This window comes from Lutjanus erythropterus, chromosome 7 (genome assembly GCF_056507025.1).
Source record: "Lutjanus erythropterus isolate fLutEry1 chromosome 7, fLutEry1.hap2, whole genome shotgun sequence".
Lineage (NCBI taxonomy): Eukaryota > Metazoa > Chordata > Actinopteri > Lutjaniformes > Lutjanidae > Lutjanus > Lutjanus erythropterus.
Window position 1 is genome coordinate 39,490,982 of NC_139323.1, and position 53,682 is coordinate 39,544,663.

Here is a 53,682-nt window from a genome sequence, read left to right on the forward strand (position 1 = left end):
TAATGAGTTACTGTGTTAATCTTTTTCATGTTGCAGCTGGTAAAGGTGGAGCTAATGTCAGATACTTTATATCATGCTGGGTAGATTAATCTATGCATCATTTATATTTTGTATTATTAATCCAAATCTGCAAGGTCACTATAAACTAAAGTTGTGAAATAAATGTAATGGAGTAAAAAAAAATACAATATTTGCTTCAAAAATGTAAGGAGTAGAAATAAAGTGCAGGTAGGCCTACCTTAAAATTGAATTTAAGTTATAATATTTGAGTAAATGTACTTACTTCTCCACCACTGCTAAGGCTAAGGTAATGTAAAAGGTGTGTTCAGATTTTCTGAGTGGGAAACTACTGATTTAACCGCCGTACAGCCTGAAAATACGGTGTGACCTCGGTGAAAAGACTGTGTTGCTTGTGAAAATGAGCAGCTGCAGCAGAGAACAGGTCCATCAGTGTGTGTCTGTGTAGAAAGGTCAAGATAACCCTCACTGGCAGACACTGACTCCCACACTCCGACCTTGTCCTGTCTCCTCCTCCATTACGAATGGCTACATTTGTCTTTTCTCTTTAGAAGACAATATATTTACTGTGTCTTCTCCTCCTTCAGGACAACGAAGACTCTCTACAGAGTTAAGAACGTTTATTCGTCGCGACAACAGCATCCCAGCACGCAGTCCTCCACACCTCCGTTCCAGTGTGTGGCGGTAACCTAGCAACGACAGTAAGCAATAATCGTAGAAGAAGAAGAGGCGGAAGAGCACCGGATGTTTTGTTTCAGTCGGCTTTTAAGTAACTTATTTGGCTGTGAATTTCGCATTTAATTCTACATGACGCGTTTTATTCCCCTGAATTGATGTTCGAGGACGCTTAAGACAACAAAGAAGACAACTAGACTGTACGTGTGGCTTTGTCGGTGTTTTTAATTAGCTAGCGTTAGCATAAACTGTAACGGTTTAAACTTTATCCTCGGTTTGTGTGTCGTGTGTTATGTGTCAAATAATCAGCTCAGCACTTTATATTCTGTGGTGTTACCTTAGGTTGAGTTTGATGTGGGTTTAGCTTAAACTTAGTATACATGTCATGTTTGTGTCATAACACAGTCCCCTGTGTTAGTCCTAGTTTCTGTTGTTCACTGGTTTGCATTTTCATGATGTGTTACACAAACTGGTTAGTTCCTGAAAAAATACAAATAGCCCTGAAGGCAGGATATTTATGATATCTCCATTTTGTTATTTAGTGTTAAGTTAGACATAGCTAGTACACTTTCACAGTTTTATTCATATCAAGAGCCAAAGAACATTGTGTCTTCTATAAAATCAACATTGATTGTTCCTTAAGGGTTCTGCATTTTCACTGAAGATCATGTCTGCTCTTCAAAATGTTCTTCATAGGAAAATGGGTAAAAAGTCAAAAAAGAGAAAGCGCAAGAAGTCGGCGTCATCCTCAAGTGACGAAGATGAGAAGGTAAGGAGGCATTCAGCAGTTGTTTATGGTTGTGGCCAGGGGTAGTGGAAGAAATCCTCTGTTTCGATATGTGTAATTTTATATCACAATATCCAATATATATTGTGATTTAACAACCATTTGTCTGTTTTGTTGGTCTGTAATGTCTGGTTTTCCTTCTTTTATTCACACAAAGTACATATAAGAATCCAACAATGCCATTAAACAAACAGCCCTTTCATTTATTTCTTGCCTACAATAGACTACAACCAGAGATACAGGAATAACTACTAAGGATGCACCGTAGAGCTGAACAGTTTTTAACGAAATCACAGTATGGCCTACTGCAGATTTTGAATCGTAGGAGGTGCAATATTTGTTAGAGGTAAAACGTGTCAAATAATATTCTACAGACTTAAGAAAACAACTTCATTTGGTACAGATTCCTGTGAAAATCACACCATACCCTAATAATTTTAATGTGTTTGTCAATGAAAATGTGAATAATAATGTAAAATGATCACTAACTTTGAAATCACAAATCATATCACAGTTGGATTAACAGTCAATATAATAGAAAATATATATTTTAGAATAGACTAATAGAGTTGTGTGATTTCCATCTAATCTGCATATAACAATGTCCAGAGTGAAACATTGTGATGGGCGATGATCTCTTTCTTGTTGGAAGCACACTATTCATATTTTGTTTTTTTATCCAAACAATAGTTTAAAACCAAAAGAGACATTTGAGAAGCTGGAACCAGCAAATATTTGTTATTATTGTTCAAAAAAGCTAAAACTAATAAATCATTTATTAAAATTTCATATTGTCATTCCACCCCTAACTGTTTCTGACAGCGAGGGTTTACTCTGTACTCACAACAAGCTGTTTACAAGAAATTTAATGTTTTTTTCCCCCCATGTTTTCAGGCATCCAAGAAACAAAATGTTGCCAAAAACTCCAAGAGTGCCCAGAGGAAGGAAGATATAAAGAGTCATAAAAGGTTAAGTACAGTATACTATAACAACAAATTATTGTTAATATTGTTTACTTGAACATCATGCACTTAATTTTAATGCTTTTTTGTTCTTTTACATGTAGCTGTGCATCAAAACGGGAAAGCCATGCTTCTCCTACCATTAAAGATGTCTCCCCAAGCACCCGTCAGGTCAAAAAACATGTCTACAGACTGGCAAAAACACAAGCAACAGACCAGAAACCTATTAACAAGGAAGAGGAATGTGCAAAAACAAAAAGTGTCACTGTGCCAGTCCATGGGGGAAATTGCTCTGGTAAAGCAAAACATGATATTTCAGGGAAATATTATCCTGTCAGTGGGAGTAAGACTGTGGAAAGGGGATCCTCAGGTTCCGTTCAGAGGAGAGAGGAGGAGACGTCTAGAGGCAGCTTACATGAAAAGTCCTCCCGAAGGAGCCCGTCCAAATTAAAAAAGCAGCTAATGAGTCCCAGTAGGGGTTTCACTGAGCAGAAAGAACAATATGCACTGAAGAAGAGGAGCAGAGCTGAGGAGTCACCAAGGACCGGAAAAGACAGCAACACTATCAAGACCAGGGAACCAAGCAAAACCTCCACCGCCTCTAAGGATTCTCCGCGGCTGAATAGAAGGGAGCTGGTCAAGGACACTGGCCAACGGCATCAAGAATTCAAGTTCAAGGACACAAAGCTCTCATGGACAGAAGTAAAAGCTCCCTCCGCATCTCCCAAAAAGCAGTCTTCCACTTCCTCCAAGCACACTACCTCAGATAGCAGTTCACATGCCGTGAAAAATATCCAAGGGAATGTCAAATCAGTGTCAGATAGTACAACTAAGTCATCATCTGCTCAGCATCAAGTATGTTCAATTGCATCACCTCTGCGTTTTACTTTCAAGATACCAAAAAAGGTTCATCCAAGGCCAGTAGAAAGCACCAGAAAGAAAAATGAAGCTGATTCTGCAAACAAAACTACCAAACATGGGGCTGAACTTTCAAACTCTGTGGCCACAGTGAGTGACTCCAAGCAGGAAACTGTCCAACAAGCTCACAGCTGTTTGGATGTTACCCCTGGTTCTTCATCTCAAGGACAAGATCAGAGGTCATCTCTGTCAGAGGAACTCCCAGCTACGGTTGATACAGACACTAAGCCCTGGTATGACCAGGTAATAAAAAACATCATTCATAAAACCTGAACAAGGCGGTGTTTGTTTACAAGTTTCTAATGAAATAATTTTATTTGGCAGTATATTAAATTTTTTTATGTGTTTTACTGTAGATGCAACTGGTTGAAGAGCTTCATCTTGCCCGCTCTGAGAACAGATTGGAGGTGAATGTAATGGAGAGTTATGGAGAACTGACCTGTATGGACATAGACCCTCCAGAAGAGGGAGCTGGAGACACACACTGTAAGTTTTCTCGCCTTCCTGGGAGATGGTAGATCCAAGACACCTGAAATTTTGTACGCTCATCAGAAGTGTTAAGTATTAACTCTTTGTGAAACATAGTCCACATTGACCACATGGAGGCACTGATGTTTCCCTGGTTTCTGAAATCAGGTCTATTTTCCAGAAAATAAGTAATCATTTTAAGAAAAACGAATAACCCCTCTGAAGCATGCAGTGTAAAAGATGAGATCACATAACAAAATCATTATTTTTTTATTCCCAACCTGTAACCTTCACAGGTACTACACCTTCACTGAAATTGTTCTGTGTATGATGTAATTTATTTTATTCAGTTGTTAACTTTTGATAATCAGAAACAAACTGTCAACTACACACAAACTTGTCTTTTTTTTCACAGGCAAACAACCTCAGCAAGATCTAATCCTTGTTTTGGACACCAACATTCTCCTCAGCCACCTGGATTATGTGAAAAAGATCATATCTCACGGGCTTGGAGGTGTTTAAAATGATTTTAATACTTGATGTTTCTTGCAAAATGATTTATGGATTTTCTTATGTTATGTAATGACGCCTGTTGCCGTTATGAAAGGTATCCAGTTAGTTATGTTTAGTTTTTTAGAACTTAAGTTACACATTATCAAGAGATGTCATCACCTTTTAAACACAAAATATATTTGCATCTCAAGTAGAAGGAAGGAGTACAATTCAGGGGTCAAAGTGTAATTTGTTTTTACCTGTTTTCAGCCTTTTTTGTCGTAATTCATATATTATTCCTTACCCTTACATTTTTTCTACCATTTTAATGACTTGAGTAATATTTTAGGGCTGTGAAGATGGCAGGAGTGACTAAAACTTCAATTTAAAGAACATATCAGTGACCATAGCACACATGAGGAGTATGATGGTACATCATAATTAAAAAAATGTATTCCTAAGAAAATAGCAAATCCTGTTTCCACATTTTTGGTATTTGTTTGAAATGAACTGTATTCACTGGATGCATTCATCACTACTTGCTTCTCTCAGCTCTGGGCTTCCCTGTCGTTCTCATCCCCTGGGTGGTGCTTCAGGAGATGGACTCCCTCAAAAGGGGGAAAGGCCTGTCGGGTTCTGTGGCCCACCTCGCCATTCCCGCCATCTCGTACATTTACAACTCCCTGAAGAGCCGGGAACCTCGCCTCTGGGGACAGTCTATGCAGCAGGCCGCCGAGAGCCGCAGTGAGTGAAGATTTAGGGAAAATGTGTGAATATTCAGTACATTTAAAGGAAGGAAAATAAAAGTTAATGGTGTTTATTGTCTCTATAACCTGTCAATGAGCCCATATGAGATTTCTACTGGGAACTGTTGGGTATTATCTTAGACCAAATCATGATGGCTGTGCAGGCTAATATAAATGTCATTCTTGGTTACAAACGAGCACATATAAACATTGCAGAAATTGAAGGCAAAACAATAAACACTTAGAAAGTTTCTGGTTTTTGGTTTTTGTAGGGGTAAAAGCATCACAGCCGAATAATCTCTCATATCAAAACTCCAATCCCTTTTGGATTTTTGTTTGTAAAATCTTTTGGTTTTGTTAGAGCCTGTTCAATGAGTTCTGAATTATTTTTAACATTTTTATTTATTCAATTAATACAGGGAAATAATACTAATAACATGGAGACATTACGACATAATCTCAAAAAAGACAATCGGACAAAATAGGAGAAACATAAATAAAAGTAAATTGAAAGGATCCCTTCAGTAATTCAAATAATTAGATTTAAAGTAACAATACATTTCGAAACTAAGATATACGTATGAGTTTTATATAGTCCCACTATTCACTAAAGCAAATCTTTTCCCATTTCATATTGTATTGTAGTACTTTGTAATGGTTCTTTCCAAAAGTAAGTGGCTCCATAATATTTTTTTGTGGAAATTTAGGTTCAACTTTGTTCTTGATTCAGCTTTAAATATAAATAGTCTACTTTGCAAAGTAATTGTATTTGTTATTTTAGGACAGTTTCGATTCAGAACGCCAGACATAATGTTGAATTATGTAATTTTGGATGTTGATCTAGAAATTTATTATATTAGGATGAGTTTGCATTATTTATGTTATTGAGAATGATCTTTCTCTAGTGTAGTGTTTGAGGTGTGGCAGGTTCAGCTCGTCTTCCATGAATTAGTAAATGTGGGACTCTGTGCGCTGCAGAAATGTCAGTACTCATGTGGAGCTCTGTACAGACTTTGCCTCTCACTCGCACACACACACACATGCAAATAGCAACAGATGCCCAAGGACACGTCGACATGTGGATAGTGATTAGTGACCCGCTCTGACTCCAGAGCCGCTCACATAAACACTAGGTGGCACTAACACTAAGCTGGTCCTCCAGAATTCATTATTATAATGTACACTGTGTGCATCTCAAGGGCAGGTTTCACCCATGCATAAGGTAACCTACTTCTCAGCTGTATATAATGTAGACATTATTTTTTCAGCACTCATATTAGGATCTGTCTGATAAAGAAGATTATCTTTCCTATCAGTGAAATATTCAGGAGCACATAAGCATGTTCTGTATCTATTGAAATAGACTTTCTCCTTGTCTTTAATAGAGACATGACAGAAAAGACATGCTGCACTCTGTTGTACAGTGTGGTAATGAATTTTAAATGTCCCTTTGTCCTTGTATGACTTGTCATGTTTCTCACTCTTGTCTTCCTCATCCTCTCCCTTCCTCCTTTTCTTTGTACTTCCTTGTCCCCAGATGGTCTGAATGCTGAGAATAATGATGACAGAGTGCTGCAGTGCTGCCTGCAATACCAGAGTCTGTACCCAGAGTGTGCTCTCATCCTGTGCACGTGAGTCCCCCTCCTCCCTCCCCTCCCCCCTGCAGGATATACTGCTGCTGCTGCAGAGTGTGTGTCCTCTGCAAATAATGCACATGCATGTGACTGTGAGTGGGTCCAGCCAGATAGTTCCAGTTGGGATGAGAGAAAGAGAAGGCCAGACAGAGTAATTGTGCAAGAATAGATGTGCTGAGCTTGGGATTCTGAATTTAGTTCAGTGGTTTTTTGGCTTACATAGTGGAGTGGAGTGGCCATAATGGAGTGGCTATTGTATTCTTTCAGTTTATTTTTCCTTGTGACCTATTTCTTTGTCTTACACTATTTCCAGACGGTGTTATTGATCATTTTTCTAAATTAAATGATAAATTAGAGGGCAGTCATTTAATTTGTCATACTTATGCATTCTGTGTTACCCACCAAACCTCCCACCTCAGGCCGCCATAAAATAGATGTGAATAAATTGTCTTAAAGGAGAAATCTGCAATATATTGTAGTGTCCTTCTTTGAAATATCTATTCCATCCTGTAACTTTTGTTATCTTTTCCCATTAATTAGAATTAAAAGTAATGCCAAATATTTGCGGAATGAGTGCGTTTTTTTAGCAATATGTTAATGGACTCCACAAAGAATACGGAGTGTGTATATTCAGAGCGGTGGGCTTTTGTTTTCAGGATAAAGGGCTTAACTTCACATCGACAGACAACCGACAATTATAAACATCTGATTAACTTACAGTGCAGGACTCATCAGGGCTTGTTATTGTCAGTTTGCAATGCTGTGCTCGTCCTGTGCTCCCGCACTGTTCTTGCAGGCTGTTTGAGCTTCTGGGGAGGAGGGGTGGGGGAAATAAATTGCTTCAACCTTATAAGGTATATAAAATGGGGATATACTGTCTATTGCTCCAACCTGCTATTTGGACTACTGTACTTATTTTTAGGTGGCCAATTGCTACATATTTCTCCTTTAATGTTGCATTGTGTTATCATTGCCACTTAGAGCCAGATTGAAACAAGCATGTTTTTTTTCTTTTTCCTCTCTAGTAATGATAAGAACCTCTGCAGTAAAGCTCTCTTGAGTGGGGTGAAGGCCCTCAGTAAGAATGATTTGGATGCAGAGGTTGGGAGATCCACACGTGGCTTTCAACCTCTGCAAGACATTAAGACTTCCATGCTGCCTCACACCAGCCCTCAGGTCTCATCACCAATGCTGAGCACGAACTACATGCCGGCCCAGACGCACAGTCAAGAGAGAACAGGCCTTTCTGTAGGACTCACAGAGAAAGGTGAGCCAGGGATTAATGTGTTCTTCTTGCAAAACAGGAAATTACTTGGCATATTGCGTCATGGTCTAAAAGTAACTGCACATACCGTCCATGTACTTGCCACCCTTTCCAGTTTTCCTGTTTTCTTTGCTTCGCTCCATCTGCATTGAAGGACCAATGTGTAGGATTTAGTGGCATCTGGCAGCAAGGTTGTAGATTGTGACCGACTGAATACCATTTGCCTCACTTCCCTTTGCAAAAGGCTGTATCTACTGTAGTTTTGTTGTGTTTGGTTTGTCCATCCTGGGCTGCTGCAGAAACATGGCACTTCAGCATACAACAACATACTTATTAATATTATATTTCTGCCATATTCTGCCAATGGATCCCCCTAAATCTTACACACAGGACCTTAAACTGTTCAACTTAGGTGACATTTCTATTCAAAGTCTTCGTAAATGGACACTTAGTATTACACACATTAGATATAAAGTTCATCTGCAGTGTGACAGCTGCCATATTACTTACAGTAGTGCCTATATTTTGCTGTCATATGCTCCTGCTCTCCCTCCTGCTGCACATAGATGCAAATACTCTTGTGTAAAAGATAGCTGCTGTCATTATGTGTTTAGTAACAATATGTGTGCATGTAACTAATCACAGATAACAAGCAACTGAGCAAAACAGAGGATGAAGAGACGACAAAAAGCGTCAGTGAATGTGTTTCTGAATTAGAAGAGTGCCTGCGAGAGGTGCTGTCTGATGTGTTAGAGGTGGAGATGAAGGCCGCTTATGAAGACCTCTGGCTGGAGGTAGTTTCACTTTATGTTTTTAAACTATATTTTAATTACCATTTCTAAATGCATTTAAATCATGGAGAACTGATGTCTGGTATTCATTAAGTGATTTAAGATTTGATTTACTCTTTGCATAAGTTTTAAGCATCTTGTTGGTCATTTAAGATCAGATTTATGTGTTTTAGGGGAAAATCTATGGATTAAATCTCTTCTGTGCTACACATAAGTCTAGGTAACATGCAGATTTGCCGGATTTACTGTTTTTTTGAACACTGCAATGTTTTTTCTTCTGTTAACAGATAGTTTGTCTAAAACCACCCTGGACTCTGCAAGATGTCCTGCTCTGTTTGAAAAAGCACTGGATCGCTGTCTTTGGGCAAATTGTCCCACGCAGGAAACTGCAAACTGTTCTAAATCTCATCGACTTCTTCAACTCAGGTATGCAGATCAAAGTACTATTGTGTATTTCACTGGCTTTTATCTGTCTTCTTAGTAATGAGCACATATTTTCAAAATATGAACAAAATCATATTTTGTTTAATTATACTTTAGCCTTTAAAGATGTCCATTACAGGCAGGTAATTCTGTTGCAGCTGACTGTACGTAAAATATTGACTAAATGTGTAAAAATAACATGCAGAAAATGATCAGAAACATGAAATACATAAATAAGATTAAAGTGGATCATCTGGTCAGGTAGATGTCTCTAAATGTAGGTTACTGGAAACAGTCTTGTCTAACTTGGCCATCATCCAAACACTGAAGCGCTCAGTGTACAGTTGTTTAATAGCTTGAGAAATATGACCGAGATACCTTAGAAAGCAGAATAAAAAGTGGAATAAGAATTCATTCAATGAGTTCTTATTTATAGCTGTGTGATTTCTAATAAGGCTTACATTGTGTGCAGTTTATCACTGTTTTAATCTCCTACAAAGTTTTATTTAGCAGATTCTTTGTTTTGGGATTTGGGAAGGTTTGATGATGGCAGTTTCCTAGGAGCTGATTTTAATCTTCCTCTGAAAGTGAACAGTAGAGTTAGAGAAAAAAAACAATAATAAACTTGAGATACTATGTTAGATACGAGAACGTAAATATTAATGTCTGTGAAAACAGCCAGGCTGAGCTCCCCGAGGCGTCTAAAGGCAGAAAATTTCTTCTTGCGAACAGTGGTGTTGAGGTACTGAGTCATCCCCCAGATAAAACCCTTACTCCTCTGGGGTATGACGTTGTCTGCCCTGCACTGCACCAGAACCCTACAGAACTACATAAAGAATCAGGTCATCTGCTAAAACAGGACACTCGAATGTGTGTCAGAAAGATGCTGAGTCGCCCACTGCAGCACTTCTTTCTCTGGATCTCACCACTGGGTCTAATTACATTATGCTTACAGTGCTGAGTGTGTGTGTGTGTGTGTGTGTGTGTGTGTGTGTGTGTGTGTGTGTGTGTGTGTGTGTGTGTGTGTGTGTGTGTGTGTCTCAGCTTCTCATGCCACCCCTGTGTTCACCTGTCACAGGGGGTGACGGCTACACCAGTGGCACAAAACCCCTAATCCATCCAGGAATGTTAATAGCTAAAACAATGGGTTTTTTTTGCCCTTGCTCTGTGTATCCTTGGTAGACTTGCATGATTTTAGATTTCTTGGTACCACGCAGCCTGGCTCAGTGCCAAAGCTGTAAGAGTAGGGCGAGGACGAGGAGGAGGACGAGGAGGAGGAGGAGGAGGAGGAGGAGGAGGAGGAGGAGGAAAGGAGGGATAAACTGTATGTGAGACTAAGAACAAAATCTAGGAGTGGAAAAGTACTGCATGCAATTTTCTGCTCTCTCCCTTGTGCAGGCTATGTGTGTGTGTGTGTGTGTGTGTGTGTGTGTGTGCGTGTGTGTGTGCATGTGCGTGTGTGTGTGCGTGTGCGTGTGCGTGTGTGTGTGTGTGTAACTATACTTGTGAGGACAGACCTTTACAGCCTCCTAAAAGTGACCATAGCTGAGTGTTAGGGATGGAGTGAGATTTGGTTAAATGTAAACTATGTCAGGTCTGGAGGGTGGTGTCATCTGTCATGGGGCCGAGTAGGTCTATTTATTTATTTATTAATTTTTGTGATCAACTTTTTTATTGAATGTTGTCACATGAAAACTGTTGTGCATTGGGTACCAAAGACAAGGATTCTTGCACATACAAACAGCCATTAACACAAACTATATGCACATCACCATAGCCTTGCAAATAATAGAGAAAACAGGCACTAGATAATGTATGTAGGTTTTCTTAAAATAGTCCCAGTAGAGTTATGGCAGCAACGTGGACATAGTCCTTTCTAGACATGACCTGAAGCTCAGTGTTGTAGCTTTGACCATCATCATCTTGTCAACTCTGCTTAGCTCCCAGCAAACCCAAAAATGGGCAAATGGGTGGAGCATGAGGCGAGCTGAATGGAGCGGCTACCTAGCAGCTAGCCATGTGTGACGGCACACAATAGTGTTGGGCAATTGTAGAAACTTCCAACCGGCAGCCTCTAGCCCATCAACTGGCATTTGGCGATATATTTACCATCCCTCCCATGTCCTCCCGAGTCTAAGCTGTGAGAGGTGTGTGAGCCATGACTTTGTGAGTTTGTTTTGTTTATTGCCTCAGCGTACGTATGTAGTGCACACAATGTTGCAAAGTGTCAAGAAATTAAACATTCTTACTCCTATTTTCCTTATTTATCAGAAAGGTACAACCGTACACCTTCTGAACCCAGTTTCTCCCTTTTACTGAACTACGACAAGCTTAATTGCTTTGTTAACTCATAATAAAACACACAGAAAGATATGTAAAACTCACCAAAACCATCTTGGTTAGTCTTTCCACTCTTCCAAGAATTACCAACTCTGGTTTGGTCAGAATGAATTCCTCGTATTCATCCTCCAGCTCAGTGAACCCGTCAGCCGGCTGGGTGGGTGTGCATGGTGCCGTTTAATGAAAGCGCGTCGTGATGTAGCAGCTCTCACTCTGCAGACATTACATTAGCAAAATAAAATGACAGAAATCACCCAAAAAACAACCTAGCACACATCTGTCACTCAGAGCTGGTACATCCTTGATTATGCATAACTTCAAGCCTCATTATAATTTAAACAGTGAGTCATAAAAATATATCCCAAATACAGTTGCCGTAAACTGGGAAATTATAGACAGAAACCATTTTTGTACCACCCTGTGAACATTTTTATTATAGCAGTCTACAGGGATTTATTTGTTCTTGGCCTCTAGTGGCCATTTGAGGAACTGCAGCTTTTGGCATTTCTTGCATGGGGTTCACTTTCTTTGAGGTTGCCAGTTGTCTGATACCCACTGAAGGTATATGATAGTTAAAAACATCATTTAACATGACTGCTCGGCTTCTATATGAATGTTTACCCAACTTTTTACTGTGTATTGATAACTGCTCAGGTGACAGTGAGAGTGAGATTTGTGGTTAATGTTACAGTAAAGTCACAGGGAACTGATGTTAGTCCACACAATGTTCTTTTAGTTTTTCAGTGTGGCAAAAAATAACAGTGCACCTTCTAATGTGTTGTGTTCAGGGTTTTGCAAGAGTTGAACATGAGACATACACACACACACACACACACACACACGCTCACAGTCAGTCTGAGCTGACTTGCTCTTGGCCCACAGTCTCTCACTGCTTGGCTGTTTTGTTTTCCATCTTTGTATTCATAACAGTCTTTCTCACAAGGTCACACACACACACACACACACACACACACACACACACACACACACACACACACACATACAACATCCTCTCATGAATAAGGTGTTTGCTGTTCAAGCAGCACCTTTTCCTTTTTGCCTAGGCGTACAAAAAGCTGGCAGCATGTATGTGTATGTATATCTTAATGTGCATCTGCTGTATCCGCACACATCTTAAGGCTCATACGTGTCTCTTGTGTTTATTCAGGTAAAGCAGTGGATCGTAGCGCGACGTTAGCAGCCCTCCAAGAAGCCAAGGAGCTCGTGAGAGCGTTTGAGAAAAGTTCAAGCCGTGTTCCCAGTGCCATCTCCGTAATGGTCAACATTTTCAATAAGCTACAACCAAAGGTTAGCCAGGAGAGCATTTCAGGTTTAAAAGGACGGATTGTTCCTCTCACCTGTACTGCTATTTATCCATCTGGATTGTTTTTTGTGTTAGTTGCAGGGTTTTGGAGATACCAGCTTTAGAGATGCCTGCCTTTGTTTGAACTACAGCAGATGGCACTTATCAGCAGTGTCTCTTTCCAGAAACCCTGACTTTTTTACTCAAGATAAAGTACAGACCTTGTTGTGAGCTGTTTCATGTTGGAACTCTTTGCTTTGTATTGAACAACATTCACCAACCATATCAGCGTGCAGACAGAAGCGCGCCTCGCGAGTTGATACAGTCGGTGAGGGTAGTTTGGTAGGTTCCTACATGAAACTTCTCACAAGAAGCTCTGTGAATTATCCTGGGTAACTGGGTCGTGATTTCTGGAAAGAGACGCTGCTGCTGAGTCACTATCTCCAAAACATGGCAACTCCCAGCAAAACAGTTTAGATGTAGAAAAAACACTCAGAGCTCAAATTTACTCCAATTCTGATCTGTTCTAAGTTAACTCATTTGCTAGAACCCCACTGTCTGAATTGTGTTATACTTTGTGGTTTGGAAACACAGAAATACACAAAGATGTTCTTATCCTGATGCAAACAAGCTCTTAATGAGTAGCAAAAGGATTCACAATAATATTTTTTTTATTTGTGTAAGAGCTAAATCTGTGTGCGTCTGTCTGTGTGTGTATAGGGAGAATCACCTGCCTGTGATGTTGTCATGAATGAAGATGATGATGATGACAAACAACCCGCATCCACTCAGGTCTCTCACCAGGAAGTGTGGGCCCTGTTTGAGAACATCTGGTCTAATGTGTTTCAAATAAGGTGGGTGTAACAGGGATTTGATCGATGCAGCTCTGGGATGATCATCCAGCAGAGAACAGTTGAGGATGATGTGCTTTTAGTCTCCACTAATTAAAAGATATTTTTAAAGTAGCACTCTGAACTGTTAACAAGGTTTATTGCAACGAGGACAGTTCAGAAAATTCTTCTGCTAATAAAAAGCGAGAGAACTGGCAGGAGGTTGTTTATTTTGATGCTTATTTTGTTTTCTTTTCCACTCCACTGACCCCTAAGGTCATTTTTTTCTGTCATGTTTCAGCTTGGAAGTGTTCAAAGCTCTGGGCTTTGACCCTCACACTATGCAGAGCGCTCAGCCAGTGGGAGGTCCTCCGCCACCACAGGACGCCTTGCTCTGTTTGCACAAACTGTCCTCCATGGTCTCACAGCTGCTCCAAGCCTTCAGCAGGTATCTCAGCCCACTCACATCACTGGTGTCACTCTAAACACACCACCAGATATTCTGCCTCTCTGTCCGTTAGCCACTTTGCCCTCTGTGTCAGCTTTGTATTCAGTCGAGTCGCTTCGGTCATTTGTATTAAAGAGGCTGTTTTCAGTGTTTTTATATTAACAATAAATCACATGACAACTTGTATGTGAAGGGTGGAGGTCACCAGAAAGAATTAACATTGCAGTTCCCATCTGTTCATTGTTTTAGCTTTCAAGCCGGCGATGTTACTGTTTTGTTCAACTCGCTGTACTCACAGAGTCACCTTCAGCTGCAGAAGGCAGCTGTTTTCAGCGAAAACCTCTAAAAAGCAACTTCACACTACCTGCCTGGCAAAGTTTGCAGCTAGCCAGGAAAAATAGTGGGGTTAGTTAAAGAACCAAATATTCCCCTCAAGAGTTTGTGACAACCAAAGGGCCAAAAGGATTCTGTTCAACTGAGATTCCCCAGAAACACAACTCCAAATGATTGATAATGTTACTGGATGTGTAAATAGGCAACTGCTTGCCAACAAATTTACCATATCAACTTACAAGGTGACATGTCAGTGTACAGAACTTGTTTCCGCTGTGTTGAAAAAATCAGTTGTCAGTTTAAAGGGCCAGTTTGTATTTGTATTGTAGTTTTAAACCATGACAGTAACTTGGAGTCTAGGAAGAAGTTTCAGAGCAGGCGTCCATGTGGTATCTCCAGATGCTTCTCTTGCAACACCCTCTGTAACTCTTTTGATGTTCTCTCTTCATCATCCTCACTTGTCCATCTTCACTGAACCCTCTGACAGAACTTTTTTCATTCCTTCTTAGATGTATCTTACTTTGTCTTGACAGCTAGTCTTGCTAAGAAACCCTTTTAAACTGTCCTTCACCTGTCCTTAGACAGTCTACTTACCGTGCCCTGGTTATGTGTGTGTGGGTTGTCTGCTTTCATGGCTCTCAGGCCCTATTTGGCATGAAGGTGTCAGTCAGGCTGTAATCTGCTTGACCTTGTAGCTTTGCCTTATCACCTTTCCCATGACGTAACAGTCAGCTCTACACTGGAGCGCTGGTTAGTTTCTCACCGTGCCTTCAAGAAGAAAAATGCTAACCGTTATCTACGGGACGTCTTCTTGCCCGTGTTGACTTCAGCTTGCTACGGCATCTGAAAATATTTGCACTTGCTTACTTTTCACGCAGATTTTAACACATTTTTGAGGCAGTCACAAAAGTAACCACAAGAGGGCAAGAGGCTGAGTTGATCTTTGGTCGAGTGTAACGTGGAATTTTCACAATAAAGAATTGATGTCATTGCAAAATGAGTTATCAGTGGAGCTGTTAATAGGTTTCACCCTCTGTTTTCTTTGATGATATCACCGTGCTCGCACCAGCTGACCTCAGCTGCTTGCAGTCTGGTGATGATTCACATTACAAGAAAACATCCCGCAATTCAGAACTCGTTCAGTCAACTTAATATGATATAAATACTTAAGAAGGATGGCTAGACTTCTTTAATTTGGTTACTCAAGTGTTCACAGCACAGATGCATATAAAATGGACCAGCATCACACAAACATAAGGTCCATTCAGAGTCAGTACATTATTCATTCCCTGGATGGTATTAACTGTGACATTTGGGTCTCTTTGAGGACAGGGAACAATAAAGACCTGACATCTAAAAGGTCAGAGTGTCTGCTGGTCCCTGTTTCATCCAGGTGTCACTCTGAACTCCCACACTCAGGGTCTACACAACCAGTACACAATCCTTTGACTGTGATGTGCTCCTGAGAATAAAACTTTCCATTGCATGAAATAAGACAAAAATAAATTGACACTTTTAATAAAGTTTCACATTCTGCACATCAACCAAGACAGATCATTCAAAGGACTCAAAGGCTTTATTGTCTTACACAGAAATTTTATTTAATTATCAAATATAAAAATACAAATACAAAAATATATTAGAAACTAAGTTTGAGTTAAGATGCTCCCATTCAAGAATAGAAATAAATATTGCACAGAGCAATTAGAAGAAAATATAAGAAATAAAAAAGGTATGTAAAAATATGTGCAATCTAATTCCAGATATATATAGAGACAAAATGTATAGAACATAGAAGTACTTACTTAATCCTCACTTACTTATTTATATATATATATATATGTATATATATATATATATATATATATATATATATATATATATATATATATATATATATATATATATATATGTATATATATATATACATGTAGGTGTAAATAGAAATATTATATGCATTGCTGACAGTAAAGTTATTGTACAAGTTGAATTACTGTGCTGTCAGTCAGGAGTGCGTTGTTGCAGTATAATATTGTGGTTTGTAATTGATCTATTTTTCTGATGCTGTGTTTGTGAGCATATATGTTTTCCTGTGAGCTGCGTCTGTCTTCTCTTATCTCTTGTTCAGCTGTCTGCTACATATTGGCTCACATAGGAAATAAACTACAAACTTGAAGACTGGGTTACAAAACAAGCTGCTCTATTACAGTCAGGCCAAGGAGGGTTACTTTAAAAAAAAATATTCCAATACAGTTACTAATTATCATCAGTAACCTTATCCAAGTATTACAATATTAAAGTAACATAACCTGATTACTTTCCATTACTTTTGGATTCTCTCAGTACCAAATATGTAATATATGTTTTTTACTTCACATTCAAACTTCAAATATACAGCAATAAACTCATTCTGCTGTTTTTACACACACACCTACAGTCCAAAAATATTTTTTCAGTCGTAGTATTGTTAGCTAAATAACTGGATTTCTATGTAGCTAACAATGGAGATTGATTCTACCTGTAGCATTTAATATTTATTTAAATAAGATGTTGAGTTCTTACATGATGACAGCATTTTCACACCTGAAGGCAGAACTTCACTGTACTGTGATATTTTTTCTCTTTTCTATTTTAAGAACAGAATATGTCCCCTGTTGAAAGTATTTTTTTTCACTAGAGGTCATGATAATGAAGAATTGTGAACTGTAATCCAGATCAGAGTGGCGTCGTGTTGTGTGTGCACATGACAGTGTATTGTTTTTATTTTAAGGAGTCTTAAATTTGTAATCCTGCTAAGTATTCACCTGTTTTTACTAAATGTAACTATAATCTGATCACTTGTAATCTGTTACTCCCCAATCCTGGACACAGTCCTGGAATGATTTGCAGATTAAGCTCAGATTTCAGCATCTTTAAATCTGTTAAAATTATTTTAAAGTAAAAATAATGGATGTGGTCACATCTAGCTGCAGTTAGTTCACTTAACTAATAAGCACATGGCTACCATGTTAATGTGTTGCATTGTTGTTGTTGCTGTTGTTATCTTTATGATGTCGCTTGGCTAAGTCTCACTTCTAAAAGAGATTTTATCTCAACATGGCTTCCTAGGTGAATAAATGTTGTTTTGTTTTTAGATATTTATCTCTGTAATAACATGAGAAGGAAAGTAAAATGATCCACAGTGTTTTCTCAGCTCAGTAGCAATAAAAAGGACAAAACAGGCTCCTCAAATCATAACACACTAAACTCCTAAGTGTTTGTCCCAAGTGCACTTTATTACCTCTTCAACCCTCTGCACCTCTGTAGCTCCTCTGTTTGTTTTTTCCATACAGTTTATGACTGATTTAGTGCTACTTGATTACTGCATGTTTCAGTGTATCTGAAATGTGTATGTTTTATTTATATAGGACTTTTCAAGCTTATGCACAAAATGCTTTCCATATTAAGAGATTTACAGAACAACAGTTAAAAACCAGAAACCCACAATATCCCACCCCCCTTAGAATACAGAATTAGGAACATTGGAGCACGTAAAGGAGCCCCAGGCCCATACATAGAGCAAGAAGTTCATATATTAATAAGTAAAATTTGTATAACAGAATTAAGTCATGTAAAATTTAAGTAAAAAGGTAACATATACTATATGTGAGATATGGTTTCATATACTTTAGATAGAGTTTTGATAAAATAATATTTAAAAGAGCATTGAGAGCAGACAAAAGTGCAAAGCATATGGAAGTGCACATTAAAATACTAAAATTATCACAATTAGAATATGTAGGACAATGAAGTTGAAATAAATCAGTAAAAATAGTAAAATGAACTGATAATGGAAAGTAAAACTTTGTCCACCTGGAGGACGAGCTGCGTCCTCAGAAAGTCACTCGGTTATTTGTAATAATGATCATGTTTTTGTTTTGTGGAGCTGCATGTGTGCAGACTGACGCTGATCAAAGTGATGGTGCAGATGTTTACTGCACAAAAACCTTGTGACACGTTCTGCCACAACTGCATCCTCTCTCAAAAATAGGTTTGGTTTTTCTTTTTTTGCAGATCTTGTTTTTTTCTCAGGCTTGTAGTTACTGTGTGTGTGTGTGTGTGTGTGTGTGTGTGTGTGTGTGTGTGTGTGTGTGTGTGTGTCTCATTTTTCTCAGTTCTGTCGATCTGCTTTTGAGCATTGTTTTTCTGGGTGAGAGTTGCACATTTATGTGTGGGTGGATTTCCCCTTCGGTGTGAAGCACATTGAGTTCATTTGTGTTGTATTTAGTGTTGCAACAATTAATTGATTAGTCAGTCGAAAGAAAATTGGTTTTGATTTACGATTCTGATAATGGATTAATCATTCCTGTCATTTTTCAAAACAAAAATATCAAACTTATGCAGGTTCCAGCTTCTTCAATGTAAGGACGTGCCCCTTTTCTGTGTTTTGTAATGACAAGTCTTTGGGTTTTAGACTGTTGGTCTGACATCACTTTGTTCTCTGGGAAATTGTGAGGAGCATTTCTTTAGGAAATGATTGGCAGATAATGAAAATAATTGTAAGGTACAGCTGTAATAGTAATATGTGCTACACAAGTAAATCTGACTTCACTTTGGGTTAAAAACTTATATATGTTGTTAAAGACCTCAGAGCATAAATGATAATTAAAAACAGAAGTAACACCACTATCAAATTATCAGTAGGATTAGCTTTCAGTTTTGAATCGAATCAAATCGAAAGCCAAATCCTGCGATTCTACAAATATTTTTTTTCTCTCTACCTGGCCTTCTTGCAGCATTTGGTGTCTATTTAAAGAAAAAAACTTAAAAGACGATGCAGCACAGCTCACCAGCAGTTATATCACACTTGATTGCATATAGGCCACCTTCTTAAAGAAGAATTTGAAACTTTAAATGACTATAAGATTTTTAGTGCAAAGCTACGGTTGTGTCTATCTGCAGGAATCTTTGTTCACACTGTGTGTGTGCATGCGTGCGTGCGTGTGTGTGTGTGCGCATGCATCCTTGCACTTGTGCTCTTATCTACACACATGCATGTGTGTATTGGGCTTCTGGAGTACAGTTGCCTAGGAGACAGTCAGACTCATTTTCACATGTTTGAGCAGAGCTATGACTCACTCGATACAGGCCATCTCTCTTTCTGTCTCCCTCTCCTTCGTTTTCCTCATTCTGTGGACACTAGATCTGGATAATTTAGGACTCTGCTCAAATTACCATTTTGGATTCCCTGTTCTTCACTCCTTTACTGACAACACTTGCTCTCTTTTTGTCTGTTACTTTGTGTGTTTTTCCCCTAAACCTTCAGGGTAGCCCTCTGTATCTATAATAAAGTTATTGACACTGGTTTGTACTTGTGTTTGTGTGTGTGCATTTCACTTGGGTGCATGATGGATGGATGAACGGATAAAGAAGACATTCAGTTGCTGTGTATTCATTTGTTTGCAGCTCTCAGTGTGTCCAGACTAAATGTGTGCCAAAAGATAGCATATAAACTAAAATCCTCTAAGATTGCTATGCATGCCTGAAAGAAATTTGGATCAGGAAGGGGAAGAATTTTAAGTAATCTTTATTGCACTTAATTAAAAGCACTATGCAAAGCAATTTGTGTTAATTGCTTTATATTACCAATGTGTAAACAGACTATATGACTTATAAAAATAGACCTTTCCTGACTTTCTCAGTTGCCTGTGGATTGATTTCTATGTAAAGCAGTGTTCCCTAACCCTGGTTAGATGTTTCTCTGCTCCAACACACCTGATTCAAATGATCAGGCTGTTGTCAGGCTTCTGCAGAGGCCTGATGACGAGCTGATCATGTGAATCAGGTGTGTTGGAGCAGGGAAACATCTAAAACATGCAGGACAGTGGTCCCTGAGGACCAGGGTTGGGGAACACTGATGTAAAGGATTACTTGGAGTCAGGATGGTTTTTCCAGGAAGGATGAGATGATTATGCAGCCTCCCAGGTGCCTTGTTTCTCTTCAGCTCCACTACAGCGCCAACAGTGTGCAACACTAGCTGACGTTAGCTTAAAATTGGGGTCTGCTAACATCAACAAACGACCAGCACCCACCACAAGATGAGCCAAACTTTACAAACCTCATCGATCAACATGGATGGTTGTCTCACTTTCAGCAACTGGTTAAAAAAAAGCTGAACTTGTATTTTTATTTCAGTAGTCCTGATTTTCTTATGAGGCCAAAAAGAGACTTACTGCTGCCCCCTTTATGTCTGTGCTGGACTACGGGCATGTTTTATACATACAGCATCTTAATCACTGGGATATATTTATTAATCAGGCTGTTCTTGGCTTTCTTCTTATCTACAAATCTACATCCCACAAAAAAGCATGGCAAGTTATTATATTCGCTTCAAGAACTTATTTCTCCTATCTGTCCCCAAAGTCAATACTAAACTGGGAGAAACTTTAAGTATTCTGCTCCTGTGGCTTCAAAATCACCTAAATCTTCCGGAGCTGGTCTCATTGAACACTTTTAAAGTGAATCTGAGTTACTTGGAGGCAGGAACATCTGTAAGGTGATGTTTTGAAAGTTGAAAAAAGTTATGATATCTCATAATTCTGCCTGTGTTGGCCAGGACGCTCTTGAAGAAGAGATTATTAATCTGAATGAGCCTTTTAATCCTGATTAAATAAAGATCAATCACGTTCGGTCTCGTGTGTGTCCAGTCTCTGTTCTGGCTGATGCACAGGATGCTCGATTGTGCCTACGAAGTGCCAGCATGTGCAAGCAGAAGCAACAGACTGCTGACTACAGTTCACTTAAAGGCCATCAGTGTCATTAATAACAAGGATGTTCTGAAAATTCCACATAGTGCCTTTAAATTTACTTTTTAAATGGCCTTACCTTGGGGAAAACAGGTTATTTAGTTTTAATTAAAATGTCTAAGATTTTCCAGCTTCACATTTAACAGACGTCTCCTCTGAAATGTGTGTTTTTGTTCGTCCCAGTGTCTTGTCGTCCGCCCCTGGTTTAGAAGAAGTCCAAACTCTGCTCGGCGTCATCCACTCTAATAAGGTTGGAGCCGTTTCACACTTATTGCTGCAGAATTAGACGAGTGTCATTAATTAAAGTAATCTGACCTTTTTCTGCGGCAGCTGTCTTTGTCGCGTTGAAGCCACCTTGACCTGTTTATTTTTAGCTCAGCTCATGTGCTTTGTGTTTCAGATTGTTAACGTGGACTCCAGACTGACAGCCAAAGACCTTCTTGATTGTTTCTCACAACAGGACTACAGGTGGGACACACGCACACACACACACACACACACACACACACACACATTAAAAAATTAATTGCATATTGTTGATGCAGAGCATAAATCAGATGGATTTAATTTAATTTAACTCACACAGTCACTACAGTTGGAATCTCACCAGTCTTAATTATTATGTATGACGGGGATTAAGTACGTTTTAACATCCAGGACAAGCCTAGAATAAATTTTATTCACATTCCACTGGAGGTTAAGCGCATTAAAACTAGCGAAGTAAATCCAGCATTGCCTTGATTTGACTTGTACCCACTCAGTTTGTTGTATTCGTCTCACACCCACTTCCCTCTGACCAGATAACGCAATCAAACACCCTCAGGTTCTCTGAATTCTTGCGCTCTTTGTTGCAGCGTGCCCAGGCAGGTATGTGTGTTGTTTTTCCAGCGTCGTGGCCGTTACTCTGTCATAACAGCCCTCCTCATACATCTCCCCAGCAGAGCTCTCACAATAGCGGTGACCATGCCAACAATTTCAAGCAATTGTGACACTCATTATCAACATATTTCCTTAAAGGAATGCTCAATAGATCTTTGTGCCTTTGTAATCTACGAGGCTGGTTTATAATGGGATCGCGATGCTCGCATGCAGTTGCCTGGATCCAATGACACATAATCACACACACATTGTCTTGTAGGATCAGGATTCCTGAGTTCATGCTGTGTTAAATGTCAGCGTGAACCAGAGATAAATATTTGTTTAGATGACTTTATTTGAGCCTCAGAGATTAAACAGTACACAGACTCCCAGAAAAGCTCATAAAGTAGAGAAACAGCTGTAAAAAGAGTTATGGGTCACTTCTATTTAAACAGTTTCCTTTAACCTGAGGCCTGTATATGTATGTATGTTTAAGTTGTGCGTGATCCGTTGGAAGGAGGTGGGATTTGTACACATCCTGAGAAAAAGAAGAGCTGCCTTAGGGACTGAATTCATGACTACAGAGTAACCTCTGACCTTTCTCTCACTCGCTCATGTAACACAGGCTTTACATTCACGCCTCCTCTAAGATTATCTTTACCCTCTTAAGATTAAATATTAACACAAGCATACAAATACACAGTTATCCTACTTACCCTGCTTATTCTTGGCTGCTTTCTTCTGCTCGTCACTTGTAATATGACAAGGTTTAACATCATCTATGCACTATGTTTGCTTAAGCTGCAGCCGATGTTTTCTGGATTGGTTAACAGCTGTAACTGATGCTGACTGACACTATCTGCTAATATACTACATGTATTTTTTTTTTAAACAAAATAAGGACAAGTCCCTTATAACAGTTTGAAACACAAACAAACAGCTTCTCCAAAAGTACATATAAAAGTACTCGCATATTTTGTTCCAGACTCAAGTCAAGAGGTGTCCCAGTTTGTCACATTGGTTATTTTATCAAAGTAAATCAGAAAAGGCATCCAGACTTTCATGAACTTGGACTCTTGGTTGGAAATCGCACCAGACACCTGATGAATGCTGCTAAAATATGAAAGTGTCAGAAGATTTCAAACACAAAATGATGATTTGCTTTTCAGTGGCTGGTGAATTTGAACATTTATCTGTCAGTGGCAATGTTCACATTATAAAAAGTTAATTTCCTGTTCACATTTTTTTTTTACATTTTATAGAGAAGTAAGAATTAATCCAAACAAATTGATATAAATATTTCCTTACATGGCATTTTTGTGTCAATGGCAACATTTTCAGAGTGTCTATTTTCACCCAGTGGACAGTAGTCACTCAGCAGCTATATGTCTATTTACACCCAACCTCTTAGTTTGGCTATAAAGAGCGACAAAGTCTCCCGATTTAGTTGACTTATTAATATTTTCACTTTTCCATCATAGTTTGTTTTGGTGTAGGCGACAAAACTGCTTGGTCAGAGTCAGGAAACGATCACGGTTTGTCCCTGCCATGTGGGTGTAAATAGCCACGCTGGCTTAGAATTTTTGGCACCTGCCTTTAATTTTATACCCACAGTCCTCAAATGGACGTGAAGGGATGAACAGTATCACTGACCCCCGTCAGCGCAGGTCCATCATGATGTGCTTCTGGTGCTAAATTGCTGCTGCATTAATGACTGCAGGTTGAACCCAGCGGCTGCCATGGAAACAAGCTTCAGTTCTATGTATTCAACAGATTATTTGTTTTCCGGTTATTATCTTGGTCCTCTTTAATGCCCCCGCCTGACTGTCTATAGAAGACATTGACTTCCACTAATCGAAAACCTCACTCTTTTAGTCAGTTATTCTTTAATACGTACACATGAAATGAATAATTCTGAATTAGTCCTTGTTCTTACTGTATACTGACAATGATTATTGTCAGGAAGTCCAGTCAGATTAAAGCAAGGTTTTATTTAGTATTAAAGACAACATCTGCTGTGTCACTTCGTGGAAGAGCTTTGCGGGCACTTAGCGGTCGCATCATCCCGGCTTTTGTTACACCAGATCGCCGCTGAAAGATATGGTTAATCTGACTGTGTTGTGATTATAAATATTTTATTTGTTACATTCACCGTGAAGTGATGTCAGTCTTTACTCAGCGAGTGCATTACCCGTGGTGTTAAATATTTGATTTCTGTGCTCAGTGTGGTGGTATGATGTCATGAGTTATATAAGGCCTTAGGGAGGCCCTTTCCAGGAGCGTGTTCGCTCATCGACAGGCAGCTGTCAGCACAAGTGGGCCTCAACAGCAGATAAAGCTTCCAGAGTAGGTTTGAGATTTTAGAAATGTCAGATTAAAAAAAAATGTGTCGCTCACAGAATGAGAAGCGTAATGTTGTGCAGTCTGATAAATGGTTTGCAACTGATGTTGTTGGGAAAGAAAGACATTCATGCGTTTGTGTGTTTGCATAAGTCATTCTGTTTTTTTAAGAGAGAGAGAGAGTGAGCGGAACAAAAAAACACATTTGTTTTCCAATTTTTTCACCTCGGTTTGCCTTCAGACACATTCAGGTTTATGAAATATTTAAATATACACAGCCTTGCATCTCTCGCACATGTGGTGCTTCCTGGTATTGTCTGGAAACAACAAGTGGAGTTATTTGCGTGAGAGTGTTGAATGTCTCAGTTCTCAGCACCTGTGTGTGTCTATAAATATATATATATATGCACCCATCTAAAAGGGGATGCTGGATGACTGTGGTTTGTCGAACCTCTGGCTCACACGAACTTTGAATAACGAATTAGCATAAACTGTTGAACAGAGGCTGGAAGATCAGTTCATGCAAAAGTGGCAAAGTGAGATCAGGAGCTTGACATCATGTGATATTTATGTATGATTTAAACACAAGAAACGACTGGATGGACTGTAAGAATGTGAGCTTAATGAATTATAGAGAAAAGTATTACTTAAACCATCCATCTGTGTTTTAATTAAGTTTGTTATTGCAGTCAGATAAGCCAAAAGTTATTTGTTAACTATGTGCTTTTTTGAAGAATGTCCTTCCTCTGTTTAAGGACCATTGCTGTACTTTAGTCACGCCGTGTGCCATGCCTCAGTTATTATTGTACGTCCTTTTTGTGCTCCGCGCCATGTGATCATGTTCTTCAGCCATGTAAATAATTGAAAAGAAAAATTATAAAACCAAGAAAAGGAAAACAATATGAACAAGCTCACATTTAGCCGAATCTCATGTCTGTGCAAATATGTTTTATGTGTATATACATACTTCCAAAGTAAACATATTACATGCATTGCAATACTCCAGACACTGCATGATGGCTTGTAATACGACGTAGCTTAGACGTCACTTATCACAGCTGATAGGTGCCTCTGTTGTAACGTATCAACTTTCCCTGACATTATGTGAATTCACGCTCAGTGTTTAGCTTGCATATCATTTCTTACATAAGTCACTGACTCAGACAAACAACCTTAAACACCGCCTCCTTATCCACAGCGGTCACCCCTTTCAGCATTATCTTCAATCATAATATTTGCACATTAGTTTTATGTAACTCCGTCAAACAGAATGACCAGAGGGAAACATGGTCCTGTTCTGCTGGTTGATAAAACTAACCAGCCCACAGCGAACAGCACACAGCTGAAACAAATGAAGCCTAAAGCCTTACATTAAGTTAATTTTCTCTTCTTTTCATTCACTGGAGAGAAGCCGCTTTGTTTTTGATAAGACAGATCATTCGATTTAAAAGAAAAATGGATTATAGCTGTGTTGGAAAAAAGCTTTTGTTTCATCCTGTATTCCCTAATAATACTGAGGTATAATACTGTTTTACCATCTACACACTGACTGCACCAAAAAGCCCTTGTAAATTTTTATACATCAAACATTTCATAAGTAAACCCTCTCCCACCTTGTTATCATTAACTGACATTCCTACGTAAGCTGTTCAGTAAGACTGAGTAACTCTCTTAAGGTCAATGTTTTCTTTTTGAATGGAATGGAGCCTTAGTTTTACCTAAACCACATTATTAAATGTGCAACAACATTTCAACGCAAAAGCCACCACAGTGTGATCGGTGTTGAAGAAAACATTTCAAAGCATGTGCAAGACTGCACATATTTTCCTTCTTAATTTGCCTATTTGTTGACTTTCCCATGTAATTTTTTTCTGTTAATTAATTTATTCATTTACGTGTCCTTTTGCATTTTCTCACCTGTTTATTTCCCCAAAACTTATTTATCTTCGTATTTTCTCGATGCGTCTCTGCGTCATTATGGAAATGAGGGGGTTGTCACTGAAAGTTTGTCATGCGGTCAACTTGTCGCCTGTTGGCTGATCAGAGTGCACAGATGAATTTAAAAATGACTATATTGAATAATTAAATGGGAAATTAAATATAAATGAGAATTAAGAGAGAGTCAATTATTTACCTGTTTACTTATTTATTTATGATTTTAACAGTTTCAGTCCAGATATTTCCAGACAGCCAATCAATAATCTTTCATAAAAGGTGCACATTTTTGCCTATTATTCTATTTTTTTCTGACACTGAGTTGGTTGCCATGGAGATGATCCATGTGTCCACAGAGGCAACTCAGTTGGGTAGGGGAGCGACTGCAACGGGGGGCTTTTTCTTACACATAACACGATTGGCTTGAGGAAATCGGTTATGTCATCTCGACATATCATGTGGTTCCATCATCAGTTCAGCGTAAATCGTTCTCGTCTCCTGGGAATGTCCGTTATCACCTGTCAACACATCCAGGCTGTTACATAACGCACAGAGGCCGCACAGCTCTCCTCTTTGTGTATACGTTGTGGATCTGGGTCAGTGACATTGAGCGCCATTCATGTGCGTCACCATCTTCATGTGACTACATTCAGATATTCTACACGCAAGAGCTCTGCATGACCGGTTTGTCTCCCTAATGAGTCCACAGTTGTCAATGTAAACACATCGACAGACAGGAAGCCTCTCACACCGTCCCTCTGTCCACCGAACACGCTGGAAAGCAAAACCAGATCATCTGTGGCGGACAGGAGAGGACAGTGGGTCACACAACATGTGATTCTCACAGGTTAAACATGCAGCAGATTTAGGGCAGTGAACTTTGTTTTTTCCCTCATTTTAAGTCTTATAAACAATTCTAGTGGCAAATTAGTTCAGTGAAACATTAATGCGTGAAGCACAAACAGTTTGAACGAACAGAATAATAAAACAACAAGGCGCTCGCTCAAAACATCTGCTTTTGTCCATCTGTCTTTATTCAACAGTTGGCTCAAACCCACATCAAACAAGGATCAGTTACTGACATTTCTAGACTAAAAATGTCATCCAGAGCAAACCATGAGAAAACCTGTGGACTACAGAGACGCAGAAAACATATTTTATTGGTTAATACATTTTTAATTCACAGCAGGTAGGGTTTTGTCTCTTGCATTAGTTTTTATTTTAATTTCATTTTTATTTTTTGTTTTCAGTTCAGTTTAGTTTCACTTCAGTTTCCAGTAAGGGTTTGCATGTTTCACTTTAGTTTTTACTGTTTAAAAATGTTGAGTTTTAGATGAGTTTTTATTAGTTTCTGAATTCATTGTTTATAATAATATGTGGGGAAAGACTGAGGATGTCTCATGAAGGTGCACCAGTGTCTCTCAGCCATGTTGTGTTGAGAGATTTGACCAAACTGACAACAACTAAAACTTAACTTCACTTTTACTTTACTTTATTAGGATTCCCATTAGCACCAGCAGAAGAATGATCTATTCTTCCAGGGGTCTACGACGCATACAATCATACACACTTACACACACTATACACACAACACACAACAAAACAGCTCATCTTGTTAAATGAACAATTAAGCACACAGGAAGAGAAACAAATTACTATCCTTTCAAACAGAGTAAGACCAACACAGAATTATAAATTGATCACAATTCCTCAAGAAATCATAACAAACTTGATCATTAGTCAACATAAATCAGGGCTCTTCGGCATTTTTCAGGACATGGACGCCTCAGCTGATAGAGAGATGGAGAAAGAACTCTTTATTATATATATTGCAATAAATATTTTCGGGTCTTCTCTCATTTATGCTGCTAAGTCAACAGCAGACGTAGCGTGGCTAATGTTAGCCGGTTAGCCTTCAGTTATATTTTTATCCATCCTGTCTTTGCTCATATTAAATTCCAAGACAATATATTCTCTGCGAGGGGGATTTCTGCTTTCACACAGGTTTCATTTTTATTTCTTACACTATTACACTACATGCTTCCTTAAATATTTGAAGACACTGATTTAACTGAAGACATTTCCTGTATATTTAATACATATACATCTATACTATACTATACTATACTATCTAGGCTGTATTTGTCACACTTGGTTTCAGTTTTTAGTGTAGTAGTTTTAGTTAACTATAACAGCCTTGACACACAGCTGCACTGTTAGATGAAGGAGCGATGATGATGGATGGATTTAGGGTGAAAACAGAAGGTGTCAACAGCCAGCAAATTCTGCCCTTTCTTTCCTCCTTCTCTCCCCCGGCGGTTACGTAACGCTCCAATGGAAACAAAGCTGAGGAGGAAACAAACAAGCAACAAGCTTCCTCAGTGTCTCCGCTGCTAAGCAGCAGTTGCCAAGACTGTGGCGACCAGTTTGTGTGTGTGTTTGTGCTCACGGTCAAGACTGGTCGCGTGTTTTGTTTGTGCATTTGCAGCTGCATGGATGTATGTGCTGTTGTAACCAGAAAAATGTAATTCAGCTGCAGAAATGCGTGCGCAAAAAGCTGCCATTGAGGGCGAGGGCTTCTGGAAGCTGCAGCGTCCACAGAGGCTCTTTTGTCTGCCATGGACATTCTGTGCTGAACATGATCAGCACATAGAAAGTTCACTCATCAAGAAGCCTGTGTAGAGTCACCCGGGTTCATCCACATACTATGATGTGAAGTTGTGTAATTCTCCACTAGATCATTTGTTTTGAGATTTTTTTGTTTTTTTGCTGCTACAAATGGATTCCTGAGGTTAAAACCAGATTATGTAAACTGAACCAAAAGGCGTTGGTCTTGGTCAAAACCCTAAACAGGACAGCAGAAATGACTTCACCAAAAAACTAAAAACTAAAATGTGCACAATATGAAGTCATATCTGAGACGTTGTGCTTAACACAAGTTTCCTGTGGAAAAGCTTAGGTTCAACATTAGTGTGGAGTTTTTCACTTGCTGGTGGTAACTAGCTTGTTTTGTTTTGTTTTTGTTTTGTGATCACCTGACTTTCTTCAGCGCTCGTGGCGAGTTCCCAGAGGACAGGTTGTTTGCAGCTCTCTCACCTGCCATGCAGGCAGGATGTTGTCGGCTTTTGTTGTGGCACTCCTGCGTCTTTTTTTTAGGAAACTTGAGGTACCTTCAAAAAAAACCCCCCAAAAAAACAGCAACACTGTTTTGCTCTCAAACTGCACAAATACATAGTTTGAGTTTTGGCCACATCTTCTGACAACACCTGACTAAACTCCAGGATGATAGAAATGCTTGCTACTTCCATCATCTGCTCTGGAAAAAACAAACTATATGTTTAATTATTACCTGCTCGGGCAAGGAGGAAAACATTTTTCTTTCACTGGCATATTTGCAGTTATTTGTGTATTCATTGAATGACATCATTTTGTATTTCTGGCCATTCGTGTTCTGGCAGATGATACATGACCTCATTGTCTGTTGGCGTCTCCTTTCTTTTCTTTTCTTTTTTTTTTATCTTTTTCCTCCGTCTCGTTCAGCCACTCATCCACAGTTACAATAAAATCTGACATTTTGAGACGCTTTGGCAAAGTAATACTGAAGTGATGTGGTCACACAGTGTGTTTATAGAATATTTTACCCCAAAACAAACCCACAACTGTCCACCTGAACCCCACCCACGTTAAATCTATTTAAAGAGCACTGCAAAAGACACAGATACAGAAATTTCTCTGTTCAGAACTCTGTGGCAGAAATGTCAATATCTCATTCATCTCTTTACTCGTGTTCCCAGGGAGAAGCTGAGAGTTGGAGGGAACCAGTTAATGGAGTTAAAAGGAGCCCTGGATCGTTGTGTCGGGACAACAAGTCAACACGTCAGCTTTACCTCGTAGTCCAGACCGGACCAGAACCGGGGAGTCTCCACATCAGCCAAACAGATGACTGAACAAACTAATTACTTGAAGTAAACACCGTAAGTCAAATGGACGTCTGCTCAGACTGTTTACCTTTTTTTTTATTTGTGCAAATGTTTCTTGTTGTTCTGTGTCCCTGAATGAATGGATGTTCTCCATCATTCTGAAGTTTACAGAGTTTACTTCCTTCTTCTGCATCTGGATGTTTTCCAGAACACAGGTACCATCCTAATGTTCTCCTGTGTACTTTCAGCTACTTCACATCTCAGATCTCCTGCCAAATCACAGTTGAGCAGTGATTTCTCATTTTTCACCCCTTAAAGGGCTTTTTATATATGTTTGCTAAGTCTATAAACATTTATGCACATGGAGAATTACATTATTTTCTTAAAAGTGATCAAATAAGGTTGATTTTCATTATTACTATTTAAAATTTTATATTTGCTTTTGAAACACGGTTTGTTGTTAAAGTGTGTGAAAGTGGAATTTTGGATATTTATTCAGTGACAGTTTGGACCTTATGAATGTGTGATGTGCAGCTGGCCCACTGTGATTACATTACCGTTCATTATATTTTAATGTCTGATCACTATTTTTCTACCCCAGACCCTATTTAAAAGTCGTGTTCCATTTATGATCGACAGCTTCACCAAAAGCTTCAGTTTAAAGAAAGTTTACCGAAGCTTTTCACTGGGTTTAAGGGAAGATTTAGATGAGAGGGACACTGCCACTCTGAGCGCGGAGGTGCTTAGCTTAGCATAAAGGCTGGAAGTTAAGGGAAAGCATGACTCTGCCCAAATGTCAATAAATCTTCCTACCAGCTCACCGAGTAACACAAACCAAACTGTAAAAATGACTACCTCTGGTTTTTATGGTGTCAGTGTCTTTTTTTTTTGTGTGTGTGTGAAATATTTCTTGGCTGGACACAGTGACTTCCTGGAGTCTTCTAAGGAAACTTGAAAAAAAAAAAAGGAAGGAACATTACATCACTATAGAACATTATATGCTCCGCTTGGTGCCAGAGTTTTCTGCCAGCTCTGCTGAAGCCTGTGGGGGATTCATGGAGAAGCAGACTGAAAATCTGTGTTGTACGACCTGTGATGAAGAAATGCCTCTGAAAAATGAAAGAACGCACCTCAGGGAATGACACACTGACAAATGTGCACATTTATTTATTTGCTGTTGGTCTGCTTCTCCATGCATGCACCATGGACCTGGGTAGAACTGGCAGTAGTGTCGGTTAGTGATGTAACAACCCGTCCTTCTTTTCAGTCTCCCTGGAGTCTTGTTGTCACTGTGAAGTTGCCTGGCAACCAGTGGAAACTCCAGGTCGCCTCAGCCCTCCTTACAGGTCCAGTGTGGAAGATTTATGGGAATTTATTAGCAGAATGTGGAAGAAATGGAAAATAATTAGTCCCGCCAGGATTTTGTGTTCTTCGTGTTTTTCGTAATGTCACTGAAGAGGCTCAGGATTACAAAAATTCCAACAAAATATGCTTTGTTTGTAAATGAAGAAGTGCACCTGGGGGGTATTCCACAAAAAAAAAAATCTTTTTTGAGCTCCAACTCAAAACAGACACACCTTGTGATTTTTTCAGTAAAATAAAAATAGAAAAAATAGTAAATAATGAAACATTGATTTGGTTCATTGAGACATACGTGATTGGTGAAACAAGCAGGAACTAATCTAAGTATGTTTTCATTAGAGTGTAATCACCTGAAAATAAGAATAGTTCAGAATGAACTGTTTATATCTACAGAGGAGTCTGTCATATTTCTGAAGAAGTCCTGAACAGACAAACCAAACACCGGCTCTCAGTCGGACCTTTAATGTTTTGTTTCACGGCCACCACAGGTTCTTCATAGGTCTGTCAATTTGTTAACCACTTACTCATTATATCCATATTACTATTAACTATTAACAAGAATATCACTGTGTTAATATTCTGCGAAAGCACCAACAGTCATTGAGGTACTTTGTCGGAAATATTGCGCCAGCTCTAACAAACGCTTGGTAGGGGAGAGTGAAGTGACACTAAATCTTACGCACTGCTCCTTTAAGTTACTCTGTCAGTTACTGTTCCCCGTGCAAAACTGAGGGGAAAACAAAAATGTTGTTGAGACATTTTGTGACCCCACAGACGTCCTCTGTTTGCCTGGACAGATAAAATGTCTTCCCAGGGCAGAACTAACAGTTAAGTTCACATTTCTACAGAAAGTTTAAATTTCCAGACGCTTCTGGTGAATACGAAGTAGGAAGTGAGGCGGCACGGTCTGTGTTAATGTAAGATTTATATGTTTGGCCTTAGAGTGAAAAATGAATCATTCCAGGCTGAAAATAGACGTCTGTGAGTTCACGAAAATGTCTCTGAAGATGCAGCCTGCTGGTTGGCAGGTAGAAAAATATATGTTTTGATTTTTCTCCTAAAGTTTGCGCGGGGAATGCTTTGTGGATGACTCACCGTTCTGTGTGGAGTGCTGAGTTCACAGGTCGCAAGAAAATAGGCCGGCATGAACCCAAAAACTCTGACTAAAATAAACAATATCTAACATGTTAATTAGTGAGTTTTAAAGGTGCTGGTAGGAGGATTTTGTTTCCTTTGGGCAGAGCTGTAGCAAACTTACCCCTGTTTATAGTCTTTATGCTAAGCTAAGCTAACTGTCTCCATATTTACCGTACAGACATGTAAGAGGCAGCTATCTCTCATCTAAATTTTGCCAAGAGAACAAATAAGCTTATGTCCTAAAATGTTGAACTATTCCTATAAAGAGAGTCCAGTGGGACAGTTGTTTAGACCAGGTGTCTCTGCGGCTCCGGTTCCTCTCCAGTGTCTGTGATTAAAAAAATAAATGGAAATGAATAACGTTTTGTGACTAACGGTGGTTAGTCTTGAGTCTTCCAAGGCTAACAATGGATGTCTTATCCACAAAAAAGAGAAAAGTCTGCAGGAAAAATACAGAATTCAATAGCTGACATTGTTTTTTTTTTGTTTTTTGTTTTTTTGGTAACAAAAAAAAAGTCACAAACCACACTTTAGACTTTCCACAGCAAATGTAGCAAAGAGAATAAAACAAAGCAATAAAGCCTGACAGTTTTGTTTGACATCCCCCTTTTTAATCAGACGAAAATGTGCCTGACTATCATTTGAGCTTTTTGTTTTTTGAAATCATGATTTTTTGTCCCGGTGAGAAGCTGCTGTTTTTTCTAAATCCAAAGCTTTTGTTGACCGAGGTTGTGTCGCACAATAAGGAACAATATTTTAATGGAAAACCAGTGAACCTAAGTTTTCAGCTTGCATTGTTTCAGTTGTTTTTTTTAAATAAAAATGTAAATAAGTTGATAAGAAAAATATATTTTATGTTTAAGTTTAATATTTGCAAGAAATTAAATCTTTTGCAGCCATATCTTGTTTGAGACTTTTGCTTCCACTGATCTCTGAGTAGAAATCAGCCTCAGTAATCTCGTCCGATCACATTTCTTGTGGTATTTCCTGCAGTTTTTGGGGCAGTCTGCGTGTGCTGTGACGGAGAGCCGGGGTGTGAGTGCATGTGGCTGCATCGTGTGTGTGTGTGTGTGTGTGTGTGTGTGTGTGTGTGTGTGTGTGTGTGTGTGTGTGTGTGTGTGGTGACTAAGGAGATTAGAGCGCAGGTGACGCCAGACAGAGATTACACCTGCTGCTGCGACACACAGAGAGGCTAAAGCATCAGACGTCACGCAGGAGCAGGTGTTGGAAGGAGGAGGGGAGGGGACGGATAACGAGGGAACTTCCTGTCTCATTACATCATTCCAGAGTCAGACGCTTTGCAGACGCAGCTGCTGTTGGACATTTCGTCCGGTTGTAATCTCGGACTCTGATATTGACTTTTTGTTCCAGATGTATCTCCTGCGTCATACAAACCCCACCTAATCATTTAGAAAACTGTGCAGTGAATTTAAAACGCACGCTTCATTTCTAAATTTAAACCAGTTTCATGCCAGAACAGTCTCTGCCAGAGGAAGTCACCTTCACTCAGAGGAACCCTCTGTCTCTGCAGAGGCTCGGCTGATGTGAGGCAGCCTTTATCCTTGTTTGCTGCTGTGATGGAAATTACCTTCATTTCCCACAGAAGAGGAACAGTTTATCTCCTCTTACACTTCTGTTTTCAGGATGCTTTCGTCTAAATTTGGTTGGCAGTGCTGGAAATTGTGAAATATATAAACAGGGAGAATCCTAAATCAGAGTGTCTGTATCTGTCAGCGAGGTTAAACATAAAGGATGTGCTCTTCATGTCAGGGTTTATCTCACAGTAATGACCTGCTCACTGTACATTAACCTGCTCACTACGTGGCTACTTATCTAAAAAAAAAAAAAAAAAGTAAGAAATTTGATACAAAGTATTGATTCAAACATGATTTTATGGGTTTAAAAATTACTATATTGCTCCTCCAGTCTATGATCAGAACGGTGTCCATAGCAACAGTCTGTTGACCAATCAGAATAGAGTATTTAACAAATATGTGTAATGCCTCTGTTTAATTACATTTAAGACAGATTTTGTAGTAGCTTTAAATAAAGAGGTAGATGCCGCCGTGTCTCATTTAGCCTGCAGTCTGTTGTCATAATGAATCTAGTTAACTTCCTCCTGCAGGTTGGACTGATGATCACTTCACTTTTTACAGCTTGTTGATTTTGCCAAAGATTAAATGTACAGACATTTTGCACTTAAAATGAACGTTAGACCATGATTACTGCATTTAATAAAAAAATTAAGACCTTTCAAAACAGAATTTAGGACTATTTAGACTTTTTTTTTCAGTAAATGTGTATTTAAGGCATTATAAGAGTTTTTAAGAATGTAACTTATTTTACAATCTTTTTTTTTTATTATTGTTATTTCTACATTTTTGATTCAGTCTCTGCCTTCAGAGGGTTTTTTATAAATCCACACTAACTGTGGGAGGGAGAATGCGTGGCAAGACAAGAGAGGACAGACTCTGTGTCCCTGTGGCACGTGGACCAGATGCCGGGTGTTTTTTGTGACTATCAGGTGTGTCAGCAGAGATTATCAGACTTGTGAATGAGTGCAGGGTGGGGATTTAATAAACTCTGACTGGCAGTCTGTGATGTCTGAGGTCATGCAGATGCAGCCAGCTCAGCTGGTCCTCTTTCAACGCTCGCCCAGAGTGACTGTCGTCGTCCCTTCCTGCTGAGGTCTGTTAGCCAGCTTAGTATAATCTCCCCTAAAAGACACTTAGAGGAGCAGAAAAAAACCTGGCTTAGTGCGGGAGTCCCTGAGGAATATGGTGGCGATGAAAGCTTAGACAGCAGTGACCAGGACACAGTAATTACTCGATGCAAAGAGCAGGGCAAGGGGAGATGAGGTGGCCGTAAAGTCTAAATTTAGGGTCAGCTGTTGGGATTTGTAGCACCTGGTTGAGCAGCTGATCTTTGGCAATGTTCAAACTGCAGGCGAAGGCCAGAATCAGAATTTTTAGCTCATTAATGAGTCAGATCTGTTTTTTTCTTGTCAGTCTGAACAACACAAGTCACATGGAATCTGATCTTTTCAACTCTGATTCAGGCCACTTTCATATTTGCTCTTAAATCAGATACAGATCTGTGTTTTTTTACCGTGTGACCTCAGTGTGAGCAGCCCTATCAGAATTCATGTGACTCTTTACGTCACTTAGTCGCCTCAAGTGTCCTGCCACAAGACTCTTGTTGAGGCCGCTGCGGTTAAAAGTAGACAGAGTTCATATCCAAAGTCAAATTCAAGCACTTTTAAAGGTGCATTTTCAAGCTTTTCCAGTCTGTGGTAATTTACATATTTATATACTTTTACTCAAAATTATTTATTCTCACATTAAATCATGTTGTTGTGCTATAAACAACCAAAATTGTTTCATGATGGAATTCAACCAGAAGTGGCAAATTAAAATTACAACTGATGTAGACTTGGCCTTCTTTATAACCTGACTGTGCCAATATCAAATTTATTTAGTTTTAATTATTCAGTCAGGTAGTCGTTTTATTTTGAAAGTAATGCAACAATTTTGGAGCACTTTATCCAAAATCTTTTCAAACCTTGAAAACACAACATTAAATTTAAATTAAAGTGTCTTCAACGTCACAATTCTCCATATCCACGATTTGACCTCCAGGTTAAAGTTCGATTTGAGCTTTTTTTTTTTTTTTCCAGCACTGTTGGCGGTCGTTAAACTACTGAGCCTTGATTTGTAGAGATCAACAGATCACTGGTTTTATGTTCTCACAACTGTCTTTTTTCATTTCTTCTTTAAAAACATAGCATACTGGCAGGTTAGCTATGCTGTATTTTGTGTTTTTCTCCTGATGCTACAAGCACGCCGGGTGGAGAAAAAAAAAAAAAAAAACCTGGGAGAATCAAGAGGCTGCCCAATTTTCAATTTAATATTGACACAGGTCATTTCAGGAACGTGACCAGTTCACACTGGTATGTGATACTGGCCACACTTTATAGTGTGAACAGTCCAACTAAACAAATCAGATGTGAGCAATAAAGTTTGCGGTATGAACGCAGTCTAAATGCTGAAGCCTGTAATACAATCAAAACTTAGTTCTTCTCCAGTGTAAAACGACGTGTACGGCCAGGTCACCGCCTGACAACACGCGGTGATGTGCACTCAGAAAGTAAACCAAAGACAAAACTCAGATTTAAATGATTTATTAATTAAGAAATGTTACAAATGTGATAATTTTTTTTTCGTTCCAACATTCCTTCCAGAAGAATCTGCCAATGCCTGACACTTTAAAACACAAAAGAAAACAAAAGGATCTTCAGTAAACTGCATCTCTACATACATCAAGTAGTTAAATCACAATAACAAAAGTTTGGTTAGCAGAAGCATGGTTGTGCGTGTGGTGTGTGTGTGCACAAAAAATTAACTAAAAAAACTGGCACTGGTTAGATTCGTTGACTGAAGCTGTCTGCTACTACTTTTATTTTATCAGTAAATCAGCAGTGTATAAAAAATATAAAAAAGGCCATCGTTTAAGATTCAAAAAGCAATCCAGCTTGTTTAAAATGACACAAAAAGCCATGACAGGTGTTCGCACTCGCACTCTGAGTAAGGCTTCAAACCACTGACCTTTAAATATGTGAGCAAAATTACATTTCCACAACAGAAATATTCTTAAATAAACTTTGAACTTCCAAACGTCAATTGTCACCACTCCATACTGCCACCTTCCAAGTGACCAATAGTTGCGAGCTCATCTGAAAACCCTCAATGAAAGTGACAAACCTTTTCAACTCTTAAGAGAAAAAGAAAAGCACTAAATGTGTATTAAATGTTGGCATATGACAAAAAATGAGGAAGAAATAAAATATATACAGCACGAAAACATTGTATGCAATATGCAAAGGCGTCATGTTGCTTTGGGCAACAACCCTTCCATCCCCACCAATTATAAGCCAGTCTTCACTGAAGACCCCTCATCCCGACAATCCCCTCCCCCACCCACACATACCCGCTCATACACACACACAGAACATCACGAAACACGATTACGTCACTAAGCCTGTTAGTTTGGAAAAAGGTGAAGCACTGTGAAACTCCCCCGCTCGCTCCTCCCGCCTCCCTGTCTCCCCCCTCTTCACTCAGAGGGGGGGGTCAGGGCCTTGGTGCAGTCGTCCCACTCGTCCGTCTCGGGGTTGTACACCTCCATCGTGTTGAGGAACTCGTTGCCGTCGAAGCCGCCCACAGCATAGATGGTTTCGCCCAGCATGGCCACGCCTGCGTTGCTGCGAGAAGATGTCATGCTGCCCAGCATCCTCCATTCGTTGCGGGCGGGGTCGTAGACCTCCACACAGCGGAGCGCGTGAGAGCCATCGAAACCGCCAACGACAAACAGTTTGCCTGGACAGAGCGAGAGACACCAGTGTCAACATGAATAAATGACTGGGTTCAGCACAAATTTAAAGGGATAGTTCAGAAAAAGACGTCTGGTTGGTTTGACTGTGATATTTAGCTTGTATAACCACAGTTACCCATCTGAAAAAGCTGTAACTTTCATACAGGTACTCCTCTCTAAACTGGGACGTGCCAACCACCATCTACTGCAAATAGTACAGTGACTGTAGATAAGTTCCTTGTACAACACCACTTCAAATAATCTGAACTATCCCTTGACCTTCATAACACACTTCACTTGTTTATGAAGTTGATAAAGCCAGTTTTCAAACCAGCGTGATGTTCTTGTTACGCACGCACGCACGCACGCACGCACGCATGCACACTAAAGAAGCTGCTGTACAGCTGTAGCTTGCTGCTCGTTTGTGGTCATGGACTCACCTGCATGGACAGCAACGCCGGCCCCCCTGCGAGCCACATTCATGGGAGCCACCAGGGTCCACGTGTTGTTCTCAGGGTTGTAACGTTCCACAGTGTTCAGGCAGTTCCACGACTCCGCCCCTCCAATCACGTACATGTAGCCATCCAGCTCACACACTGCTGCCTGGTGCCTCCCTGAAAACAAATTTGCTTAATGAATACAAACGTCCTAATTTTTCCTCCCAGGCTGCAAATAAAACAAAACCAGGAGCTGTTCTCTGGATTCCCAGAGCAGAGAGTAGCTACATTATATTTTAAGAATGAGACCAAAAGTAGGAACAGTTCATTAATATCCCAGAGGGAACAGTTAAAGCTTTACATTCAAGACATTTGTTACCCGTCTGAAAGAGATATTCAGCTCTATGCTTGAGGTTAAATCATGTTATATGTATCAAATGGAAGATTCTAGGTGCGTGTTGGACTGTGTGGACACATACTGATGTTAAGGGAGGCGCAGTTGGACCAGGTTTTGGTCACAGGGTCAAAAGCGTCACAGTTCTTAAGGCCCTTCTGCCCGCAGGGGTCGGACCCTCCAACAACGTAGAGTTTGTTGTTCAGAGAGCAGACACCTTGAAACAGAGCGGACAGGAATGAGATAAAGAAACAAGCCTAAAGTCACAGCAAATGAGACGCTACTTCATTAATAATCTGCTAATAAATCCTGGCAGGAGGGACTGACCTGCATTGCAGCGGTTTGTCCTCAGCTCTGGCACTTGAGCCCATTCATCAGCATGTGGATCATACCTCTCCCCACAGCTCAGCTCGTCAGAATGCCCATTTGATCCTCCAATCACATACAGCTGACCCTGTGAGAGGTGTACACGGAAAAGACTTTAGATCAGAATACATCAACCTGACACTTGCACACAAACTGTGGTTGTTTTATATACTTGTAACTACAAGAATGTGCTGACATTAAGTTAACAGACTATTTGCTCAGTCGGTCAAGTGTGGAGGTATTTACACAAGACAATTGACACCTGTTCAAACACAGGATAGCTGCACTCCTGGGCAAATATTTAAAATGCCACTTTATTGTAGAGTCAATAAATCTGAGATAAAGATGAATAATAAACTGTACCATAAGCACCGCCATCTGGAATCGAGCCCTTGGTGTCCGCATGGGAGCGATGAAGGTCCAGCAGTCCTCTTTGGGGTCGTAACACTCCACAGTCCTCAAACACTCCTCTCTGTTGTAACCTCCTGCAGGAGCATCGAGATGCATTTAGGTTACAGTGAAGCTCTGTGGCCTTACTTTTTCACATAACCCTCATATTGAAGAAAAAATATTTAAGACACTAAAGCTTGGTGTAGGCACTGATGGCTTCACAAAGAAACTGAGCTCCTAAAGGTAAGTTTGACCTGAAGCCGGGAGAATAGGATGTAGCTTCCCATGCATCTAAACTTCCTTGTAGCTCCTGTTACATAAACCTTAGACATGACAGAATACTGTTAGTAATCTTCTAACCTGCTGCAATGAGTTTTCCATTCAAGGCTGCGGTGCCCAGGCCAGAGCGAGCATAATGCATGGGTGAGAGCGGCTGCTCCTCCAGCTCCTCGGGCTGGGCCTCGAAGCTGAGGCTCTTCATCAGGCAGGGGGTGGCAGAGGGGGAGGTCTGAGGGCTGCTGCGACCGTGCAAGAAGATCACACACAACACGCTGTCCAGCACAGCCAGACACAGATAGGTGTTGTCTAGGGGTAAAATTGGAGATTGTTTGAGACACTTGAGGAAAATGAGAATTCTGGAGAGAAAGACATCTTTTCCAGACCAATTTTGCTATTTTCACAGATACACTGGGAAAAATATTAAAGATGTAATGGAAAATCAGTGTGGATTTAAAATACAATTATTAACCAAGTAACTGAATTTAGTAAAACATATTAATATTCTTGTTCATTTGCCTGGCTTTTTTCCAAGTCTTGATGTTACTTTTTTGAAATGTCCCAAAGGATCATCAGACTGTATCGTGGACTTTTAATTGTGATATTATCTTCACATCCCATACATTTAAAAAAAATTAAATCTGAATGTCCTGGGACGATTTCCATGTAGTTCATGCACACACTTACTTGTGGTCTTCTCAGAGGCGATGTACTTCCACTCTCTCCTGGCAGTCTGTTTCGGGGCATTTGCTGCTTGGTTGGAGGGCGACAGGCTTCCTGAGGAGCTGCAGCTCATCTGTCTCTGGGTGCTCTCCCGTACGGGTTTCTTCTGCAAGAGCACAGTGCAGCTACAGAAGCCAAGCTTGCACCACAGGCCCACCAGTGGCCAACACCAGCTAATTACACCCCAGACTACGCTGTGATCAAGCTGGTCTAATGTATACATGACATAGTGAACCTGTGTATTGATATCTCCCGCCATCTGAAGCCAACAACACAGCACTGCAAACTACAGTCTCAGACCACGCTACAATCAAATCCAACAGCACACAGTTCAGTCTCAAAACAAAACAAAACAAAAAAAGCTGAGACAGCCGTCACTTCTTGTTCTCAGCTGGATGAGACTAGTTTAAAAATCTAAATGTGGTTTCAATGTATGCTCAACAGCATAGCCAGGCAGGCATCATAGCTCAATTCGTGCTAACATTCTTAGATTAGTCTTAACATTGTGGCTAAATCGTGGTATTAAATGAGCCATATCTACCTCTAGCCAGGCACAGGCTGTGTAGTATTTTTATGCATGGCCAGGCACAAGCTGTACATTAAAGCTACACACTGCCAAGCAAAATGTGATACAGACTTCATCACAGTGAAGCCAGGCACAAGCTGTTGAGTACCTGCACAAACTGAAGGTGGTCCTCCTCGCCACCAAACACCTCACTGTGCCCCTCAATCACCAGCCCTCCATCCACCAGCTTATGGTCAGGTGAGTAGTACAGCGTTTGCACCTGCAAGACAAACAGGAACAACACACCCATGTGGCTGTCTCCATGGCAACACACTGAGAGCCCCAGCAAAAGGGGGAGAGGAGGAGGAGGAGGAGGAGGGAGGGAGGGAAGAGGAGGAAGAGGAGGGGCCATGCTGTGAAGAGGAAGAGGGGGAAGGGATGAAGGCCTGGATCTTCAGTCGCTTTGATGGAAAGCTTCCTTAAAAGACACACGCTGCTGCCACTGCTTAGAGTGGGTTAAGTGTTCGAGCTCAAGAAGGTATCCGACGTTGGTTCTCCTTAATTTGCATGATCTAAAAAAAGAGGGAGCTGGTGAAGAATGGGAGGCTGCATCTGGAAAAATCTTCATAGAAGAATGAAGAGGAGGAGGAGGGGCTGCGTGTGGCCCTCTTTCCACCTCTGCTGCTTGGAAACCGGTCCTCGAGCTGAAGGAGTTGGTCATTGTGATGGCAGCCACAATAGGCAGTCAAATCCAGATGACTACAGACAGGTAGTGCTGTTGTTAGCAACTATCAAGCTAGTCTTCATTGTTATCCAATAACAGATTTAATCCATAAAAACAAAAACCCATTATGTTCTGTTGAGGCCAGACAGTATAATCCAATGACAGTATTTGCTGAAGTCACTCAGTTACCCATCTGTAGGGCAATTTTTAGAAGGGCTCCTAAAATTTTATAAAATGTCAGAAGTTACTGAAAATTATAATTTCACCGGGAGAAGGTTAATAATTAATTGGTCGTCCAGTGAATTACAATATCAATATAGGATAGCAAATCCTTATGCTTATGTGCAGTGCCATTTTCTGTCCAATGCCTAATGTGAGCGGCTCTTGAATGTGCCAGTGAATAAGGAGGTCTGTGAGAATATATTAAGGCTGGGGTGATTCAGTGACAGAATTGAAGTAATTGATTATGAAAATATGTCAATTTGCATAACGTGGGTTGGAACGATCTTGTGCACCAGTATCTTAGACCCAGCCAATGAGGTTTTCTGCAAGCTCTGCAAATAAGAAATGGCTTATCACAGCAGTACAACTGCACTACATGAACACCTGAAGTGAAAACACCGGAGCACTTTATCAAGACGGCAGCGACAGAAAGACAGCACCGTCCTGTTGAGTTTGTCCCCACCCAACCATGATCTATCAGGATTGTCAGCACACAGAATGGGTTTCTATTATTAGTAGTTAAAATTGATTTTGTAAATGTTCCTTCATCATCCCCATGTTAAAAGTAATTTCTGCAGCGCTGCTGTTATGGTAATGTAATATAATATCATGTATAATCTATTATTGTTTGCATTACATTTTCAGTGAACTTCCAGCCATGTAAGCTTAAGAAAACTGCTTAAAGTCATTTTGCGGACTGTTGTCACAGACTGTGACTTAACAGTGTGTAAATTGTTTCAATTATTCTACTTGCCCCATTGCTGATACAAAAAAATACATTTTACAGTGATTATCTCAACTGTACATTACTTCAGTGATAAAATGAAATAAATGTCATAAGCGTTTTAAGTTTTAAGTCAAGTACAAAAGTAAAAAAAAAATCCACTTCAGGGAATGGGATGACTGATTAAATGTGTCACAGCATTTTTTGGAAGTTATTTGATGTCCAGTATTTAAGGCATCTGACAAATAAGATATATTAAATAAAATGAATATTAAAGTGAATTCCTGAATTTTAAAATGTCACCATTATTACTCTAATGTGCTTCATGTATCTATTTTTCAGGATGATTGATAAAACATTGAAATATTAATGAGACAAGAGTTGGTATTCATTTGGGTAAATTAATTGTTATATTAACTGAGTAACAAAAAATTATCTTTCGAATAATCAAATTAGTTGTTAGATTAATCAACTAATCAAGAAAAAAAGGTTAAATTATTTGATTAAAAAAACAGTGTCAGGTGCAGCCCTAAAATATATTGCTATGTGCAGCAGAGGGGCATTTAATTTGATGTATTTAGTGCTAAAGGTTTGTGATCAATGCGCTCTGGTAAATGCAGAAATGGGATGCATCTGTATATGTGGCATGGACAGATGGGAGCACAGTGTTGCTTGGCTGCAAAGAGAGGCTGCTGAGAGGCAGTAGTGCTCCTCTCCTCTCTCTTTTCTCTGACTCATTACCCTGGTGGCTCAGTCCTGGCTCCTCAGTCTGGTCTCCTGCTGCTGCTAATAAACCTACAGGAGAGATAAATCAACGGGGAGGAGTGCCTGTTAGTGCTGGAGCAACAAACACGCACCTGTTCAGATAGTAAAGTGGCAGTGAGACAGTAGAAATCAAGGGTCAGACCTTTTGAGAACCTGTGTTTTTGTGTTTCAGAGGAGAGGAGCACTGTAATACTCAGATGGGGTTGTATGTAAACCAACCACATACCCAAAAGAGAACAGTGGAAACAAAAAACAAGAGCAAAAAGCAGCAGCTCTTTTTCGGCTCACCTCTAATTTGTAGTATGGTTCAGGGGTACACAGTTTCTTACTGCAAAAACCTCAACAAATCAGAGGGAAAAAAACAACAATCCTGACATAGCAGCATGACAGTGGCATGCCATTTCTTTTAGCCCCCTTAATGACTTCTTAACGTCAAAAACAGGAGTCAGAGGGAGGGGAAGGGGCAGGGTAAGAATTGATCAGAGAGTTGAGACTGCACACCCCAGTACTGACCTCCTCCATGAGTCGTTCCAGTTGGTCTCCGTTCTCCCAAAGGCTGCGCTGCACCCAGTTGAGAACCTTTGAGTAGAGCTTGCCATTGCTGGGCAGAGTCAGGTTGTCTTCTAGCATTACTTCTAACTGTAAACACACAAAGAGGGTGAAACAGGAGTTAGATTTACACATGGTAAGAAGAAATTAACACCATGTCCTATTGTTCATTGGAAAACTTGATCTTACTGACTGATTATTAATTTACCTGAGAATTACATGATTCGTTGCCTGTGTAATTGTTTAATTTTGTCACAGTGACAAGATTCATAGTAGTATCATATTGGGATCCACTCACATCATTTAATAAAGCAGTTGCCCCTGGTGCAAAATTTAAATTGTGTATGGATTAATCATTGGATGAACGACGAATTTAAGTGTTCCAACAAAATTTCTGTCTGTTCACTAGGGTTGAGCAATGTTTTAAGAATTAGCATATAATGATGTCAACAGTTAAACATCTCAAAGGACGATGATATCATTGCTGGGTGTCTCTGCACCACATGTCTGTAACTTAGTCGTGTTTAATGATGAATAGAACATGGAGACGTGGCAGATAAATTAAAAAGCTTTTGCTGCTGTTCATTGCACTACATGTCAAAAACAAAACTTAGGCAACAACTCTATGGCAACTGTAAGTGAACACACTACCTTAAGTATAGAAAGATTTAAAATTGCAATGGCAGAGGGCTCAGTGGCTGATGACTGTCAACCATCACGATGGACAATGACATCATCCATCAGCCCAAACCTAATGTTGACATTGCTTTTCTAAATTCATTTCTCATCTTTAAGCAAATTCTTAAACAACTTTTGTTGGTTGTTCTTGTGGCCCAAGTAGGACAGCTGCAATTAACTAATTAATGATCAATACAGGTCAAGTTTATGGTTCGGTTCACTTCACTTAACTCACTTCACTTAAGAAAGCCTCAAGGTATTCCATTTACAAATGACATGAAACAATAAGAAACACTTGAGAAGCTGTAACAATTAAGTTTTGTATTTACGGTAGACTCCATCACCGTTCCTTTCTGTGTTTTTCCAAATGGAAACTACCTTCTCAACCGCTAATAAAAAGTGGTGATGTAGGTTACAGACAGCCTCCCCTACCCTCCCCTCAACATAGGAAGGTTCATACATAGCAAATTCATCATGCAGAAACCTGCGTCAAGTCATGTGTAAAATGTTTTTAGAAAGGCTTGGGAAAATAGCATTTTGAGACAAAGCATACACACTTCAACACAGAACAAGGAAAAGCTACAGTATGTTTTAAAAACCTCAAAAAACAAAACATAACAGACCTGTCCTTCAATAAAGTATTTCTTTGTCCATTAATGGTTGCTGATTTATTTCCTGACCAATCAACTAATCACTTCAGCACTACTTCCCAGTGAACGTACAATAGTAAATCAGGATAAAGCATAATGGAGGCCACAGTATGCATGTTTGTATTCCAACCTATAACAGCTAACTAACTTGATTTATCTGACCTGCGCAATCTCACCCAGAGAGTTACCTGGTAAAGTGCAGAGTAGAGTCCTCAGGTTGAACAAAGACCTGGATACTAACCTGCCTACACCAGGTCTTATTACTGCATACGTTTTAAGTCCCCTACCCTAAATACATCCTCAGCAGGATTTAGCGGTAGGGAAATCTATAAGGGTCACACCTTCATAGTGTAAGTATTGTTAATCTCATGCCAAAGTCGGAAAGGTCAAGCTAAAAAGCTTAATCCAGTGTGTGTTACATATATATATAGATCTCTAACACTGGCTAGTTTTGATGCAGGAGCAAAGAGGGACTAGACAAATTCTACCAACCATGTCAGTGGTCACTGTATATATCTATATTTAGCTGCTAATTCTGGCATCCCTTTGTTTCCTTCTGACTTCAGAGAATGACCCCAATTCTGCCAGATCATTCATAACTTACCATCATACCACTTAAACTGACCATACGATACTTGTACTGATCTCTTGACATTATGACATGTGTGCAAGTTTAAGCCAATACCTTGAGACGGGGAAGTTTAAGGAAGTCCTCCTGTTCGGACACTTCCAGAAGATGGTCCTGGATGAAAGCGTCCACCTTGGACAAAACTCTGGCATCTCCCATAGTGCTGGCAAAGTTCCGAAAAGAGATGGCGTTCTGGGAATCCATTTTAGACAGCAGGTAGTCGCCACAAATCTGAGAGTGGAGTGGGATATGTTAAAGTTGATAAAAAGTTCTTTGTAACCTGTGAAAATCATGCGAGACCAAAATGGCAGCACTGGGGAGGTAAAATGTGATTAGAAAACAGATGAGTAAATACATACCTGTTTGACTCGCTCCATCTTGAACCTTTTGGCTGCAGAGTAAACTTCCTTGACCAGTTCCTTGTCTGCCTTTAGCCTGTGTTACACACACACACAACAAAAAAAGAGCTTGTCACTCAAAAGCTGAAAATTGTGCTGTTATACAATCAGAGGCAGAAGGGTCAAAGGCCAAAGGTGTTACTAACTGGGCAGTATAGGCATAGTTGAGCAAGATCTCTACAGCCTCTGGGTCCAAGTCCTCAAACGTGACATGTGAGACTCCATGAGGCTCATTGTCACTGTTAAAGATCTCAAACAGGTAGGGACTGCAGCAAGCCAGAACAGCACGGTGAGCCATCAGCTCATGACCACACACCTGGACAAAAGAAGAGAAAGAAGACAAACTATCAGGATGTGTAAGTTTCTTTAAAGGAAACCTATTGCAAAATGTATACCTGTGTTTCTGTTAAAGGGAAACAACTGCTACAAAACATTCCTTTGAGGAAACTAAAGAAATAAACCCCAGATGTTAACTGAGTGGACTTTTTCACAAAAAAGCAACATGTTCAATAGTTGAAAATTAATGCAGTAAGATTGTCTTGTGCTTTAATTACAGTATTTAAATGTAAATATATAGCTGTAGAAGTCTCTCGTACGTCTGTATTATACAAATGGGGGAAACAGGTTCACATACTAGAGATATGAGAGCAATGGAAACATAAAAGGAAACACTGAAGTAAATACTAGTTTCCAAGTTTGCCATGACAAAATACATACAATTCATCACTCAGACCCAGCTATGCTATATAAATTAATACAGCATAATTTTTAAACAATACATCTACGTTCAGCCCTGACATCTTGTGCATCTCAACCTGTTGTGTAATCTCTATAAACATGTTTGTCATTTTATCTCCTATGGTGCACCTCTTATGTTTCACAGAATGACTCTTTGTAAAAAAGCAATGGCCCATGTGTGAGACCGTGTGTGTTTGCATTGAGCGTACCTGCAGTCTGACATCACAGAACTGACCACTCTTTCTCAGAGCGTTCATTTTGGCCACGGTGGAATCCAGGAAACTCTCATCCTCAAAGATCAAATAACCGTTTGGAATCATCTTGGTGAATTTTGAAGGTTTTCCTGTAGAGGAAAGATTAAAAGAAAAAACATTTTTTCCCAGTGAGACAATAGTATTGGGCATGCCTTCAGTTGTGCACCATTGTAATAGCTGGCTTTATTAATTGATGACCAGGGAGAGGATTAGGATTAGGTGCCTGTAATATTCATTGTGCATTATAATCTGGCCTATGCATTAGTCATGGCCTTACCTAATAGAGAAGAATGCAAATCCAGGGAAGCACCACTGCTGAGAGTAGAACAGGAACTGAAGGTAGGCAATAGGCAAAGCAGACTGAGATCACAGTGGAACCCAAGTCTTCTTCACCCAAGGAGAGGGACAGGAAGAGGTTAGAAGAAATGCCAGTTGACTAAACGGGCGTGAGCAGAAGGGAGAGGGGGAGCAGCCGCACGGACAAACTATCAGGCTTGAAGCGACTGTAATCAAGTCCTCGGGATCCCGTTGGCTATAGAGTTGTACTTATTCTGTGTTGGTCATACATTATAACCTGAAAAAAAAGAGAAAAGGGAAAAGAGGATATGAGTTTTCTCATTTCTTTAAATTGGAGAAATGGCTCATTTTGAAGTTGATGCTGCCTGTTCTTGGCACCCCTGCAATGCTAGCACGAGTCGGTTCCATGTGGTAAAATCAAGGCAACCTTGCACACAGCATGGCAGTTGAGAACACCACCCTCCCTCCTCCTCTTCCACTTTTTCAGCGTCCTTTTCAAAAGCCATTTATAAACAAGAACTTAGAGCGATTCCATATTCCTCACACATAAACAAAAAACAAGAATAAACAATCCAATTCAGGATACACTGGTCGCTTCATCTGATCGTTTTATCCTCATTAAATTCAGGAAGAAAACTGGACTTCAGCATTTTATTCCAATATCTTGGGAAAAAAAGCCACACAGCAACGTTAGCTAAGCCTATGCCTTTGATACTCCTTTACACCACCCTCCATTTAGCACTTTAAACTCCACACCTGCTGCTATGTTCCTCCAGCCCAAACAAGACTATTTAATCCATCTCTTGCCTTCAGCTCTGTCTCCACCGTCTCTGAAGCAAGGCCACTCCACCTCTATCTTATGTGACAAGCCCCTTTGGCTGGCTCCTCCCTATAGGAACCCTTCCATTCAAGCACGGACCTATAAGGAAAACGCAGGAGGGAACAACTTGTGACAGCGTATACACAGCCGCTCAGTTGGTGAGATACAGTGACTTTTCTTTTAATACAACTGCGTGGCTGCACTATGAACTCTGGTTGGCCATCCTAGGTACTACATATACCATCATGTAACCCTAGCCCACAAGTCCCACCCACATACACTTTAATCACTCTTATGAGCTCACACCAAATCTCTCCATCAAGATATTTTAATCTGCTATTTAAGTGTTTGGATTTCATTTGCCGACAAGGCTCCAGCACCGCGTACAAAAAAACACACAGCTCTCACTTGTCCAACGAGACGTTCACAACAAAAATGAACACAAATGACATAAGCCTATGCTAAGCACCTCACCACAATGCCATCTGCAGTCTGAAGCTCGGTAAATAAATTACACTGCAATTCCAAAAGTTTTATCACCATCCCATTTGGGGAAAGAGGACAAGACAGACCACAGCAGCTGGTCTGAAATTGTATCCACACTCCATGTGGCAAGGCTTTCCTGGTTAGTTTGGCTTTGTGCAAGTCGTCAGTTGCGTGCAATTCTAACTCATTAAAAAAAAAGCTGTGATTTACTCAGTACTCTAGCTGCTGTCAGAGGCACATTTCAGTAGCAGCATTGAATCATTGTGCAAGAATTTGCAAGTAAAATCCTCTAGTTTGTGTGCAGAATTAACAACATTAGTATTTGAAGTCTGTGCAAAGTCTAAAAGCCCTTTAACAGGTAAAAACAAGCCTCTACTCCTCAAAGAAGCATGAGATTCTAGGGAGGTGTTTGACAAATCCATTGTTAGGCAAACAGCAAAAGTACAAAATAAAGACTAAATATTAAAATTAGTCTTGCAGGAGCTTTATCTACATCAGTTTCAGTTCTGGTTACACTGTGCACAATCCATTGGTACACTTCAGGCCAGAGAATCATCTGTTCCAATACAATGTAAAACACAGATGGACGGACATTAAAGCGGAAAACACTATGTCCTTTGTACACTGCTGAAATAACAGTCCTCTCCAGTCAGATGGTTTGGAGGCATAAACGCACATTCTTGCAAAACCAAGGCCGCGTGTTAAAGCCACTGAAATGATAACTTTTTTCTGACATTTATGTTCTTGCAGTCTACAACATCAGTGTGCTTTGAGTTATTTCGAGTTATTTTCTGCTGGCATAACACTGCACTGAGCGATGCCTTTTCAGTAAATAATCCCTATAATAAAAGCATTGTGTGTAAAATTAGCTGGTTGAACAAGTAAACCACAATGCCATTTAGGCGCCAAAAGCCACACATCAGACATCCTGATAAAACAAATTATGCAATATTATGATTTGCACACCTGTTATCTTAAACTGCCATCTAACCATATTTAAAAAAAACTCAACCACAAAGCACAAATACATGAGTGTACTTAGTAAACGCAACAAAACAATCTAATACAACATCCAGTGGCCTACTAAACCACACTGCAGTGTGAATTTAATAATCATAAATCGGATATCAGAGGGAAAAACAAGAATTATGTTAAGATTGGATTACTTGGCCTCTCATTTAATTTGACTTTTTCTGTCATTGACTGTTTTTTGTCAACAGTTGCAGGGCACAATCGAAAGGGAAAATAAAAGTACAGAATGTACGAGGAGGGAATGATGCTATGCCAGTCTGAATGCAGAGAAGGAACAAAGGAAGTATGAAAAATTAATTGCTTTGAAAATACCTTGCACCATGCTGTAACAGTCAGCTGAGTTTTGGTTGACAATGTTCTGACTAGAAAGATGCTAATCATGTTTAGTATGAAAGTGTAACAACAAAGACAACTGAACATACAGACGTGCTCCGCTGTACTACGGTTTGTGGTTTGGCTAAGACGTGTAAAAGGCGGATGTGTAAAGCTATGAAGTTAAGACTGCTGGGAGGTGTGCCAGAGATTTTTATGGGTAAATGGGCATGGCACGATGGCACATGCTAGAAGAGTATAGTCTTTTTGTATTGCACTGAGCAGCATTTACAGCAAGGCTGGCATGGAAAGCTATAATTCACCCTGTCTGTGTGTGGATGGAGGAAACACTGACCCAATTCTGAGTTGTTATGCAACATCTGGCAGAAGACTCCTTGTGAAGGCTCAAAAGCTCAACTCCTCCACATGGTTTGGTCCAGCATGCTTGCGTGTTGCCTTGTTCCCCATCTCATTTCTCACTTAACCTAAAACTCAGGCAGGAAAGCCACGCCCTCAGCGCTCTGGATAATTCTTTGATAGAGTTGCTGCCTTAATCACAGCTGTAATTAAATAATAATCTTCTGTAAACTGATAAGACAATCTTGCACCATCACCAGTGTTTCCCAGAGAACCAGCAAATGGCAATTCAGGAATGATGTCTGGCTTCATGAAAACTGGACTATGTGATAAAATGTTGTTGTCCAGGCAATCGGTTGGCCATTTGGTCATGTGAACTCAAGATTCATGCCCAAAAATTAAAACGAGACTAAGGGAATACAGTGATGAGATCACTTTAGTGACCATGCATACAGTAATTTATGGGCAGAACCAAATGCCAGGCAGACTTTATGAGCTGTAAATGTGGATATATGGGCATATGCTTGAAAACCAGGGAACAAAGGAGAGCGAGGAGAGAGAACAAAGGCACAAAAGAGAAAGAGTGAGATTGTTCACAACTTTGTCACAGAGGGTAGCTCTGAATGCATTTTCTCTCTCCATTTTTCCATCTGATTAGTCAGGCACAAAAGTGCAGGTCTGCCACTGAACAATCAATGCTTGTTAGACATCCCTCCAGTGGTGAAGAGAAGTACTGCTGGTTATTTCATCTAGTTTTTCTGTGGAAATTTACCACATCTTGAACCAGTGAATGACATACTGGTTTTACAATAAAAAGTGATAGTGGCAGTAAACACTGTATTGCTTGTGTGTATCAAAACACAAAAAATGACAATCTTAAGTATAACAGTATCAAAACTGAGATACTATAGGACCTCAAATGCTCTACAGAACAATAAATATGAGGAAGATGTAAAATGCGTTTTGAGAAACGAGAAACCCCACATTCAAAAACTGGAACAACTCATTTTGATACTGCTTAAGGAAGTAAAAAGGAGAATATGCCTACGCATGGCCACTCAGACAGCAAGAATGTTTTATTAATCATCAGCTGGATAAGCCTGAAAGAGCCCGATATGATCTTCATTTTCATAAAATCATAGATTTATATTATACTGTATTTTATGTGTAAATTCGCCACGTGGTTGTCGGCCTTAGAATCGGATTATAGGCACAGCAGGTCAAATACTACGATGGCACAATGCAACCTGCAGCCTGGAGACATAAAGCCCTTCAGGAAAATCTGAACGGTCAAGAATCGGCTGGACAATTTCCTTTTACTAAAAAATCGATACAGTACTGCCAATAATGCTCAGTATCGACAGCAGCAGAGACGCATCAATAGTATGTCGAGACTGGTCACAGCCCATAAAATCTGACACAATATGGCACTAAGTGGAGGGTGAGGAAAGGACAGGATGTACCCATGCTACGTTGCCCACCCTGCCACCCCCCACCGGTGGGCAAGTCTAAACGATTGTCCACCACCCCGTATCTCGTGTTCATGTTCATCTCATGTCCACTGGCTGCAAAGCAATGCCTTCATGAAACTGCCTGCCGCCTTTCTCCTCTGGTAGGATATTTCATGTACCAGGGCCATGATGATGTCTGGCGATGTGCCAGCAGTCCTATACTGTAGTCTGTATATACATCCCGCCAGCGGAAAGTGGGTCAGGAATGAGAGCCCCCTTCACCCAGATTAACTCGACTTTTACACCGGGTTCAAACGCAGACAGTACAAACACTTAAAACCACAATAAGGGCGACAGAAGCCAGGCAGAGAGATTGAAGGGTCTGGCACGCTTTTAATCTAAAGCATGTTAGCCCTCTAGCTAACTAGACAACCTGCTGCTTTGCTCTGCTAGGTTGGAGAGCCACGAGACGGCCACACCGGCTTAATTAATTACCGCTGAACTGGACCATGTCGATTACATTCGGTCGTTTCCTGTCCTTGTCCGCGCTCAATGCGAGGGTAGCTTCACCATACCGTTAGCTGGCCACACGAGCTATATACCCGCGTCATTAATTAACGTTAACGCTGGTTAGCCGTGTGCGGAGAGCGGCGGCGGTCTGTGTCACATCGTCCGCGCCCGTTGCAAGAGGTTTTCTAGCAGCTTCCACACAGTCTCAGCAAAGACAACAGCTACCGTCCATCCTAACGATAACACAGCTAAAGAAAGACGGTCCCATTAGCATCAACTGTGCCCAATGACACACCGAACGGTTTCCCACCATTTTCACCAGCTAAAGGTACGTTAACCGTTCCCTAACAAAAGGAAAGGAAAAACATCTTACCTGAGGCGTTTGACAGCAAACGATATTAGACATATTTAATGTGAATTCAGAGTTGGTTGGTTCGGGTTAAAGGAAAGACGCAACGCGGCTACAGGCACGGTTTGCTGAGGCTAGTAGTGGGTGTCTGTTCCCTCTCTGTAGGAGAAGCACGTCCACACTCCGTCTGGTCCGGACTTGCACTGACAGAATGACCGGTTGGTGACGGGAAAGCGCGCGCCCGACAAAAACCTGTGCCGCTGCCACGCAACGTGTGACGTAAACAGCGATGGGCGGTCCTACAACGCCTATTCCCACTCCGAAAGTGATGAAATCCAGCGTGTAACGTGTAATACAGGCCTGTTCAAGTACTTGGTCTCTATTTAATGATTACTCTGAACTCAGAATACAAACGTTTGACTGTATCCTTTGGGCATGTTGATTCTAGAGCTGATTTTATTATAACACTGTAGATCCTGAAGCACAAATTCTACATACACAAGTGTAA

At 40.1% G+C, this 53,682-nt stretch overlaps 2 protein-coding genes across 3 annotated transcripts; one reads left to right on the forward strand and one right to left on the reverse strand.

The window, feature by feature from the left end:
- The first annotated feature begins 752 nt into the window (after positions 1-752).
- swt1 (SWT1 RNA endoribonuclease homolog) lies at positions 753-30,838 on the forward strand. The gene is made up of 17 exons (XM_084723734.1): positions 753-893; positions 1,390-1,462; positions 2,375-2,448; positions 2,547-3,603; positions 3,717-3,846; positions 4,244-4,342; positions 4,873-5,064; positions 6,604-6,697; positions 7,726-7,967; positions 8,601-8,758; positions 9,043-9,181; positions 12,687-12,826; positions 13,542-13,675; positions 13,953-14,099; positions 21,401-21,467; positions 21,618-21,685; positions 30,145-30,838. Exons 2-17 carry the CDS (start codon positions 1,394-1,396, stop codon positions 30,242-30,244), a joined length of 2,910 nt encoding a protein of 969 aa, XP_084579860.1. The 5' UTR covers positions 753-893; positions 1,390-1,393; the 3' UTR covers positions 30,245-30,838.
- Positions 30,839-36,933: 6,095 nt separating this feature from the next.
- ivns1abpa (influenza virus NS1A binding protein a) lies at positions 36,934-53,391 on the reverse strand. Of its 2 annotated transcripts, none has more exons than XM_084723735.1 (15): positions 53,199-53,391; positions 47,838-48,134; positions 47,516-47,649; positions 46,715-46,884; positions 46,530-46,605; positions 46,228-46,401; positions 44,179-44,304; positions 41,400-41,510; positions 40,690-40,831; positions 40,087-40,311; positions 39,700-39,821; positions 39,298-39,424; positions 39,056-39,187; positions 38,580-38,753; positions 36,934-38,144 (listed from the first exon to the last, which is right to left on the reverse strand). In XM_084723735.1, exons 3-15 carry the CDS (start codon positions 47,624-47,626, stop codon positions 37,882-37,884), a joined length of 1,953 nt encoding a protein of 650 aa, XP_084579861.1. In that variant the 5' UTR covers positions 47,627-47,649; positions 47,838-48,134; positions 53,199-53,391; the 3' UTR covers positions 36,934-37,881. The 2 variants fall into 2 exon arrangements, with proteins under 2 accessions (XP_084579861.1, XP_084579862.1); XM_084723736.1 differs by lacking the exon at positions 53,199-53,391 and adding an exon at positions 48,614-48,716.
- Positions 53,392-53,682: the final 291 nt, after the last annotated feature.

Bases quoted from the DNA above. Each gene is read 5' to 3' on its own strand.
- swt1 (XM_084723734.1), top strand. From the start codon at position 1,394: ATGGGTAAAAAGTCAAAAAAGAGAAAGCGCAAGAAGTCGGCGTCATCC. The intron at 8,759-9,042 runs GTAGTTTCACTT...TTCTGTTAACAG, and splicing joins ATGAAGACCTCTGGCTGGAG to ATAGTTTGTCTAAAACCACC. The intron at 14,100-21,400 runs GTATCTCAGCCC...TGTTCGTCCCAG, and splicing joins CTGCTCCAAGCCTTCAGCAG to TGTCTTGTCGTCCGCCCCTG.
- ivns1abpa (XM_084723735.1), bottom strand. From the start codon at position 47,626: ATGATTCCAAACGGTTATTTGATCTTTGAGGATGAGAGTTTCCTGGAT. The intron at 44,305-46,227 runs GTATTGGCTTAA...GTGTGTTTACAG, and splicing joins TTAAACTTCCCCGTCTCAAG to TTAGAAGTAATGCTAGAAGA. The intron at 38,145-38,579 runs GTGAGTCCATGA...CGCTCTGTCCAG, and splicing joins CGGCGTTGCTGTCCATGCAG to GCAAACTGTTTGTCGTTGGC.